The sequence below is a fragment of the Sturnira hondurensis genome, unplaced genomic scaffold (assembly GCF_014824575.4).
Source record: "Sturnira hondurensis isolate 20B ecotype Veracruz unplaced genomic scaffold, ASM1482457v3 Scaffold0015596, whole genome shotgun sequence".
NCBI lineage: Eukaryota > Metazoa > Chordata > Mammalia > Chiroptera > Phyllostomidae > Sturnira > Sturnira hondurensis.
In genome coordinates, this window is record NW_028088227.1 from 2,730,380 (window position 1) to 2,802,468 (window position 72,089).

Below are 72,089 nucleotides of genomic sequence, written 5' to 3' on the forward strand. Positions count from 1 at the left end.
CATCGTATTTGAATGCCCTTTCCTGATAGTTTTATTTATTTATGTTTAAAGATTTTATTTATTTATTTATTTTTAGAGAGAGGAAGGGAGGGAGAAAGGAGGGAGAGAAACATCAGTGTGTGGTTGCCTCTCAAGTGGCCCACACTGGGGACCTGACCCACAACCCAGGTATACACCCTGACTGGGAATTGAACCAGCAACCCTTTGGTTTGCAGGCCGGCACTCAATCCACTGAGCCACACCTGCCAGGGCTTTTCTGTTAGTTTTAGATTGATTTAGTAATATTTTAGAATTCATTGCTGGAAAGTAAACTCATTGAGAAATGACTTAAATTGAACCCACTTTCTATTCATAGGATGCAAAAGGCTGAATACGAAAATTAATAATTCATGTTTTTTTACAATGACACAGTCATATGATTTTAGAAATGCTTACAACATAAATTTTGGATCTCTGCCATGCAGACCAGCTTTCCCTCAAGAGATAAACACCTTTGTTCTATTCAGGCTTGTCTTCTATGTCACTGGTTCCAATTTCAGTTATTCTCAGCTGTTAACTTTGGGCATCTTTGAGATGTTAAGATCAGCTTTAACACTTGATATGACTTACAAGGTGGCACAGATGTCTTGCTAACTACAAAATTCCACGGAATGAAACATTTCCCCCCCTCCCCTTTCCTTTAATATGACATCAAATGTTTATAGAGAAACTAACCACTTGTACCTGGTGGATAGGTAGAGAGTATGTGGTATAAATTTATGCCAAATTTCTTATGACAATCTCATTCCAGGAATACAGAATGCAAATTAGAAAAAAATTACATAATGTTTTGATTGGTGAAAGTTTTGAGGGTGACTAAGTAAGTCTTTCTCTGGTATATGTGCTAATAGATTTCCTAACCCAAGGATGGCCAACTGAGGCTGATAATCATCTCAAAAGGCAAACCTTATAATGCCTTTATCCCTACACAGAAAAGGGAAACTTAGAGTGAGAAAAACCCAATGTTACAATTAGAGCACATTTATACTTCTATTTCAACTTGTTTCATTACTGTTTAAATATCAAATATATGGACAAGTAAACTTAGCATCTATTTTCATGCAAGATCCTTTTGATTTACAACGATACCCCATGTCCCATGCCCAGCCTCCGGAATCCTAGAATCTCACTTAACAAGCAAACAAGTCTTGAATAGCTTTCATGATTCATTAAATATAGAACTATTCCTCTAAATTGTACAATAACTCTATACAATCAGTACAAAGTTATTCTAAACAAGGAACTCGTAAGATTTTCTGTGAAGAGCCAGATAGTAAATACTCTAGGCTTTGCTGACCAGACAGTCTCTTTGCTGACCAGCCACTTCACTTCTGTCATAGTGTGGATGGAGCCATAAACAAGAAGCAAATAAAAGGGCATGTCTGTGTTTTTAAAAGAGCTATTTACAAAAATGCGTAGTGTTCTAATATAATATCGTGTCATCTGCAAATAATAACAGATGCATTTCTTTTTTTCCAATTCAAATGCCTTTTATTTTTTCTTCCTGTCTGATTGCTGTGGCTAAGACTTCCAGTACGATGTCAAATAAAAGTGGTGCAGGTGGACATCCCTATCCTGCTCCTGACCTTAAGTGAAATGTTTTTAGTTTTGGCCCATTGAGTATAATGTTGACTTGGGTATGCCATATACAGCCTTTATTATGTTAAAGTATGTTTCTTCTTTTCCTACTTTGCTGAGAGTTTTTATTGTAAATGGGTGCTGGGCTTTATCAAATGTTTTTTCTATATCAATTGATATAATCATGTGATTTTTGCCTTTAATTTTGTTTATGTGACATATCACATTTATTTATTTGTGAATGTTGTACCAACCTTGCATCTCTGGCATAAATCCTACTTGATCATGGTGTATGATCTTTTTAATATATTGCTGGATCTGGTTTGCTAATATTTTGTCGAGGATTTTAGCATCTATGTTCTTTGGGTATATAGGCCTACACCATAATTTTCTTTCTTTGGAGTGTCTTTGTCTTATTTTGGAATTAGGATAATGCTGGTCTTATAAAATGAACTTGGTAGTCTTCCTCCTCTTGCATTTTTTTTGGAATAGTTGGAGGAGGAGGACATGTGTTAGCAAGAACCCAAAAGATTTCACCAGAAAAAAAATTCTAGAACTTATAAATGAATTCAGTAAAATAGCTGGATGCAAAATCAATATTCAGAAATAAATTGCCTTTCTATACACCAACAATGAATTTTCAGAAAGAGAAACTAAGAAAACAATTCCATTTATTACTGCAACAACAATGATTTAACCAAGAAGGTAAAAGATGTATACTTGGAAAGTTATAGGACACTAAAGAATACAATTGAGGAAGATACAGATACATGGAAGCATATGCCATGTTAATGGATTGGAAGAACTAACATGATTAAAAGGTCCATACCACTCAAAGCAATCTACAGAGTCAACACAAGTTGTCAAGATATCAATGGCATATTTCACAGAACTAGAACAAATGTTCCAGAAATTTGTATGAAATTATAAAAAACCTGAATAACCACATCAATTGAAGAACAGAGTTGGAATTAAATTACCTGATATCAAACTAAACTACAAGGTCATGGTAATCAAAACAGCACAGTACTGGCATAAAACAGACCTAGATAGATATCAGTGGAACAGAACAGAGATCCCAGAAATAAGCCCATATCTTTAAGGTCAATTAGTATTTGACAAATGAGGCAAGAACATGCATTGGGGTAAAGATAGCTTATTCAATAAATGACGGTGGGAAAATTGGACAGATACATGCATAAAATTAAACTATACCACCTTCTTACACAATACATAAAAAACTCCGAATGTATTAAAGACTTAAATGTTAGACTCAAAAACATAGAAATTCTAGAAAAAAAATAGGTAGTACAATCTAGAACATTTCGCACAGCAACATTTTTTCTGACATATCAGCTCAGGCGAGAGCAGTGAAAGAAAGAAATAAACAAATGGGATTAAATCAAACTAAAAGAGTTTTTATACAGAAAAGGAAACCATCAACAAAATGAAAAGACAGCCCACTGAATGGGAGACTATAATCTTTGACACATGTGGTAAGGGGTTAATTTGAAAAATTTATAAAGAATTTATAAAACTAAACACACAGAAATAAAACCAACTAAAAATGGGCACAGGACTTAAATACACACTTCTCTAAAGAGGACACACAGATGGCCAATAGACATATGAAAAGATGCTCAACATCACTAATCATCAGGGAAATGCAAATTAAAACCATAATGAGATATCACCCGACATCTGTCAGAATGGCCATCACCAATAAATCACCCAGCATGCACACACACACACACTCAAAGGGACACCAGATATCCATCCTCTTCAGCAAGACTCATTTAAGAATAATTTCTTGAGGGTCAAGATAGTATTAAAGATAAGAAGACACTAGAATAACAGAATGTAAGTTTTAAACCTGACTCTATTTTCTGTTGGCGTGAGCCTCTGCACGTATTTTTTTGTAAAATAAAATTTCTGTAAGTTTATAATATAGTCTCTTAAATATTTGAATTTACACATCTCTTATGAGGTTTAAATTGAGAAATATATTTTAACTACTCAGCAGAGTGTTTATTATGTTGTGAACGCTCAATAAACACTGAACATTTTTATTGAGTAATGACTATGCATAATATACTATGCTGGGACTGTGACAGAAATAAGAGTAATACTACAAGATGATTTATTGTTCTAGTGTAATTTTGGAATCAATACTTACGACAGATTAGAGAGAATGTAAAAGTCCTATTTTCACTTTGCTACCAACATCCAAGATGCAAATCTATTAACTTCTTACATATTTTCATTTTCACTTATTACAATAGCAGGGTAAAAATACTTCCTCAACTGAATGATTAATATACTGACTTTTCTAACCAAATAAAATTATAGACAGTGGTGTTAATTTTCAGATGACATTGTGAATATTTATTTAATATAACTGAAAATCTTTGGGCAGTCAGAGGAGATGCTGCCCAGACATAAAAGATTTGTCCACATCATCACTTTCTGTCTCTTCAAATTCCCAAATGCCAACATAAAGCTTACTGGAGCTGAAATTTAAAAATATGTTAGCTTGCCAACATTTTTATATATCAAGAAAGATCTATCATCAAAATTTTATACCTTTTGTCTCTGCCAATGAAAAAATATTTATTAAGGAATGGCTACTCTAAGTGACTTTTCAGAATCTAATGATGTACATATTGTCTTTTGAGAGAGGTGTATATTTGAGCGGTCATCAGGAACTAGGCATTGACCACCGGCCACCTTCTTTTCCAGAATGTGGACAAGGAGTCGGGGTGGGGAAGAGAAATGGGTGAAATAACGAAATAACGCATTCCTACGTAATTTTGCTCTTTGTTGACACCTATGTCCTGTATCTTTATTGTAGTCACAAAATATTATCAACCATTTATAAATAAGGTATGCTTTTATAAGATTTTCAGGACAAATCTATGATTGAAAATGGGTTGATTATACACACACACACACACATATATATGACTATTCAGTGAAAGAATAGAAAAAACAGTATAAAAACAGCACTACAGGAGTGAGGAGTTGTAGGTGGTTGGAGCAGAGAGGAGCAATGTCCATCTGAAGTTTGCTATGTTCCAGGTCTGACACACTTCTCCACAGTTAGGAGGAGGACAGGGACCCTTGCAGCCTGCTGATCTTCTGTCTATGAGTTTTTCCCAACAAAACATTTTTAAGCTCATCCTATTCATATGTTTTTCAGTGTATGTGTGCCTGGAGCAATGAAGGTGGTACCTGCCTTCCTTGAACATTGGTTCAACAATTAAACTCCCAGATTGCCATCATGATAAGAAATGATAAGACCTATATATGTCAATAGAAGGGGTTGTTTTTTTAAAAAAGGGATGCTTCGTGATAGAGTTGTTGTATTTTTTTCAATGACATTTACCTTTTAAAATGTGAAACATTTACTACTTATTTTCTACAAGTTCATATCAATTCCCTATACTACTTTGAGCACATTCTATATAAGGGACAATATTATTCCATCACCCATGGCCAGGATTGGCTGTCATCACAAAAGAACATCAATGTAATAGATTTTATTCACTCTACCTTTAACTAAAGTAGTTGGGGAAAGGAGCATCCTGGATAAACTAAGCACTGGAACAAAGAGACCTTAATTAAACAAAATATATACTGGCCCACCCTCTAAGACATATTTTCATATTAGTGCAGTCGCATCAGACTCCTGAATGTCAATTTCTTCATTTCTAAAACAGGAGTTTGTAATGAAATAAAGACAAATGTGTATGTGGGCTCTCAGATTGTGATAATATGATATATGTATATGTGTTTATCATTTCCAACAAATTTTACTTCAATAATATGCTTTTAATTTTGCTTGAGGCAATATAATCTGATAAATTGACAGATGTGTTAGAATGTCACACGACTTTAGCATCATAATTGAGAAGTTTCCTTTATGTATTAATTTTTGTAACAGAACTGTGAGTGTAGACATTGTTGTAAATAGGCCAAGTTTACGTCATACCCATCAACATTCTGGATTTATTTTCCATAGCATGTTAACTCTAGTAAATTCTATAAATCAAATATCTGCATGGCAGTTTCTTTTACCCCGTGTCTTATTTAACTTAGTTTACCTGTAAATTCCTTCTTTCAGTCTTCGATTTTGCTTCATTAATCCTCAAAGCTTTGTTAAATCTTAAGATATGGAAGTAAAAGAATCACAGCTTTTATTTGAAGCTGGTTCATCTTTGCAGTTTACCTATCTTCTCAAGGAAGTCCTTCTAATCTATGGGTATAATACTTAACCCATAGTTTTCTGAGATTTTTTTCTCCTGGATGTAGCACTTATACATTGGAAATAACTAAATTATGCTGAATGCATTTGTATAAGTTGACCATAAATCTCATAATAGCCTTATCCATCCTCTACTATGATTTTCTTTTACATATGGTTAAACTGAGGCTTGGAGCAGTAAACATTTTGTACAAGGAAGGGTACACTTTAAAACAAAGAGGTTGAATATGATTTTGACATCATATTCAAATTAAAATATCTGAGATCCTGGTTTTGAAAAGAGTTTATACAAGATTATACTAGGATATACTAAGATTATAATACAAAGTATTATATATTGGGGATAAATGGGTGATGGTGATTATAAATGCTATAAACCTATAATCTTGTGTAATTATATTATCTTTCACTTCTCTTCCCCATGTCTCAATTTTTTTATATAACAATATACTGTTTAGATTAATAAATCAGATTGAGAGGGAGAGATGTAAAATTAAACTATGTAGTTTAATGCTAATAACCAACAAGAATATTTTCTTTCTATGGAAAATAATTGCTTATACTAGCTTTTAAAATCAAAATAATCGAAATAAATATATGAATGTTCACATAGTAATATAATTAAAATTTTTGGTGAAATGAAGGGTTTTATAATACAGTATGAAATAAACCTTACTACCAAGATAGGCAAAAAATCTAAGAAAAGACAAGTATAATGGAAGAAATCACAGAAGTTATTATAGGTTAGCTCATTCCTTTTTATCAACACACAGATAATTCTGTTATTTGAATATTTATAGAGTATTTATAAAGTATTTAGTAGATATAAATCTTAAAAATTTCCAATCCATGTTTAAGTGCCATAATGACCCTGAAACCAATAAACAAATGCATTCTCTGTCTCTCTCTCTCCTTCTCTTTCTCTTTCACATACATCCTATCAGATCAATCCAACCACAGATATAAACAAAAAAATTGAAATTCTAACAAAATTCCAGTAATATAATAAAATATAATAATACACCTAATTAATTTATCTTCTAAGAATGCGAAAACATTTCAGTATAAATAGTATTCAATAGACAAAAGAATGAAAAAATTCAATATATTACCTTATGTGATGTAAAAAATGAACTTAAAATGAAATTATCATCTTGAATAAACAAGTATTACTACAACTAGATTTTTGAACCATGCTAAATGCATCATATTTATGCAAACCAATAGTCAACATTAAATTAAGAGATAAAACCCAAGATGCTTTTTTTTTTAAGTCAAGGGCACAGTGAAGTTTATTAGTGGTAGTTACTGCTCCAAACATTATGGCTGATGCAAAACACCCTGACAAAGATGCATGTCTGGAAAAGAAGAAATGATACACATACGCACCAACACATGCTCACCCGTATCTGTAACCACCACAAACATGGTAAAGAAAATGCGAGAAAAGTATATGTAACGTGATCAATCAAAAAACATTTCCCATAAATATGAGAACATAACATAAGCAGGCAATATGTAAACAAAAATGGCCAAGAAAACATTGAAAACAAGTACAAATCATCATCATTATTTGTACATCAATAAAATTGAAACAGAGTACCTAATATTGCTTTTGCACAAGCTTGTTGTACCATATTCTTAGTGATAGTTGAAGTCAGATACCCACAGCCCAGCTTCATTTTCACACTGTAAAGCAGTCTCCTAGCAGCTACTCCAGTGTCAAGAGTGGTCACAGCTATGTGCATGAGCAGTTTCAGCAAAGGTGAAATCTATACTAGGATCAACAAGGGATTCTAAAGTAGAGTGATCATTCCAGAAACAAGATCTCTTGACAGATTTTATAGTCAAAGGCAACAAATATTTTGACTTTGTAACATAAAATTGAACTGCAAACTAAAAAGAAAAAGAGGAGAAGTAAGGGGGAGGAGGAGAAGTGGGATAGGAAGCAGTGATGAAATAGGAGGAGGAGGAGGAGGTGCAGGAGAACTTCCATGTGGGCAGCAAGAAAGAGGCAAAGGAGACGAGAGGTTGGTTAAGGAGCACTGCCTGAGGGTGTGCACCTCTGTGCCTGCGGTGTGCTTTTACTATAGATGCTGTTCTCAGATTTCCGCTTCACTTGGCAATAAAAGGACAAATAATCATTGCATCATTTTCAGAAGCTATCAAACATATATACGTTTCTTTCACATCTAAAAAAACAAACAAGCCAACAAGCAAGCAGTTAGTTTGTGGCAAACACATGCAAAGAGACAAGCCCTCAAATCTGTATCTCCACTTTTGAAACTATTTTTATTATTTTTCTTCCATTGCAAAAACTAATTTTCTCAGCAAAGTTGCCACTTTCTCATCTTCCATTTGTTTTTCTATCATACCACAATAGTGGTCCATCAAATTAATTCTAAAGAAAATAGTAGTGGCGTAATTTAAATGACAATCTAAGTGCCATCTGCAATGTAGTATTTTTGATTCTCATATAATGTTCTTAGTGTCTGACACTGTTGATTGTCAATTAACCCTTTCTGAGGGCGTGTGGTAATATTCTCTCTTGGTTTTCCTTCATCCTCTTTGACTACTTTATAGATTGCCTTCCTTGGCTTTTTTCATCTGGGTCCTTGAATATTCCCCTATAATATTTTTAGGGGAATCTTCTCAATTTTTTCTCTAACATATTTCCTTGCATCATAACATTCATATTTTCAGCTTTTATGGCTACCAGTCCCCCTAAGTATTTATGAAATAAGTGAATTTACAAGTAAATTAATTGGCTCCCAAATCTGTATTTAAAAAGCATGTCATCTGTGACTGTCCTAAGCCACATCTTCATTGTCTCCTAAATGCCTCCACCTATTTTGCCTAATATGTCTCTTCTCTCAAGAACAGATGCTCTCTTTTCATCTTATCATTCTCAGGAGAGGTACAACCACCTACCCAGTCAACAAAATCAGCAACAAGGGACTTATTTCAGATACTTTTTTCCTTTCATACTCCAAATTCAGTTAGCTAGAATGTTTTTCAGATTTTATGTCCTAAATATATCCAATCTATTGCTTTCTACTTACACAGTCCTATCAATTCAGATTTTGTCTGTAAAAGTCCAGCCACTTTTAATATAATGAGAATGGTTTGCATGTCATCGATGTAACTTGCCAACCAAGGCAAGTGGACTATAATGTGCATGTGTCAACAATGACAACTTCACTGTACTAGTCAGTGGGTTTGTAGACACATTTTAGTGAACATATGTACTGTGTGGCCATTGCATTGAAAATGACTGAGCAAGTAGAGCAAGGAATCTTCATCAAATTTTGGGTTAAGCTTGAACATTCTTCCATGTAAACTATTCCTATAATTTAGAAGGCTGTAGTTATGGGCAACTGGTGTTTGGCAGCTTCATCATGACAACAGGCTCACTTATGTATCATGTCTCATGCAAAGTTTTTGGGGAAACATCAAACCAGCAAGGTGACTCAGGCTGCCTATAGCTCAGTTTTGGTGCCCTGCAACTTCTGGCTTTCCCCCAAACTAAAATCACCCTTAATTTTAGAAATTAAGGGAAATTAAATTTAAGGGAAATTTTAGATCATTGATGAATCAGGAAAATACAACGGGGCAGCTGATGGTGACTGAGAGAACTGTGTGAGGTTCCAAGGTGACTACTTTGAAGGGGACTGAAGCATCATTGTTCTTTGTACAATTTTTATTGTATCTTCTTCAATAAATGTCTCTAATTTTCATATTTTATGGCTGGATACCTTCTGGACAGACCTTGTATATGGACAGAACCATTCTATATAATTCTATATAATTCAATTGGTCTATTCTTTTAATGTGGCAATTTTGATCACGACACTCTCAACATAAGGGCATTCAGCAGGTCCTCAATGCCTATCGAACATATTTGAATCTCCTTCATACTTTGGAAAGGGAGTATGGATCCTTTTTGACCTGCTGCAGACCTCTTTTTTTAATCTTCTTAAATTATCTTTCCATCACTTAGCCTTTTTCACCACATAAAATAATTTGTAATTTATCAAATTGGTCCTGGTTACAAAATTTTTGTCTTTGCCCTCGGCAATATATATACAGAGTGGGACAAAAGTAGGTTTACAGTGAGTAGACAAAACACAGTTTATTCTTATATTGTTATTTATTAACTATTATTTTTCATACAAACAATTGTAAACCTACTTTTCCCCCACTCTGTATGTGTCATATTCTACATATTACATAGGGGGAAGCAGGTTTTCCCACTGTCTCTTTTAAAAAGATTTTATTTATTTATTTTTAGAGAGAGGGGAAGGGAGAGAGAAAGAGAGGGAGAAATGCCAATGTATGGTTGCCTCTTACACACAGCCTGGCACTGGGTTACCTGGCCTGCAACCCAGGCATGTGCTCTTACTGGGAATTGAACTGGTGACCCTTTGGTTTGTAGGCTGGTGTCCAATCCACTGAGCCACACCAGGCAGTGTGTCTGCTGTTCTTTTTAAAAATAATACCTTGTAAATACTGATCTTATAATCCTCATTACATCCCCTCCTGGAGATTGGACTCTTAAGTGAAGGGACACAATGTCTTACCTGTTTCCAGCGGCTATCTCAGTGCATGGTACATTACGGCTGTTTAACAGGCGTGGACATACATGAATTTTGACTGAACACTGACATGTTATTGTCATCTATTTACTTGATCAAGAAGACGACAGAGATGATTTAAAAGATTAAAGGTGTAAATAAGCACAATGAAGAAAATCAAAAGTCAACTACACCAGTCATCTATCTGTTGTTAACATTTTGGCACACATTCAGGTTTTCATTTAGGTGAACTTTACAACGAAAAAAGATGAAGCTCCCAAGACATATGTAAATACCTTTCCACCTTTCACTACTGGAAATCAAATGACTAAATTAAAACAGCATCAGGAACCATTTTTAAAAGGAAAATAAAATCTGGCAATGAATCTAATATCTAATGATACACAGTGTTGGTAAAATGTAAACATAAAGGTTGGTAAAGTAAATAAAATCAAATGAATCATTTTTTTCTGTTTTTCATTCTCTCCTCCCCTCTATATGTATGTATTTATCTATGTCTATTGTTCTCTTACTTGATATATGTATCTCAAATATATGTGTATTATATACCATACATGTATTAAATACATTATATATTACATAATGTACATGCGTTCTATATAATAAAATCTTTAGGTTAAACTTTAAGAAATAACTATGCTTCCACAGCCAACTTAGTCCCATTGAGATTTTTCCCTTCATCCTTAGCTCATCTTGCCTTAGCTAACTCTTCTCTCTTTGGTTGGGCAGAAGATGAGTGGGGTATCATCTGTAAGTTGGGGAGAAAGAGAAGTAGGCAAAGAAAAAGAGGTAAGTGATGTGCACTTGATGCCTGGTTTCTACCAGATAAGGACTCTTATCCTGTGAAAATACCCCTCTTTGGTCTACACTCTTGCCCAGGCTTTCAGAGTTCAACAAAGCACTCATTGGTTTGTGGCTACTTTATAAAGATCTGGAAAACCCAGAGTGTCGTTGTCAATGTAGTAAACCAAAACCTCGGCCCTCCTGCCAGTGCTGGGGAGCCGTCAATCACCATGTAATCATTTAGCCTTTGCTAACTGCAAAGTAGAGAGCCTGATGCCCTTATTACCCTCCCAAAGGGCTTTCCTATGTGCTATGTAGTACATCTAAAATGTGCTATTATGTATTTCATTGTTTAAAGTTGAAGGAATCTGAATTTTAGAACTTAGGAATGTGTTTTAGGAATAGCTTTTGGTCCTCTCAGAGATAGCCTCCATCTTGTGCTGGCAGTGCGCTCACCAGCTCCTTAGTCTATGGTGAGGATGGGTCAGGGTGCTGAGGGAGTAGGAGCACGGACCTTGCTTCTTGACCAGTCATTCTGCAAATTACATTTATTCTACCTTGAAGAAATTCTGTTAACTTTTCTATATAACATCATTTTTCATTTTCTGTCTTTCTGTTTCCACCTGAATGGCAGATATGAAGATGTATAATTGCCAGAAAAGCAATGGTTTTAGCATTTGCATCAATCCAGAAGCAGATGTCTCAGATTTCCTCTAAGAAACACAACTGTAGAAAAGCTGCAGGTTCAGCTTTAATGAGAGAAACATTTTTAGTCATTCGGGTAGACATCCCGATTACATGCTGATCAAGGCTTTGCATTTTCCATGCAGTAACCAAAATTTTATAACAGTAACAAATGCCATAGCAACACAAAAACAATACAAGTAATAATATGGACCAATGGTAAAGGTCATGATGATACTGGTAATGATGTTTGAGCACTTACTGCATTCTCAAACTATATATGGACTATTCTGCCACTTGTTTGTACATACATTATCCTTATTCAACCTCAACAACCAAAGAGTTGACATTGTTATCACTATTTTATTTTTATAAGCTAAGAAATTGATGATTTCTCTCCTGTGTGTCTTCTTTAAAGTACCTCTATTTTGCTGGACTTCTGATAACTGTCATGTAACTTCACATTAGAAACAATTTTAGAAATCACATAGTCCCACTCACTTATTTTGGGGAAAGGAAATTGAATATCACAGTGTTAAGTGAGGTGCCCATGGTCACTCAGCAGAGAAGCTCCAAAGGTGGCCTTGCGATTCAACTCCCATGCGCAATGCATTCTGTGTTCCCTGAGGTCTCAAATGGCCTTAACAATTAGAACTCATGATTTGGTTATTGGGAAGAAGTGTGTGGGGTAGAAGTGATAGAGTATTTGAAACCTCTGAGGAGCCCATGTACACACCCAGCAAAACATCATGCTGCCTATTTAGTTCATAGACAAGAGTGATGACTTTTACAGTGTTCACTTGTGAAAATCCTCTCCTCTCCTGGTGTTCATGACAACTAATGGCATTGTATAGTGAGAAAATCATTTTTATTTTATTGCAAATTCTCAAATGCCCCTTTCCAATTGCACATTGGTTTGGGTTTTTACTCTACAAGCACATTATTGATTCATGGCAAGGTACATAAATTCAGCACTATTCATGACATATCATATGAATGTTATATATGTTATAGAATAACTATTAACCTTAGTTCAATAACTCCTGAAAATAATTGGTTTGCATTATGAAACCTGTAATTTTTCACAGAGGGAAAAATACCCTGAAGCAATTTCACACCATCTTCACATATGTTCTGCCAAAAGTTATATAAAGCCAAACCTCCCAGCCTAGAGCTTCAGCAATGCAATTAGATTTCTATTTTACAACTGAATATACTGATTTCACTGGAAGGTGTTTAACTATATATTTTGCTTATTATGCAAAAATGTCATGGTTAGAAGTTGAGAAGTTGAGTTACAATTACAGGGTTTCGGGGAATGACTTTGAGACAAGAACAATATGGAGTCCCCATTGAGATGTAAATGAGGCCTATGTATGAGGCCTATCTACATCATACATGAGGCCTATCTACATCATAGATTTACTTGCTCTTTCAAACCAACCCCTCTGTTCAGAGTATCTCCAGGGCTTCCAGAACAGAAAACACATGACAGTATGAGGCAACATGTGGGGCTGGGTAGGTAATTTGGTGGTCCAAAGATTCCAGGACTCTTGGATTGGGGATGACAGTTACACCGTCTGTGGCCAGGCTAGTGCTAGAGGAGCGAGCAGCAGCCTCGGAGANGTAAGTCTCTACATCATAGATTTACTTGCTCTTTCAAACCAACCCCTCTGTTCAGAGTATCTCCAGGGCTTCCAGAACAGAAAACACATGACAGTATGAGGCAACATGTGGGGCTGGGTAGGTAATTTGGTGGTCCAAAGATTCCAGGACTCTTGGATTGGGGATGACAGTTACACCGTCTGTGGCCAGGCTAGTGCTAGAGGAGCGAGCAGCAGCCTCGGAGAGCAGTCTCCCCGACAGATGAAACTCCCAACAGCCACTTTTTCAAAGTGTGAGAATCATCTGTACCTGCAGCAGCCTGTGTGTTTGTTAAAAATGCACACTGTCAGCCCAGCCTACCAAATCAGAATGTGTTGCATTGGAGTCCTGGAATACGCACCTCTGATAAGCTCCCCACGCAATTCTTCAGGCACACTGAAGTTTGACAACCACTGATCCCTAGAGTTTGGGGACACGCGGTTGGTGGGAGGCAAGCAGGTGATAACAGGTGCTAACTTACACAACGGAAGTCAGCTGAGTTTCATTGGGAAGGCCATTTACTGCCTCAAGGGAGCTGGGAGCAGCAAAGAGGCACCTCTCAGACAGAATGGTAGCAAGTTTCCAGTCTCAGGTTGAGTACAGTTCTGATTTCAAGGAAAAATACTTATGTGTGGCCCCTTGTTTGAGGAATATTGGCATAAGGCTGGAGAGTAGAGAGAAAATACGAAATCATTCTGAAATGGAGAACAAACACAGGGCCAGAGTTTAACTGTATTAACTGTATTAAAATGTGCTCACAAATACAATCATTCACTTGTGGGTTTTCTTCAAAGTTCCTTTGACACATAGGAACAGAAAATAAACTCCTTGCATTTCATCCAGAAATACATAGGTGAAAGAGAAACTGAAAGATCAATGGGAATTACATTGCAGTAGAAACGTTTTAATGGTTATTTACTTTTCTATAGAACGAAGACTTACAATCATAGTGATAGCAGTGCATTTCATGCCACAAATGATGCTGCTTCACGGACCTGCAGAGGAGCAGGGCTTTTCTGTGAGGACCACCATCCTTCTCGTTTTATGGCCTCCTTTTCAAATGCACCACAATATCTCGTTGTTATTCCAACTTTCTCGGAAGTCAGCCAGTCTAGTAAAAACTCGAACATTCTCAATGATGTTTCCCAGAAGAATGTGTTGTCAAGTGAAAAAGGGGGACCTGATAGTATTCCCTGGAAATCCTGGTCAGAGTGGCTCATCAGATGAGGCCTGAGGAGGGTAAGGACATGAGCCACAGTGAAGGGGAGTGTGACTGTGCCTCACACCCACTGCAGGCCCCTCTTCCTTCTCCTTGTTGGGTCCCAGCTCCTAATTGACAGCACTTTAAAGTCACCTATCACTGTCTTCCTCATATCTAGCGAGGCTAATCCAATCCGTTACTGAACACTTGGTAAGTCTCCTTCTGTGTGCCATATGGTAGTTTAGGCACATCCATTAATAAGACTGTTGATGTCCTTAACCTCATGGCATTTGCAATTCCTCATGTCAAGTTTGTGTCTGATTTATAATGTCACCTTTCATAAAGATACTTGCCCTATGAAATTATGGAATAGGTATAATGGAAAGGTTTGCTAGAGTTATTCCTGTGCTTTCTTTACCTGCATTCTCTTTAAAAGGTAGGCTAGACTATTGTATAAAGAGTTTTTTCTACCAGTGTTTGATGCTTGTACTATTTTGGCCAGATCAAAATGGGAATACTTTCTCTGACACTGATACAGGGAAAGCAGGTTTTTACCCCTTTGGGTAGATGGGAAAGCTATCTGGTGAGACGTAGACTAATTTTATTGCTTAAAAGTGGCATATTTGATGACCCTTGGAATGAAACTGACAGCTGACAAAGACAGGGTTAGAAGATCAGTGACATTGAATTAGGATGCGATTACTGTGATCTTAAAATTATAGGTTAAATGATTAAATATCTTTAAAGTAGTAATGACAAAGTATCCCATGTCATGGACAGGATTTTTTTTTTCATTTTATTGTTTATAAAATAGGAGATTACTAGCTGTTCCTGCTTCCAATTACATCAAATTGCTGACTGTTGATTTTAAAAATACTCTTGGGTGGAAAACATATTTTCTCAAAAGTTTTAGTTTTCTAGTGCATAATGTAGAAAATATGTATCACATTTGATGTGCATACTCTCCTGAAGTTAGACATGCTCTTTACTTTTTCCATTGTGTGAAATTTTCAAATGGAAAGAGCTCTCCATCAGTATTTGGAACTTTCTGCCCACGAAAAAGCTGCCTCTCCTATGAGACGAGAGGTAATGCAGCCCATATCACTACTGGTGAACTCTAATATATACTTTTAACGGTAATGCTCATTTCTATTCTATCAGTGCTAAATACGGCTGAACAACCCATTTATGCAATTTTCCATCCTTCTGCAAGATGGATGAATGAGCTTAGTGTGTAAAGGATTCCAAAGTGAAATAGAGAAGTCTGGACAGAACAGAATAACCAAGGTAGCACATACAATTACTAGTATCTGTCAATTGTTCCCTATCATTTGTCACTCATTCTGTTACTAATTCTCACAGTTGAAATTATGTGTCATGGGATAAATGTGATGGAAGGTTATTTTCAGCTTTTCTTAAATTAAGAATCAATGAAATACACATTCAGAAAAATGCAACTGGTATTTCATGTCATTTTCACATTTGTAAGATGAAGGAGTATGACATCTCCATCTCTTTTTTGAAAAAAAAAAGTAGCTCTGTTAAGAATACAGTATGGCCTTTGTCGGGTAGGTCAATTGGTTGGAGCATCATCCCTACACCCTATGGGTGCAGGTTTGATCTCTGGTCAGAGCACATGCAAGAATCAGCCAATGGACGCATGGATGAGTGGAGCAATGGGTCAATATCTCTCTCTCTCTCTCATTCTCCCCCCTTCTTCTCTCTCTCTCAAATCAATACATTTGTTTAAAAAATTAAAAATAAAAAAGATATAGTATGTGTGGATAAAGTATGTACATATAATTTCCAGTTCCTTAGAAAAATGTTTTTTAATCTGTTCAGATAAATGTACAGTTTCCAATGCTGTCACAAGATTATTAATGACTTTTTGTAATATATTTATTGTTTATTCCAACATACCAAAGTGTTAACAATAATTTAATAGATTTTAAACATATTTTGAGATAGTTACTCCTAAAATTTACTAAAAAATTATTTCAGAGAGTAGCATTTATCTTGAGAACAGTAGAAAGTTTTAAAATATCAAGTGATTCTATTATCACTACAACATATGGTGTATTTCACAATATTAACTAAACTTCCACTATGTCTATCAACTTGCAACAGATAGAACAGGGTGGGATTACCATCATGATACACTTACCCTGTGTATTGCAGTGCAGTGGTTGTAAGGGGGGACAGGAGGATGTGGCAAAGGGTCTAAGGGGAAATGGTAACAGAAAAACACTAAAAAATAAAAAAGGTGAAATTTCAAATTAGTAAAGTGATAGGTTTTTTTCAAAATAAGTTAGTAAGTTGTGATAAAATTTGGAAGGCAATTTAGTTATACTTGACAAAATAAAGTGCAATGAATATTCTGGTATACTAATGTTAGAAATTTAATTTTCAAAAAATATTTGTAAAATTATACACTAATGTATTACATAGGTTTTAAAATTTTATATTTTTAATCCCTTTAAAACATTATACCCTGTTAAATGTAAGAAATCATGATGGACATACAAAAATAGTTATGTACAACTAATCATCTTGGCATTGCTTTCAAACTATTTTTTATTTCTATATTTTCCACCTTTCCTGACATTCAAAAGAGGTAAATTAAGTGGTGCATTGGAGAGTGGCTAGTTATTTACAGATATCACAAAAGCCATGTACAGTGTTTATGCTGATAAACATTTAGCAAAAACAAACAGACAAAGCCTTAACTGGTAGTTCTGAATGCTCACTGTGTGGTAAACACTCCCAGTGTGGTGGCTTTCAAGCTACCAACATGACACCACGGAAGGTGAAGATAGGAAGAGATGTGCATGGGCGGGCCCGATCCATGTGCCAGTTCCAGCACACCGCTGGACCCATTGATTTTTTTAAAAATTAGCACATCACGCCCTGGCTGGTGTAGCTCAGTGGACTGAGCACGGGCCTGGGAACCAGATGATCGCGGTTCGATTCCCAGTCAGGGCACATGCCTGGGTTGCAGGCCAGTTCCCGGCAGGGGCGAGTTCCCAGCAGTGGGTGCATGAGAAGCAACCATACATTGATGTTTCTCTTCCTCTCTCCTTCCCTTCCCCTCTAAAGATAAATAAATAAAATATTTAAAAAAATTAGCACATCACAAGCTAGAAGAATTAATTTGTTTTTGGTCATTGAGTCTCTGTTCTTCACAGTAATTTCCTAAGTGGGAATCCCTTTCTGCCTTGCATGTGATGAGAACCAGACCACTTGGCTGCTAACACCTCGTTTAGGCAAAGGGAACACAGCTTCACTTCTAACTGAGGAGTTGAGGACAAACATCTTATAGGAATGTTCAAAAATGCATTTTTTCTGGCTTACTTCTTTGTCATTTTGTGGGGAAAACCTGAGAGGACAGGGAGGCCATTTTCACAAGGGCCTAATAATGGCGTCAAGGACACCAAGGCATTGCCTTACTCTTTTCATCACTCATATTTCTTATGATTCTGGGCATTTTATTCAATATCACTGCATCTCAATTTTCATATCTCAGAAATAAAAGATAATCAGACCTCCACTAACAATCCGAAGGTGATCATGAGGTGAATGTGAGGAGCTCATTGTGGAAGTACTCTGCAAGCAGAAAACATTAGACAGACTTGAAGAAGATTTATTATTGGGCATTTTTGGCAGAGTGCTTTATCAAAGACCCTGTGGTGTCTTCATGTTGCCAAAATTACTGGCCAAGTTTATAGGAAGGGATGAATTAAATCAGTATCTTTCTCTCTCATTGTTTTGCTTGTTTTGTGGCTAATCAAATAATCTTGTGATAATTTAAAAACAATTATACATATGAATTCTTAAGACACAAATCATAAGGAACGTTATAAGAAAGGTAACTTCCTGTCTCTTTTTCAGTTCTCATACGTAGATGACGTTGTTGTTCGGTCATGCCATGTATATGGATTCTCTTCAATTCTTACTTCTTCTGTAATTTCTCCTGTAGGTCTCCTTGCTGTCTCAGCCTCCTCCATATACCTCTGAATATTGGTGCGTCCAGACACAGACAAAATTGTTCTTTTACTCACACATACCATTACTTGATCTCATATATCTCTGGGCCACCAAAAGTTACCAGCATGCTGGTTGCAGTGTGTGTGTATGTGCATGAACATGTGTGCACATGCAGATAGCTCCCACTCTCAGTGGAAACTTGACCTCAGCCAGCAATCTGGTCCTTTCTCTTGGGTATCCCACTGTAACATTAGTAAGTCAAAAATGGAACACTTGAGTCCACTTCTTCTGGAATTCACCATGTCATTAGCAACTATCCCTAATTTTTCACAGAACATCAACATGTGTTTCTGTACCCACTCCAATTTTGCTTTTTGCATATTTAAAACATTTGGTAAGGTTTTCACTTAGGAATAATAAGTGATTATTAATTTTTGACCAATTTAAGTACAGAAACTCATAAACTTGCCTACCTGGTGGCAGTCACAATTTCCTACATGGAGGACACACCACATGAAGACATTTTATTACCAGCTAACTCACAAAGATTGTAAGTATTAGCTTATTCTCAATATGAACCCCAAATTTCAGCAGGTAGGTAGATCATTAACCCAGTGCCATCATCCACCAGCAGCCTGTTGATTACAAAATATTTAAGGCTGACTTTCAATGCTGAAGGTATAAATGCAATAACCATCATAAACTGTTATTGAATTCCTAGGTCCTCACACATGTAATTCACTGTAAAGTTTTATTTCTGTTGGAATATTGGTCACATGGAGACTGGGGGAATGTGGCACGTCATTCTTAGTATAATGGTTGTCAATTGGTGATTCTTTATTATATTTTAATCTCAAAGGAGCGATCTAAAGCATAGGATCTATGTTTTTTCTTTCAAAACCTATTAGAAGAAAACAAATGAGGATTAGGGCATAAACTATTTTTTCATCCAAATGTAATGAAAACAGTGGGATGCTCTTTTATGCTAAATATGTCTAGGAAAGAATTGAAAGGCTTGCTGAGCTAGAAACATAAATGGTGTTGATGGCACTGAAGTTGAAAACCTTTATTTACATTCACTCAGTGGGAATGTGAGGTTCCATATGGCCAAAACCATGGCTTATGAGTCTGCGGAGAAGGTTAATATGTTATCTGGCTCTTCTCACACAAATTATATTCTGACAGCAACCATTAGCCCTCTCATAGTTTTCTTTCTTTTATGAGCCTTCCCAAAGTCTTCTCTCCCTTGACCTACAAACAGATTCTCTCCTCCATCAAGCTAAGTTCAACACGACTGACTCTGAAGGCAAGGTCTTTTGTTTTCTATTGCAGAAAAGTAAAGCTTTGCTAAAGCATTTTCTTCATAATCATTTGGCTATTTGAAATTTAGGTATAGAAAAAGGCATCGGGGCACATGCTTGGCTTATGTTAGAGGATTTTATTGCTTAGTGATGTTGGTGATGATGTATGGTAACAGCTATAGATAGTTTTTCTCATATAACATGAAAATATAGTGTTTTCACTGTTCTGCTTCCACATTTATTTCCTGCAATCCAAATGCTCACTTACTCATATAGCCTCTGGCTTAATACTCTTGCTTTCCAAACAATGGGTGACAGAGACATAGAATAAAAATGAAATTGGTGAAATACCACAGTGCATTTAATCATTCTTTTATTAACTCCACCATTTATTCAATCAACATATTTCCAGAGGTTATGCCTATCAAGTGTAATATTTCCAGCATTAAACATAACATAAACTTTTCTGGGAGTGCCTGGAGAGCTGGTAAACAGATCTTCGAGTGGTTGGGTTACATGAAAATTTGTAGAAAATGAAAGGGAAGATTTTTGAGTGCTGACATCTGGTGACTGAGACCAGGATGGGAGCGGTGCAGAGCAATGCAGGGTCCTCCCTTATCTTACGGCATCAATTGGGACTGAGGTATAAGGAGACAGAGATAAAGGGGAATCTGTAAAAGCTATTATCGTGTAGCCTGGTATTTGACACTGAGGGACCATCTGAAATCCCATGTCTCCAGACAATAGAAAATGGCACAGAGTGGGGAGTGGCAGATTTGGCCTCTCTTCCACAAGCAATAGGTCATTGATGTTGTGGTATCGTGTGGGCTTTCATGGTGATTCTCAGTGACCAGAAAAGAGCCATAGAGACCAGGAGCTCGTGGTCAATGAGGATGCGTAGCCCCCACTTAGAACTCAGCAGTTGCTCATGAAAGTAGTAGCAAATTCCAGTATCATCAGATATGTGTATGACCATAGAGCAGACGTTTCTTGGGGGCTCCCTGAAATATTTACAGGATAAATTCGGGTCACTTGAGATCTTGTATGAGTTGGTAAAGACAAGAAAAAGTAGAATTTTCTGTTATTACTGTTAATTTCATCTTACCTCTACCTATAGATTGCTAAAGTCTAGGAAAGAAGAGTGCTACTTTCTAGGGGTAATTTACATATTAGGTACTGAGTATAGAAAGGAGGTACCTACATGACATAAACCTAAGCTGTTCACATGCTAGTAGGGGAGCTAGAAAGATAAAGAAATAATAATTATAACCTAGTATAAGATGCTGTGATAATTCAGACAGAGAGGGTGAGCCAGAGAGAGAGAGAGAGAGAGATGGGGACACAGGGGATAGATACAAAATCCAGACTTGAAAGTCTGACATTCTAAGGTATATTCATGGACTTGCAAGAGCTTGGTTATATTTGAACCATGGGTTTCACTTAGGGTATAAGTAATAGACCATAGATAGATAATAGACAGACAGTGAGATGGAGAGATATATAGATATGTTGACATGAGTTTAGAAGACAAATAGAGTCCATTTCATGAAATATCATGTGTCCTACCCTGGTGTCAGCTCCTAAAGGTTCAAGGACCACATTTTCCCTATTCTCTGCTGTATTTTAAACAGCAGCTCAATGATTGGCAAGCAGGAGAAACTCAATAATATGTTGCTGATTGAATAGATGAATGTATGGCAGTGTGGTCCAAGTTTATTATATACTTAGCAGAGGCCACTAGACAATATAGTAAAAAGAGAAGTCCTGTGATAGGAAGAAATTATATAGACTTGTTTGGCTCTTATTGCTTTACTTAAGGTGACATAATTAAGCATATTTGTATGCTGGAGAGAAAGAGTCAATGGGAAGAGAGAAGATAACTACTTAAAAGAGAAGACAGCTGTTGGCATAACTACCTTAAGAGGAATGAAGAAATAGGTCCTAAATAACATCTGCCTTGGACAGATGACAGTGTGCTTCCTCCAGTGAGAGGGAAAGGACGCAGGTGACGGTGAGGCAAGGGCTTCTGCTACTGGAGAGAAGGGATTGGGAATGACAGCTGAGAAAAAAAAAAACCTTCTAGTGTCCTGTATTTTTTTCTATGAAGATAAAATAATCTTCTCAGAAGTGCAGAAAGAGACAAAAAAAAAGCAGATGACCAACCTGATCAGAGTCAGCTTGAGGGGTGGGGAGAAGATGCTGAATGCTTTGGGTAAAGCTGGATATAAGATCGGTGTCAGCAATAATGTAAATGTATTATTTCTACAAATTTTATTCATAAAGAGATACATGGAAAGGAAGCGGGTCATCACTGCCTAGGAAGCCCACATAAGAAGCAATACAACCTCTTTCTTAGAGTGTATGTTGTGTAGGTTTATATCGGACAGTGGACATTCTAAACAGTGTAAAGAAATATCTCTCATGACATTGCACATAAGTGTGAATTTTAACCTCTCCAAGTTGACTCTTTCGGGTCTAATAATATTTTCAGTCAGGGCTTCATTTCTTACTCTTTTTTTAAAAAAAGTAGAATAAGTGTGTAAAACGAATGATGGTGATATTATGAGACATTGAGACATGTCTTATAATATCCACTATGACTTTGTGCCAAAGTCTGAATCAAGGTGGATACATTTGTACCACGTGACACTGTCCTCAGCAGAGTGGAGGAGAAGCAGGTACCAAACACAAAAGTGACCTTCCAAAAGCTACTCATATTCCAAAACTCCTCTTTCACAACCTAGAACTACTAATTGGAAGGGTAAGTTAGATTTGGGAACTGAAGCTCAAAAGATGCCTTAAGAAAGTAAAACATTGCTAGTTCTATGATGATTCGAGCACAGATTTAACATATAGGACAGAGTAAAGTATGAATAAGCAGAAAATGCTAAGAAAATGTGAAAACAGGATGAAATACTAGTGTGAACCATAGAGAATGTGAACAAGACAACATTCAGCCTAAGAAAAATGTGAAGCAAGTTTCCAGACTACAGGCATACTTCATTTGATTACATTTTGCATTTTTGCACTTTGCAGATACTGTATTTTTTACAAATTAAAGGTAAGAGACTCCACCAACAAAAATATGACTCACTGAAGGCTCAGATGATGTTTAGCCTTTTTAACAGTAAAGCATTTTCTAATTAAGGTACATACATTGTATTTTTAGACATAATGCTACTGCATACTTAATAGACTATGCTATAGTGTAATCATGACTTTTATATGCCCTGGGAAACCAAAATATTCAGGTAATTCACTTTACTGTGATATTTGCTTTATTGCAATGGTTTAAAACCAAGCCTACAATATCTCTAAGGTATGCCTATATGTCCCCACTAGCATCTTATTTTCATATTTATGAATATAATAAAGATGAAAGGCACAAGTTATGGAAACAAGATTCTTGGGTTTAAAGCAAAGCTCCCCTAAAAACTAAACAAATGATCATTGGAAAATTAAAGCTTTCTGGCCTCCGTATCTTCATCCATATGATGTGAATTATAATATAAAGATTAAATTAATTAATAGAAAGCATTCTTGAAAAAGTCCTCAGTACAAAGATTATTATTATTTTGATATTCCTTATAGTCAATTAGTTGTGACTAAAATCAAATCTTCCATTTTCCATTTACCAATTGTTTTATTTAACAGTGTCCCAAATTTAAGTCACCAAAGAAAATAAACTGTATTTATATGCTCAAAATACCTGTGGAACTTTTAAAAAAATATTTATTTATTTTTAGAGGGAGGGGAAGGGAAGGAAAAAAGAGAGGAAGAAAAACGTCAGTGTGTGGTTGCCTCTCATGTGTCCCCTATTGGGGATCTGGCCTGCAACCCAGGGATGTTTCCTGACTGGGAATCGAACCAGCAACCCTCTGCTTCACAGGCCCGTGCTCAATCCACTTAGCTACACCAGCCAGGGCAAAATAGCCAAGAAACTTTTATAAATAGGAAAGGGTGAGAAATTATGTGACTCTTTGAAGATATTTATGCTTACACCAACTTGATGATGTATGAAAACAGTGTGTTAACAGGGGCAGAGTCTATTCCACTTGCTAGTAACTTTCTTACCATGTACCACTTCATCTGGGCATCTCTTCTGTTCTCACTCACCTTACACTATATGCAGATGTTTACTCTCAGAATCTGGTCCCAGTTGCTTGGTTCATGGCTGGTGGGTTTAGAAAACCATTACCTTCTCTGGGTTTTAGATAGTAGAGAATGAGATTAGACTTTCTTCAGGTAACTTTAATTATAACACACAAACTCATGGTAGGAAACCATGTATTGTTGTCTGACTAAAGAGCATAGAATATCACAGATTCTCAGAGAGAATCAGCAATGAGAAATGGAGAAAATGTCCTGATGACAACTGGTGGAGTTTTGCTGAAGTCTGGGCACCATCCCTCACACCCCAACCCCTGAGACTCCCAAATTGGCAATCTTAATCCCAGTGTGAGGGTGTTAGGAGGTGGGGGTATTTGACAGATGACTAGGTCATGAAGGTAGAGCCCTCAGTGGGGTTATTGTTCTTGTTAAAGAGGTTTCTACAGAGCCCCCTAGCCTCTTCCACCATGTGAGGACACAATGAGACCTCTGCGACCCAGAAGAGGGTGCACATCCAACCATGCTGACACTCTATTCCAGCTTCCCGAACTAAGAGAAATGTGTTTGTGTTGTTTATATGCTACCCTACTCATGGTATTTTGTTATAGCAGGCCAAGCACACTAAGGTAAGAAATTACACCTTCATTCAAACTAGTTTGTGTTTAGCTTTGAATGTCTTCCAGAAAGTATAAAATGTGGCTCTCAACAGTCACATAGGTTATTTACATTTTTCAAATATATGAATTTCTAAAAGAAAAAAGTGGCAGGAAAACAGATGGATGGAGCCAAGGGAGGTGGTGGGATTGAGGGTGGGAGGTGGGCACGGGTAGGTTGGGGAAAGTGGTGGTGGGAAAAGGAAGACAACTGTATTTGAACATCAATGAAAAATGGCAAAAAAAGATGGGTTATTGCCATTTACTACCTGATTCTTGCAGAAAGATTTGAGACAAGAGGAGATAGTTAGTGGAAAAAGACACTTTTAGAATGATCTGGCACCAGATTTTTAACACAGATAAACTCTACCCTTGTATGTTAGCAAGCTGATGAAAAGCTGGAGGCAATTTTTAAGCCAGTAATCGTGTGCAGTGGGGTGTTTACCACCGTGCTTCAAGTTCCAAAGTAACGCCTTGTGAAGAGGGATAGCTTACTTTCTACCACCAACAGAAAGGATTCTGCCAGAGGTAGTGATTGGGTACAAAGCACCATTAAAGGACAGAGAATGATGGAGGAACTATCACTTTATACTTTGGAATTATAGTTTATTTCTTATAAATTAGAGAATTAAGACTCCAGTGGTAACACACTGATATTTAAGTTCTCTTATTCATCTAGTTAATAAAGGGGGCTTGTTCTTTAACACTGGCCTTCAATTTCTTTGAGGCAAAATTGTAATGTGATGATTAATATAGTTATCAGATGCTGTTTTGCTCAATTACAAGTGCTGAACACTATAATAAATGCTATAGAGTATTCATATTCAATGAATAAATACAATACTTATTTATTTTGTTATATTAAAAAAGTGATAGTGTTCATTCATTTCCTCTTCAACATTCATTGACCTTCTTTGGGGCAACATATACTGGTCATGTGAGGGAAATACAAAGATATGACTATGGAAAGCACAGTTTCTTCCCTAAAAGAAGAACTCAGAAGGTAGGAAGTTACCTCTCAGTTATCCTTTACTCAAAAATTCACAGCTGGGAATAGCAGGCCGTTACCATTGACAGAAATCTCCATTCACCTAAGGGCATCTGTTCCTACTGCATACACTCTGCCAAAGCAGGGCCAATTGGGCTTCGCAAATTTAAAGTAACTTATTAGCAATATTTGGAAATATATTTTAAACATAATTTTTAAGTATCTGTAAGGAAGGAGTCTAGGTTTCTCTGTACAGTAATGGAGCATATACTGTGAGTTTTATCATAAACACTGGGCATAGAATAAATATAAAAAAGGGGTAGGTTCAGTCTAAATTTACCTAACCTGATCAGTCTTTTAAAAACTGAAATTAAAGTGTCTTGGACACTGACTGGTGTGGCTCGGTGGATTGAGTACCAGCCTGTGAACCAAAGGGTTGCCCATTTGATTCCCAGTCTAGGGCACATACTTGGGTTGTGGGCCAGGTCCCCAGTAGGGTGCACACAAGAGGCAACCACACAGTGATGTTTCTCTCGCTCTTTCTCCCTCCCCTCTCCTGCCTAAAAATAAATAAATAAGACATTTAAAAAATGAAATTATTTAATTAATAAATAAATACATTTGAGACTTCTTTTTCCTTTAGTAGACAATCATTTCTTAGACAAAATTAGAAGCATATTTGCTAACAAAAATTGTGCTCAGTGAGTTCCTATTTTCTTATATTACCAATCCTAGGTTTTATTCCATCATATATGCTCATAAACATTGTTATGATCTGCCATTTGCCACATTCGCTATACTTCTCTAATTATTTGACCTTGAAAAGAAAATCTGCCATCAGCCTCCATGGATTCAACAAGTCACTGTTGTATTTAAGTACAAAAAGTAAGAAATCCTACTGAGGAGGAAAATAATAAAAATAATATGAATTCCTAGAACATTTCTAACATTTATATAATTTCGCTCTAAAAATTTTAGTGATGCATAATGGAAAATGCATTTTAGCCATGTAAAGATTTTACTTTCAAGCAATCAGGCCCTTTCTTTGATTTAAATTAAGTGGAAAGGAGAGAAAAATTTGAACTCCATTACCTCCATTTCAAGGATGATAATAAAAATGTAAATTTGCATAATTCTTTACAATTTTCCAAAGGTGACATTGGGTGATGGAGGAGTTTGCGACCAGCTGGGGGAAACCAGGGAGAGTGATGGAATGTGACCTATTCCAGATGCTGCAGCATGTGGGACACGAGCTGATGTGCAAACAAGCGAGGCCTAGGGGAAATCCAGAGTTGCACAAGGAGAACAGGAAAGTCTGAGATGAAAGGGAGCCAGGTACAAACCCAAGCGTGGTAAATTGTGAAAGCCAGTATTTAAATAGACTTGCAAATATAGTATACTGTTGTAAAATAAGTGAAATGAAGGGGGAGACTTACAAGTTTTATTCATGTTTTAATCTTACTCGTGTAGCTGCAGCTGTTAGCCACAAGTTAGAAAGCATTTATAAAACAATTTTTCTTTTACAAATGAAGGTAAGAATATCACAGCTTTGGCAATTAAATAATTTACCCAAGGTCATACATAAAATTAAATCAAGACTCGTAGTTAATTTCTCTGACTACAAGTATTATCTTCTTTATATTACAATATAGTTATCGTCAAAAAGATTTTAAGTAGTTCATTAATTCAGCTTAAGTGAGAAAGCCCCTCATTTCTGCCAGCTATAGAAAAGTTTCTGTGAAATTCAAGAATATTTAAAAACTCCTAAATATGTGAGATAATCATATAGTTAGAATGGAGCAGAAAAGCCCAAGTTGGCCTTAAGATGAACCCTTTCTCTAGACTCTAAACTGTGCATTATTGAACAGTAGCATTTCTTAGTTTGATCCTTGAGTTTACATTGCAGTTTTCAAAATAATACAAAAATTAGAAAGGAAATAATCTTGGAATAATTTTCAATGATATTCACAAATTCCAATGTTATAAATTATTTTGGCAAGATGAAGGAAGGCGAGGGCATGCAATGTTTAAAAATTCATCTGCCTCCAGAATTATCTAGTTTTAGAGACAAAAATCCAATCAAACAATAATAGTGAGGCCACAAGGAAGTCATACTCTCAGATGTACACTTATTTCTTTGTATCTTTTAAACATAGAAAGAGTAAAAACTGAACCAACACCCCTTTGGAAACAAATATGGTGATTCCCAGAGTGACTATCATCCACCTGCATCCTGTGATCAGCCTATGAATTAATATTCACCAGATGGTTGCTTAAACAAGCATGAATTATTTAGTATTAATGAAATTTACCTTGTTAAAATGTTAGTAATTTCATATTAGAAAATAGATACACACAACCCAAAGAGATCCTGTGAGAATTAACACACTGTGATTCATATGACATGTTTTCTCAGCTTGAAAGCGCATTATCAGTTTAATAACAGCTGCTTTTTAAGTTTAAAGTACATTCAATATTAGTAAACAATGACTAAAAGTCATTCCTTAGATTCAGAAATGTTTCAAAAAGTGGGACAACTATAACCGACCAACAATGAATTATTTAAAAGTTCTAAAAAATAAAACACTGTAGAATTTTTTCACGTACAATTAAGAAATAATGGAGGATAAGGTAGATTTTACATGCTTATCTCAAAGAAAATAAGCAACAGAGACTTGTAGCAGATACTGTGGCAGTTTTAGCTGTTATACACCCACCATCTTATTTTTTTCTTTTTTCTATGAATTGTAAGTGTTGTAGCCACGTAATATCATTTTCACCCATGAGCCATAAAGGGAACTCTGGATGGCACATATTTGTCAGAAAGCCCTCTGTGCCACCTCCTTCTTCCTGCCCTAAAATAGAATGTGATGTTGGATTTGGAAAAGGCTTCTTGCAACCTGAGCTCAAGGACCAGTATGTTACAGTTGGTAGATAAGGAAAGCAGCAGAAGCCTGAGATACTGGGCATATCATGGAGCCACTGAATCAGCCTGAAACTGCTCCAGAAATTCCTTATGTAGTAAGATACATTCCTCATTCTTTAAGCTGGTGTTAATTGGATTTGCTGTCACCTCCAGCTCAAACCATCCCTAACTACACTACACCTTCTCAAGTGAACAGGACAAGAAAAGTGAAATGGGCATTTTATATTTAGATTTGCATAAGTAGGTAGTGAAGTGCAAGTGTGACAAAAAAAGAATTGTTTAAAAACAGTGTAAGAATTGATTTCTGGATTTTGGAGAAAGAGAATAAAAGTTTTGTACTCCAACATAGACATTAAAATTAAAGTATACCTCATGCCAAACAGCACATATTTAAACTACGCAGGTCCAATTATCCGCCAATTGTTTTCAATAAGTTTCTGCACAGGTTTTGATCTGTGGTTCAGGGTCTGCGGGTGTGGAGAGCCAACGGCCTGCATTGAACAATGCCTTTTTATACAGGGGACTTGAGTGTCCGTGATCTTGGTATCTGCAGGGGTTCCTGGAACCAATCCCCTCCAGATACCAAGGGACACCTTAAGTTTGGGGGAGTCAAAATTTATACACGGATTTCCAGTTGCACGGAGGGTCTGCACCCCTTACTAACCTCCACATTGTCCATGGGTCAACAATATTTTAAATTTAGAAGAAATTTTGTGTAATTGGGTCTTTCAAAATCCCATAACTCCACACAGTTCCTCTTATAACTTTACTTCAAAAATAATTTTTACCTTGTATCAAAATGTGAGTATGCTTTAGAAAACTGTGTAAACTCCAGTTTTAAAGTATTCTTTTTTAAAAAAAATGATACATTTTCAATTAGAACTTTTTGGAGAGGGTTTGTATTAGAAAAATGTAAAATTTGTATGTATTTAAACAAGTTTCCAGCTGTAAATTGATCAGGGGGATAATGTTTCCTTAAGAGTAAATTCAGAAATTACCTTCTCTGTGTTAGAAGGAATTTCCAGAGAGACTGGCTTTCAGCTCAGAAGCCCAGTGGGACAGCATTTCCTTTTTTTTTCTGTCTGCCAATATCACAGAAAAGGAACAGAGGAACTAGAAGGAATAGGATGGCCCTTCCAGAGACCCTGAGTGGCAGTAAGGCAAACAAGGTCGTCACTTTAATTATCTTTAATAACCTAGAGCAGGGTGAGAGATCTCCTCCTGAGACAAAAGTTGCCAGTTGCTGAAAGGGTATTAGTGAAAATTCTGTTATGTCAAAAGTCTTGTCGCATGATTTGAAGTTTTTATTAAGGGGTCTAGGAGGACAGAGGCTTCTGAATAACATGTGAGAGGCAATCAAAAGGAAATAAAATGTAATGCATTTTCTTTTCAGCTAAAAGCAGGCTTTTTAAAATGGAATAGGCTTAGTGTGTTAGGGTAGCTTCATTCATGTACCATATACTCACCACTTTTAATGCTATGAGAATATTGAAAGAGAACATGAATTGTTAATTTTCCTGAGTGCCCAGGAAAGAATGAGTCTACTCTGCTTCACTCTACTCACACACTGCCCTTAAAGGTTTCTAAGAGCTGCAAACAAATAATCCGCCTTCCGAACCTTTCAATTCTCAATTCCTAATCTTGCACTTGGCTGGTTCTAAAAAGGGGTGGAATCCTTGACCCTGCATGCACATTGTAACTTTGGATTTTATCACCTGCTTTGCTATCCAGAAATATGACTGCTTAACTTGGTTATATTTGAGATGATGTTAACTCTAGATTTCATGGGACTCCGGTCCTTTGCTTTAGCAGCGCTACATGCTCCAAGGTGTCTGCTCTGCATATTGACTTCAATTTTCCTTATTTGACTTGAATTTCAGTGTACATTTTAAAGTTTGTTTGTTTTGTAAAGAAAAATACAATTATTCTCTTATCTGGTATCAGTTAATGAATAGATTGGATTACAAGAGATTTAGCATTGCAGGAAATTCTCATAGTCTTCAACCCCCAACACAGTGGATGCATTTCTTTTGGAGTTATGATGTTCACACGGACTACAAAACCTAGATGAGAGGTCCTCCCGAATATGACAGATTGTATCTATTTCGGTATTTTTCATGGTTTTGCCTTTTGGAAGAATGTCTCCTTCTGCAGAGAAAGCAATCGTTTATTAGTGCTCCTAGCTCACAGGAGTAAGCATACCATCCATTATGGCCAAACTGAGTATTTTTGGTGGATGGCAATATGAAAGGCACTTCTTGCTCCTAAAATCTCAGGAGTTAAAGATGATGGAAGCCAGATGAATCTGGCACGGTTATTCTGGCACTTGGAATAAGTTTGCCTGAGAATGGAATCAACAGAGAGAAAGCAGGGCAATAAAAGGAGAACAAAGGAACAGATCTCTGATGGTGTTGTTTGCTCTTCTGGAGTCAGCCACACCTGGAACAAGTTTTACTCCTTCGACTTTGCAGTTGTATGGGACTATACACTTCTTTTGATTTAGCTAGTTTGATTCTAGTTTCTACCACATGCAACCCAAATTAGGCTGACAAATCCACCTCCTCTCCAATTTGGAAGGTAGCTGCTGGACAAATTTCAAATAACTAGGTAGCATAAACTCTTTTGATGTTGAATTTATTGAAAAATCAATAATCAGTGGTGAATAGAACTGGCTCCAATAAAGTATTACTTTATAGATTCCATATAAAGCAATACAAAAATTATATGTATATACATATGTATACATGTGTATATATGTATATATTTGCTATATATATATAATTAGAAGAATAATATGGGTAAGTAACAATGAATCTTATTTTACTTATGTGGTCATCATTTATTTGTAAATTCTATGAAAGAATCACCTTTAACTATCATATTCATTTTTGCTATATCTTTGTTAATAAATAGTGCTGTTTCTTTTTGTAACCTAGAGACACATGATATGTGGTTGTAATGAAAATGCTAGAACTTATAACATGTGAGGTGGGTACCCACACCTCACCTAATGAAAAAGTACAAACCCTTTAGCAAACTATAAGATGACATAAATTTATTATTTAACAATTCAAATACTAAAGATGATGTTTTACAGTTGACCTTGGATGTCTGTCTAGTTTGGTGATAGCAGGTGATTTCTAAAACATTGATTTCCAAAGCAGAGGTAATATATCCCAGGGAATATTTAGAACTATGTAATGAGTACAGGTAGAAAATGCAGTGGACTCTCAAACACAGGTTTTTTGGTTTTTTTTTCAAACACAGGTTTTAATAAAATTTTTTTTCAATAAATATACTATTTTCCTTCCATATTTCTGTTTGCATCTGTAGAGTCAACCAACTAACTGTGGATCATAGACAGCATTTTAATTCCACGTTTGGGAATCTGTTGATATGCAGGGCCGACTATGTGTATTGTCCTATGCCATTTCACATAAGGTAGTTGAGTGTTCCAAAGTTTAAGATCTTTTAGGATCCTGGAAACAATCAATCCCCTGAGGATACCAAGGGACAACAGTAGTTAAGTTTTGGGAAGTCAAAAGTTAACCATGGGTTTTCAACTGCTCTGCGGTGGGTGTCCCTAACCCTTACCTTGTTCAAGGGTTTACCTGTATATGAGTTTGTATATATTATATTCATGTTTAGAGTTTTGAGATATATTTATGTGTGTGTACTGCATATTTATATAAGGTAACTATATATTAAAAAGTTACTTGCAATGTATCTTGTAATAACTTGTAGAATGTATATTAGTTAAGATAATTTCAGTCATGATATAGTAATAGGCAACTCCAAAATCTCAACTCATTAACATCATAACAAGGCCTTATCTCTCATGGCTGAGGGCTTTGTTCCATTGTTGCTCAGAGACACAGGATGACAGTCTCCGCTATGCTCTAGGTGCACCAATAGGGATGCAAGACTTCCCCTACTGTGAAGGCTTATCAAGAGAGCAGCTGGAGGATTCTGCAGGACTTTTCTGTACCTCCACTGACAAGGGGGCTTTACTCAAATGCCCAGACAGTCAATGAAAGCTGCATATTGGCGGGGACTAGTAATACTTGCTTAAATATTTGAGGAAGTGCTTAAAAATTTTACTAGTATGGTGTGTGATAAAAGTATTTGGAGATTGTTTAGCCACTGCTATATTCTGGCTTAATACATTATTTTGTTTCTTTTTTTTCATTTGCCCCTGTGATTGTTTCCAATTATTAGTATTTTTTCTGTATTCGAATCTGCAGCCAGCTTAACTTTTCCTAACCCTTCCTCTTCCCAGCTTCTGTCATTATTATTGATAAGTTCAAAAACATGAACCAATAATTTTGTAGCAAGGCTTCTTAAGCACAAAACCAGGATGGAGTAAAATGAATGTTTTATGTGTTCATGCTTTGTCAGGAATCTGTCACACAGTAGTAAAAATACCAATAAAATCTAGATCTGGGGACATCAAGATAGTTGATGATAATAGTACCCTTCATACCACTATAAATTTAGAGAAATTATTCGCTATGAATTTTTGGTGATGCAATGATTCAATTTATGTGATGGTTTGATTTTTTTGTTGTACCACAAACATCAACTGACTTTACCCTTTTACTATTGAAATCACAAATTTGAATAGTCACCTCTTCAAGGTCTTCAAAAAGGAAACGAAATTTTTAAAAGCCCATTTTTCTACTAAATATTCTAAAGAAGATATATATGCAGTGATTACATTACCCATGTCATAGTAAATTTACTTTAAAACATCTCATTAGATATTTCTATTCACCAAGCCCTCTCCTCAGTTTCTGGAGGTGGTGTTTTTTCCCAGTCCCCCTTTCTGCCATGAAGTACCAGATTTAAGAACTCTTATCACTTGCCTAACAAAATTATCATCAGAAAACTCAAATTCCTTTCTGGGGAAAAAAAGAAAAGAAAAACAAAAGACAATTCTCCTTGACCAAACAATGAGAAGACAAGCCACAGAATGGAAGAAAATATTTGCAAAAAAAAAAAAAAATCACATCTGGTAAAAAACTCTTATCTAAAATACATAAAGAAATCTTAAAATTTAACAATAAGAAAATATAATCTCATTAAAATAGGCCAAAAATCTGAGCAGATACATCATCTAAAGAGATATACAAATGGAAAATAAGCATAAGAGAAGATGCTTCACGTTATATGTCATCAGGGAAATGTAAATTGAAATAACAAGGAGATACCACTATACACCTATTAGTGCGGCTAAAATTCGAAACACGGACAGAACCAAGTGCTGATGAGGTTGCGGAGCAACAAAAATTCTCATACATTCCTGGAGGGGATGCAACATGGTAAAGCCATTTGGGAATACAGTTCAGCAAATTTTTACAAAACAAAACATACTTTTCATATTATCCAGCAATGGTACCCCTCGGTATTTGCCCACAGGAGTTGAAAATTTATGTTAGCACACAAATCTGTGCATGGATTTTTATAGTCACTTGATTTATGATTGACAAGGTTTGTAAGCAACCACCAAGTCCTTCAGTAGAGGGATGAATAAATAAACTGTGGTACATCTAGACAAGGAAATATTATTTAGCACTATGTAGTACTATCAAACCGTGAAAAGACAGGGTGGAGTCTTAAATACGTATTACCAAATAAAAGAAGCCAATGTTAATAGGCTTCAGAGTCTATGATTCCAACCATGACATTGTGGAAAAAGGGAAGCTATGGAGACAGTAAAATGATCATTAGTTGCCATGAGTTAGGGTGAGGAGAGAGAAATAGGCAGAGCACAGAAAAATTTTAGGGCAGTAAAAATACTCTCTATACTATAATGATGTGTGTATGTCTTTACACATTTGTTTAAAACCATAGAATATACACTATCAATAGTGCACCCTAATGTAAATGATGAACTTTGGTGATTATGATGTGTTAACGAAGGTTCAATTGTAACAAATACACCACTTTGCTGGGTTTTATTATAATGAAGGAGGCTAGGGATGTTGAGGAGATGAAGTATATAAGAAATATCTGTACCTTCTTCTTAATTTTGCTGTGAACTAAAACTACTCTAACAAGAATAAAGAGTTAAAATAATAAAATAATTCAGCTACATTAGTAAAACAATGTTTAGTGAAATAAATGATCACCCAGGCATAACTAATTAGAAAGTAGTTAGCTAGCACCAATTGTTATAAAAGCAAATGTGTGTCTTTTGTTCTTAACTTCCACTTCAAACATCTTATCAAAACATTTTCTCAATAAGTATTATAAGAAATTATATATACATATACATATAATTATATAGTTTTTATTCTGATATCTCCCTTTATTTTTGGAATGTTTTTGATATTGTCAGCCTTGGTCATAATTCTCCCTTCTCCTGGAAAAAATTGACTGAATGGCAAAGTGCATGACAAAATTTGAAATATCATAATTTATTTAATATGGTCTGTCCAGACTTCATTCTCTTCCACATTGTTCCTGGTTTCCCACAAAAGCAAGCAGTGACAATGGTTTGTGATGGAACCCTAAAACAAATATTTATTTTTATTAATAATTGCATGATTTGAAGTGAGTAGTTCCCTTTTTCTTAATTATATAAAGATGATAAAATTTTTGAAGCTGCAATTGTATAAAAATAGCAAAAACAAAGGTAGCCCATGTTGACTGTACTAGGAGAAAAAAAGTATGTTTGGTAACATGAAGTAAAATTCATTGTTTGAAAACAATGTAACAAATGGAGTAAGAATGCGTAGTTTGGAGCTACCTTCATTCTTGTCTTTGCAGCTACTCCAAGCCTGGGCAACTGACTCAACCTCCCTAAAAGTCTCAGTATTCGGAACTAGAAAATAAGAATCATGAACATCAATGCGTTATTGTGAGGAGTGAGTTTAAAAATTTATACTTGGCATAGAAATTTTTCACATTATTTTGCAAAGCTCATTTTTAAGATGTTTTTAATAGTCTTTTATTGGGAGGGGATGCTTGTAGTGGCCTTGGGCAAATGACTTCAAATATCTAAGACTTTTTTTTCTAATGGAGTAAAAAAATGGAGTAATTCCAAGTACAGGGTAGGAAATCATCAAAGCTGATTAAGATAAAATGGGTAAGGCACCTAATACAATAGTTAGTAACTGTTGGCTATTCTTTCTTCTCGTTAATAGTATTGTTCTTTAAATATCTAATCAGGATTATACAATACCAGTACCTTATTTGGTTTGGGAAGAGGTAATTCCCCATGAACCCTGAACCTCCCTGTAAGCTCTGGCTGGGTAAGCCAAGAGTGCACCGCCTTCATCACTCTTTATCAAGGCCGTTCCTCCAGTTTATATTTGCAGGACAACCTTGATGGACTAGGCAACACCTCTTCTCATCTTTCTTACATCTCCCCTTCCTGCCTGTGCCCTTCAAAGAGCAGTCATGCCTCTGTTTTTAATTAAGAAAATGAAACCCCCAAATTCAACGTTCATCTCCTGGATCATAAGAGTTTCATGTGCAAGTATCGACAAAGCACTTCCTCTGTAGAATTTAGGGGGACAGAGAGAACTGAAGCAAATGCACGGGAAGCTCTAGCTAGTGCCCATGCCCTGGGTGGCAAAATAGCTGTGTGGCCCAGGAGATTCATTACACCCACGTACATTCTTGAAATTGTGTCAGGCTAACATATTAGCTAGTAAGTTGGATAAAATTTCAAATGCTGAACAGTTCTTGAGATAGGTTAACTCAAAAATATGAAATGTTAGTTTCCCAAGAGACATTAATATAAAAAATAAAATAATTTATTACTAAATCACTGAAAGTGTAACTCATTATTTTAGGGACATGTCATTTAGATCAAAGGAAAATCAACTGAAAGCTTGTAAAATATTTCCCGGTACTATCAATGGCAATGCATAAAAGTTCTCTTCAGAAAAAGTTAGGAAATTCTAATATATGGAGTTTCATTTAAGTTAATGATTATTCTTCTTAGAAAAAGGAAATTTTTGCTCAAACTCCTTCTTGACATTTTGATCTAAATCAAGAAGAAAAGTTCCAAGGGTAAGACAAGTTTTTCTTATTATAACACTTGAGGTTGTAATGAGGAATATGACCTGAGGAACTGAACTTTACATTTTAGAGTTTGGTATATCGAAGTAAAGTTCAGAAAAATGCTTAAAAAGATAAAAAGAGAAGAAATAATTTTGAATTAAAAGAGCTAGCTACACAATTTCTTGTTTTGTTTATTGTGGCTTAAGTTCACATGCTTGTGAAAAGCAATATGTGCAAGAACAATGTAATGAATTTACTATTTATTTGCCTTTGAATATGTGTTAAAAATGTGAATGCAGAATGTTTCAATATGTTGAAATATTCAACATATTGAATATTGTAGCAACATTCTGAAAGGACTATAAAATAAATTTCTTTTAACTATTTGGAGCAAAACACAGAGAAATAATATTCATAAATCAGTAACAGGAAATTGTGAAACAAAACGCAAGTAGATATAAATCAGGAAGGAGATGATAGTACCATTTAGAAATCTGAGAAATTTAAAATGTTATCCAAAAGAAAATAGATGTGATCAATTTTGAATGAGACACAGTAGTAGAGAATATCATTGAACTGTAAAGCAATCATAAGAAAATGGTCAAAGTAGAATATGGGAAAAAAGTAAGAAATAGAAGATAGTTTTATATTCTTCAACATGTAAATAAGAGCATTAAAATAAGAAAAAATGGCGGAGAGATAATGTTTAAAGAAGTAATGGCATAGTCGTTTCCTGAATCAATGGAAGGTATGAATCCGCACACAGAAAACCAAATAATATTAATCAGCATAAACATAAATACACACCTGAACATATTGTAAAATTACCAAAGATGAAAATAATTTTTAAAAGGTATCAAGGAGAATAATTAAAGTGTGTACACAGGAATCATAATTATTGTTACAGTCTTTTCAACAGTATCAAGAAATGCATAAAGGCTCTGTAGTATTACTTCCAAAGGTCTGAAAAAAATCAAAGCCAACCTTGAATTTTACACTCAACTAAACTTCCATGTACAGATATGCATTAAAACAAAACGACTTTCAAATACTAAAATTATTTGCCATAAACAAAGGTTAGTAAAATTTAACTATTTAATATTATAATACACAATATAATGTGAATACAGAAGGACTTTGTGCTAAAAGCAAAAGAGACAAACTGTTAAAAAATTGTATTTTTTATATTATAGATACAAAATTCTAAATAACAATATCATATAATACGAATGGAGGAGCTTAGTGAGTAACATATGAAGAGGACATTTCTAGTTGAGGAAGGCAGCAAACATAAATAATTTTAAATTTTGATAGAACAGTATAAAATTAAGCATGCATAAAATCACATTGGGTGGGAGTGAATCACTCATTCAATGCATATTTATTTAGTTCTTAATACTTACCAAGCAGGGTCTTAAGTGCAAAGGGACTTCAGCCAATATCCATAGCTAAGGAAAAAGTATAAGGTCAAATATTTTAAGAGTGTAAAATATTTTAAGAATATTAATTATTTTAATATTTTAATATTCTTAAGATGGCCACAGAGGCATGGCACCGCCCATCAAAGCTTAAAGCCCCACTATAACTTCAGTGCTCAGCTTCTAGCTGCCCAATCAATATAAAAATAAGGAAAAAAAATGGAGAGAATTTCTAGGACCACCGTGATCATGGGGATTATTATTCCACCCCTCTCTTAAGCAAAATGAGAAGGGTTTTGAGAAAAAAAAAACATTTGCAAAGATTTGAGATGTTTTCTGGAAGGACAAGATGGCAACTCTGTACCTGCCAAAGCCTGTGCAGCTGCCGGTATCACACCGTGCAGGTGTGATACCACGCAACCTATGAGAGTTATTACGAGAGAGTGCTGAGGCCTACCTATGAGGAAAAATGTGTGATATGTGCTTCTGAGATTTGGGTTATATTTGAAGTTGGAGACTGGTAACTACTTCTACTATAGATATTTTTTGAAAGTCCATTCTAAAAGGACTTGAAGAAAACCTGATGCAGCCCACTAAGAAAGAAGAAGGAGCAAAAGATAGCAGGGATGCTTTCCAATAGAGGAAAGGCCACGTGACAGACGGCAGAGCAAGAAGGCGGCCATTTGTAAGCCAAGGACAGAAGCCTCGGGAGATACCAAATCTACTGACACCTTGATCTTGAACTTCTAGCTTCCGGAACTGTGAGAAAATAAATTTCTGTTGTTTAAGCCACAAAAACAAACAAACAAACAAATAAATAAATAAAAATGACTTTGCTGAAAGTTGACTTGATGTTTTCTGGTCCATTTTATATTACAAGCCCCTCAAGGGTTTTCTTCATTGTTCCTGACAGAATGTAGATCAAGAAGCTGAGGTTTTCCTCCAGATAAGAATAATGTATTATCCCCTATACTGACAGACAAACAGAATGGATACATTAAACCAATTTTATTGGATTAGGCAAACATGGTTTAGAAAGTTTGTGTAGTTAAATCAAACCTTGCCAAACCTTTTGTTGAGCAATTATTAAAGAAATAAAGGTATGAAAGGTGCTCAAAATCACCAATCAACAGGGAAATACAAGTCAAAACCACAATGAGATATCACCTCACACCTGTCAGAATAGTTATTATCAATACATTAACAGACAGTGTGTTGGAAAGAATGTGGAAAAAGAGGAATCCTTGTATATCTTGGTGGGGATATAAGTTAGTGCAACCACAATGAAAATAGTATGGATTTTCCTCAGAAAACTAAAAAATAGAACTGTCATATGATCCAGCAATCTCAAATTTGGGTATTTATCCAAAGGAAAGAAAAATAGGGCACAAATGAAATATCTGTAATCAATGTTCAAGGCAGTGTTTTTGGCAATGATCAAGACGGGGAAACAACGTAAGTATCCATCAGTCAGTGAATGGATAAAGAATATATGGTATCTATAAACAATGTAATACTATTCAGTCACGAGAAAGAAATCATGCACTTTCTGGGAAATGAAAGTCAAATGCACAGAGACAGAGACCAGAAAAGGAGAACTAAGAACTAGGTTGCTAAGTTGCTGAGAACTAGGGGGTGGGAACAACAGCTCCAAGGAAAACAAAGTCCGAGGAGCTCATGTCAATCATGGTGACTATCGTTGGAACTACTATTATGTGTAGTTGAAATTTGCTAAGAGAGTAGAACTTAAACATTCTCACACAAAAAAACATAAAGATAAAATATGAGGCTATGGATGTATTAATTAAATAGATGGGGGAATTAATCCACGATGCATACATATATCACATCACCACAATGTACACTTTAAATATCTTACAATTTTATTTGTTAATTATATCTTAATAAAGCTGAAATTAAAAAAAATAAATTAAAGAAGAAATAGCACTAATCATGAGCTGTCGTACTAATACAACCTGTACAAATTTGGATAATTTCGTTTAGTGTCTTATAAAATGTATTTTCAACTTATCAAAACAGAGAAAGTTTATTTCAGAGAAAAAATATAAATCAGGAATACTTCTCTGAAGAATTGTGGGGACAGAACAACTATTTTGTTCTTATCATTTTTATCATTGTTTGAATACAGTTGTCTCCATTATCCCAGCACCACTCTCCCCCGCCCCACTCATCCCCACCTCCTACCCTCCATCTTTCCCTCTTTTGTTCCTGTCCGTAGGTCCTGCATACGTGTTCCTTGACAACACTTTCCCTTCTTTCCTGCGTTATCTCTTAGTGATGGTATATGGTAAAGTAAAATTTTGTTTAAACATATATCATTAAAAACTAACAGAAATTTAAAAAGGTGACAATAAGGCTGTAATAATTCCTAAATATGATACTAAAACAAATGATCTCTTGCCTGAGAAATAAAATTAAATGTAGTTATAGAAAACAACAAATTATTTTTGTATAACTGAGTAGTGGTCTAAGATTCATACATAATTCGATATTTTTCTTATAGACCCTCCTCCTGCAGATGTTTTGCAGAAAGCAATCAGCAGCACACATCAAATCTGGCAAATGTGCTGTGTGAGAGGGAAGTCTTGGTTCTGGTCAAGGGAAGAGGACCCAGAGCCACAGGACAAGATATTGTCAGGTTATTTTGAGTATATATGCTCTTTTCTGAGATGGGATTCTCAGAATGTCTTATTCTAAATCCACTAAAATTTTAATTAACTCAATTTCCCTCATTCTGATTCTAGGCTCCCAAAGCCACCATCCGTTTATGGAGCTCAATCAAATAGACTTCAAATATTTATGATCTCTCTAACTGTGATTTCTAGAAGTGAATTATTACTCTCAGTGCTGATTTTTTTTTTTTTGGTGGAGGAGGTTCCTGGGATGTTTGAATATAGTGACAGAGTTTGCTGATTGTGTACATCTTGGTGTGCCTGTCGGTATACATGTTTTAGTTTTTACTATAATTTTGGTAATTTAGCAATATATCCTTTACCTTCATTTTTGGATATTTTATTTAGCATGACACAGTCCTCTGGCTCAGGCCTCTTTACCCATGCATGGATAGATAAGCATCTAGGAACCTAGAGTGGTTTTACCAAATTGGGGTCCTACCGCATGACATCCAGTGGAGCTCAAACCAGCTTCCTTGAGAACTCCATGCTCCCACTTCCCAATTCACTGTACTAATTTACAAATTCCTGTTTCATAATACACTAAAACAAACAAAAAACCTATGAGATTATATTTGAGGATATCTGGTTGATGGTAACAGAGCTAGAGGAAAGGGAACTAATATTTTATGGAGTTCCTACCCCTTGCCATCCACTGTGCCCCATTGTCTTACACAGAAAATTTTATGTAACCTTTTCTTTTTCCTACATAGATTTAAAGCAGCAATTTTCAACTAGCGTGCTATAAAAAATTTTAAAACCTGCAATACCTGATATTTAGTAAGGGTTACTGACCTATTTTCCCCTAGAATGTCAAATAAAAATATAACAACAGCCAACACAATAGCCCTCCAGTGTGAATGCCCTGTCTTGAACTATAAGTATATAGGTCATATAATAGAGTTGTGTATTATTGGCCACGTGGCATAATATATTTGTGTGTGATTGGTTATTTCTTGATACCAGAAATTCTTATATACAAGTATAAGCATCTGATTTTTTTAAAAAGTCACTTTTGAGCAAAAGGGTAGGAAAGTACTAGTATTTTTTATAAACCAATAAATTATAATTTTTGCCAGAGCGGCAAAAAATATTTTTGGTATGCAATGGAATTTTAGTGATTGGTTTATGTGTGTCCTGAGAGGAAAAGGGTTGAAAATCGCTGGTTTAGAGGGTTCCATCAGAGGTCTCACTAGAGAGAGAATAGAGGAATCATGCCCACATCCGCATACAGTGACTTCTCAGGTAACCTCCAAATTGGGTTAATATTAGAGCGTGGCCCCTCTAATATCCATATTACAGTGAACTTGAGTGCTGAATCCCTTTCCTACCACACACAAAACCCATATACACAACTGCTCTTTCCTACCCTTTGGCCTCCAAAACAATAAAATGGTGAAGTCCAAACCTCCACGCTGCGATTCTGAAACCTGCATGACTAACAAGTAACCCCAGGTGATTACTGTACCCACTGAAGTCTGACATCCACAGCTATAAACGGCTATCCCTGTGGCGGAGAAGGGACCAATGTGAAAAAAGTCATTGACACGATCCTCAGTTACCCTTCCTTCAGTTTTTTTCTTCGTTTTTTGCCTCTTTTTTTTTCTTATCAGGCATAAGTTAACGTTTCTTTTAGTCAGTCCTGACTTATAGTCACTTTGTGGTTATGACTCATCTAAAACACTTTCAAAACGAACTGCAGCAAAATCAATAAATCAATGTAATTAAATTACGACCATAAAGAATATTACTCAATGGTGTAAGAACTGTAACTACTTGCCCTAACATGTGTTTTTTTTTCCATTTCCTATCCTGGGAATAGATATAACTCTCAGGAACAGTTTCAGAAAATATCTTGACAGAATCTCAAGATGTACTTGGGCAACTGGTACACAATAATGATGACCGTGACTTAAAGCTCTCAGGGGGCCAATCACAGGGCCGTAAAACATTCTTAAATTGAAAAAAAGAAAACATGAAACAACAACAAAGAAAGGCTGATGAGGAGTCTGCAAATAATAATGTGAGGCATGTCAACAGTTTCTTTCAAGTTTATAAAATCAACACGTTTAGCTTAGGCAAGATAAAACAAATTACTCCCAACAGAAGGGCATTTGAAGTTGCTTTACCTTTTTTACAATTCCAGATAGTAAAACTTAAAATACTTAATCTGTTAGTATAGTACAACCTGCATATGTCTGGTGCATTGAATTTTCTTCACCAATTAATACTGAATTCAATTTTGTCTTCTACAGCACATTGTTTAGAATTTCCATAGCTGTATCTATTTTTCCATTGTCTCAGGATCTCAAATCAGAAAGGACATTGAACAATTATACAATACAGATTCCAAGCTTTATAAAACTGCCTCAAAATTCCATTTTCAGATGGTTTCTATTGTAACTTGAAACTAAGTTGTTACAGTTTAAAATTGCACAGTGGTAGGATGACAGTTCTATATACTATGGAAAGAACAAAATGGACAGTGACAATAGCTTCTTTAGGCCAGGAAACGGTACAATAGATTGTTCTTTTTTACACATTAGTGCAGGTAGGCTGAACATACAGCCTGTGTGGGTTTGGGTTTTTTTTTTTTTTCTGTTTGTTTGTTTGTTTCTGAGTCTCATTTAACTTGATGAATTGACAACAGCCTTAGACAATTGCTGAGATGGAAAAAGACTGGCAAAAATGTGTCCATAGGTACAAAAGTATGACCCTAAATCAAACTGTGAATGAGCCTGCGGGAGCACTGAGGCACAGGAGAATCCTTTGTCCTCTTTTGGGGACAATTTCCTCTTCAGGACTGAGGGCACAGTCTATCTACTTCTCAGCCATAAGGGTTTCTAGGAGAAATAACATGTTAGTAATTGCATGGTTTTGTCCATAGCATAGATGCTGACATTTCAAATTCCAAGGACTATAATAACAGAAAGCTTGGGATTCCATATCCCAATATGATGTTAGATGCTGATTTTTTTCACATTTTAATGACCTTTTGTTAGAAAGTATATTAATTAATTTGAAAGACACAATTAAAACTTGAGAGGACTTGGGAAAGAAATGGAAAGTCTGGAAATTAGAGCTTTTTCTTTTAAGAAATGAAGAGAAACATTTTTTTTCATGCCCACAACATGTCCTGTGAGCACATATGCAGTTCTGTTTTCTAAGAGAAGTAAGACTGAAAATTCACAGAGATGTGAGTGAAAAGAGGTGAACATCCAGGCTGCCTTGTGTGTTATATTAATAGAAACATTGAGTGCCTTTAGACACAGTGCGAAATATTACTGCAATTTTAAAAGATCAATATGAAGATAGCGGTCATGCATATAAAATCTGATGCACTATATTGGCTATATGATCAAATTGCATTCCCATGTGAAAGAATATACTTGGAAAGTAGTAAAAATCTATAAATAGAAATAGGCATTTCCACTCATTGGAGGACCAAGGAAAAAATGACTCCAAGGTTTGAAACAGTGTTTATTTGCAATAACCCTTTCCTTGTCTAATAAAATGGTAACATAAAAGTGTTCGTAAATTGTACATTTTGCTGGCATATTAGTGGATGTTTTTACAACTAAAACCCATCACTCAGGTCTCTTGTGAGGAAACAGAATAGAGCAAGGTATTTATACTGTTCTTGCAGGGAGTTAGTGGAAAAGAAAGGCTATGCATCCTTTATCCTGCTTCAGAGGGAGTTTGATGAATAGAAATTGGCTCTTGTCCTAATTCCTCTCCTCTAATCAGGTGACTAAGGCAACTCTTCGACCTATTCCACCCTGCAGAAGACATAACAGAGGTTAAGTGATTTTGTCCTGCGTCCAAGACAGCTTTCATGTAGCTTTATTGTTCCTTCAGTGAATTGAGTCGTTCATAAAAAAATACGATTTTAGTGTATCCAAGACATGTATCTAAGGTATTAATCTTCACTGGACCCAATTGAAATATGGAAGAAAAATATAAACCACACTGATGGGAACAATTTTAGAATCCTGCTGTTTAGGAAACCACTTATGGTGTTTGACCGGATGCATTAACAAAGGAGACAATGAAAAAGAAAATGAAAACCTTGAATGTGGTAGAGTGGTCAATTCAATTAATGTCATCCCCAGTGACTTCTTTTTGTTTTTTAAACTTTTTTTATTTTTTTAAATTTTTATTTATTTATCTTTAGAGGGGAAGGGAAGGAGAGAGGGAGAGAAACATCAATGTATGGTTGCCTCTCATGTGTCCCCTGCTGGGAACTGTCCTGCAACTCAGGCATGTGTCCTGACTGGGAATCAAACCGCGATCATGTGGTTCGCAGGCCCATGCTCAATCCACTGAGCTACACCAGCCACGGCTCCAGTGACTTATCTTACGTCAAAATGACTATATGATGTAGTGGTACATATATTTTTATTTATTCCAGCATTATAAGTGAGACTTGGTAGATGGAACCTCTAATCTTGGTGTACTGGTGTACTTTATAACACAATCTAATCTGCATTAATTTTTCTTAAACTTGGTTATTCCAATAAGCAGAGTCACAGAAATTCATGGAAGATATGGGTCAAACTCTTCAGCATGTTCAAAACAACGACGCTGTGTTCAAAAGCTGGCATTACTGTGGGAAGTTTGACTTCCCCATGGATGTGATAGTGGTTAAACTTTTTAAATAAGGTTGCTGCTGTTGTCACCATAAAACAAATGACATAGGGCTGAAAAGATTAAATGCACCAAATGTTGGCAATGCAGTGCCTAACAGCTCTATACTTGAATAGCATCTGTGTACTAGACGAAACTACTATCTTTCTTGTGTGTTTGCCATGTAGCACATGCTTATATCAGCAGTCAAATCGCTTACATTAACTCAGTCAATTTATTGCTTCTGCCTGTGACACACTGATTTTTAATGTACCACTTTTATAATTATTTTCTAGGCCCGAAGGCTTGGCTAGACTTCGGCAGTGCTTTTCTGGTAGCTTGTTATTTTCTCCTTGCAGGATTCACTGTTTCTGATGGGGTTAGCGCTTTCTAACACTTCACTGTTACACAGATTGCCAGGTCTCAAGCCACATTGGAGCCAAGAAGGAAACAAGAATGTAGCTACACAGTTTTGCTACATCTTCCTGTCTCATTTCATTCACAGTGTGAACTCCTGGAGTTTCACAACCACTTGAAATTCAAAAGCCAATGCTAAGAGCATACCTTCATGAGAATTGGCACCAATGAAAAAGTTTGTCAAAACTGCTTTGACACTGAACCACCGCATGTTCTCGGCACAAGCAGAAAGTTGACAACATTCATAGACAACTCATGTGCCAACCAAAAGGAAAGATGTCAGATCCAGTACATTTCTTTCCTCGCAGTAACTGTGATTTCCACTTTGACACCTATATGAAAGAGTACTTTTCTCTGAACTATGTTTTGTGGCATCATTTTTTTTATCATCAGAGGTTTGTCCTCTCACACTTCCTTTAAAAAAAACGGGCATGCATTATGGAAGACTGCTAGTGACTTTGAATTTCAACAGAGATAACAAATGTGGTTCATGTACCATGACTCATCCCTTTTAAATGCACTAATTGTATAAACTATATCCTTAAAGCTTCTTACAGATACATGAACTATTAATAAACACATTTAAAAACCCCATGAGATATGATTTTTTTGTTCACTCATAAAACTGTAAATTATCCTCTACTTTATGTGCACAATTCAAAATAAAGCTAAGGAACTGGTAAGACATGGATTTTTTAACAATGAATTTGAACATACTAGCTCTAACATCCAGTAACCACACCTTGAGTATCCATGGCAATTAACTCCATTTTGATATTTATGATTTTCTGTCCTTCTCCTTTTTTGTTGCCTCAAATAAATAAAAATTAAAATGTGTTAATGTATTTCTTACACTTTTATAAACAAATGCATTCTTTTCCACAAAATGTGTGCTTTTATCTGATAATAACTTGAAACAAATAGTCATAGTCCAAACCACCTAAATCTTTTTGTTCACTATCATATTTTTCTTATTTTTGCTCAGAATACTCTTCAAACTCTCTAGTCATCCCTTCAGTTTGTTTATTATCTGTCTCCCCTCATTAAATCCTAAATGCTATCAAGGCAGGGCCCTTTTGTCACACATTCAAAACTGTGCTTAGGAGGTATTTAGAGAATATTTGCCGAGTGAATAAATAAACAGATGAGCCCTAGCTGGTGTGGCTCCATGGCTGAGGGCCAGCCTGTGAACCAAAGAGTCATTGGTTCAATTCCCAGTCAGGGCACATACCTGGATTGCAGGCCAGGTGCCCAGTAGGGATGCACAAGAGACAACCACACATTAAGGTTTCTTTCCCCTTCTCCTTCCCTTCCCCCATCTACAAATAAATAAATAAATAAATAAATAAATATTTTTAAAAATTGAAATAAATAAACCAACAAATGAATCCACTGTTGAGACAGAGGTTAGTGAACTGAAGTCTTATCCACAGGTTGCAGTTTCAATCTCTGGTTAGGACACATATAAGAATCAACCAATGAATGCATATGGATGAGACTTTCAGTGGAACAACAAATCTCTCTTTCCCTCTCTCTTTCCTCTTCTTCCCTCTCTAAAATCAGTACATGCAAAAAAAGAATTTAAAATCATAATCGATCAATTGCACATCAAATATCAATTTAGAGATTTTCTCTAATATTACTTATACATATAGGGAACTTGGGATATTAAAATTAATAAATTAGTTTTCTGTAATAGCATCAGAAGTGCTTGCGTGATCTAGAATAGCACTGGTAGGAATATAATGCGACTCACATGTGCAATTTAAAGTATTCTAGTGGGCTCATTAAAAAATAACAAGACAGATGTTATAAAAGTATTGTATTCCCCCAAATTCACATGTTGAAACCTTAAATCCCAATAGCTGGTACAGGGAGGTGAGGTCTTTGTGAGGTAGGTAATTAGGTTTAGATGAGGGCATTAGGGTGGGGTTACCACATGGGATTAGTGTCCTTGTAAGAAAAGAGTCTAGGAGCTCTTTGTCCTCTAAACAAGGATACAGCAAGAAAGAGTTCAGTCTGAGAACCAGAACGAGGGCCATCACCAGACACTGAATCTGCCGACACCTCTTCCCAGCCCCCAGAACTGAGAGAAATAAGTGTTTGTTGTATAAGCCACCCAGTCTATGTACTTGGTTATTGAAGCTGGAATTGAGCAAGATCATTTGATGAAATTAATTTTAACATATATTTAATGCAGTATTTTCCAAATATAATGTCAACCTAAAATTACAAAAATACTATCAGCGAGATTACATTCTTCTTTATATACTAAGTATTTTAAATATGTGTATTTTATACTCTTAGCACATTTCACTTTAGGGTAATTTACAATTACATGCTCAATAACCATGTGTGTTAGTAGCCATTACATGGCACAGAATAGAGCTAGAACAAGGAATTTATTATTGGGATTAGATCGTGCATAATTATAAGAACGGATGGACGGGTCTATAAAGACTTATATTTTGTGTTTAATGTTAAGCTTGATGTCTCTCAGAGGATTTTTTAAAATAACAATGGAGAAACAGTGGAAGACATAGGAACAAAGTGCAACACACGTAGGTTTCTCATCACCTCCACCCGAGGTGCCGTCGGCGACTTGCAGGTCAGATTGCCTCCATTCACCATGAATCCACCTACCCACTCAAGGAGCTCAAAACCCAGTAGCTCCTAAAAGAGAACTTGTGGGAGGTAGGGTGGCTGTGGGTTTAAATGCTGCTGAACACCTACAAGGTGACAGAACAATTCAGTGACACGTGCCAGCTGCCAAGTGTTTGAAGGCCTGCATCAAGATGTAAAAAGTAGACATATGGCAATTGTTTTACTTCTGCCTTCCAAATCTCATGAAGAATGCCTTTTTGTCACTAATGTAAACCCCAAGCCATACAGGGAATGAGTCGTGGGAGCAGTAGTTCCAGCCTAACTAAATGGTTATAATATAAATGCATGATAGGCAGGTAGGGTAGCTTATTCCAGTGTTTCCAAGCCCTATCAAAATTGAAATTACTCTTGGAAATATCACCTCAATAATATTATAACACAGGGTTTGAAACAGATGTTCAACTGTAGCCTCAGGTAGTGCAGAAACAGTTTTTACACTGAGAAATTAATGTCTATAGGGCTTTTATGGATATATGTTTTCCCTTATTCTGCTTTTTCTTCTTCTTCTTTTAAATCCAAAACTATATACATCAGCACAAAATCATTTAACCACAGAGAGCCTGAAGACTATAAAGAATCGACTACACAGCCCAGGCAGGACTGATGAGTGCTAACTGTACTTGTCAAAGTTTACTGTACTATTTAAAGCAAAAGTACCATAGGCATTTAGAACTAGAAGTGGTTTTTCAAGTTATCAAATTGAATTCTCAGGTGAGGTACTGAGACCCAGAAATATAAACTGAGTAACCTCAAATCATTTGATTATGGAGCAATATTGCAAGAAATCGGACTCTGTTTTCCAGAGATCTAATATTCTATAACTGACATAAAATGAGAAAATAAATACGATTATTCAATCAAGCAAAGATTACTTTCCTGGCTAAACCTAACTCACCACAGATACATAATTCCTGTATATAAAATTACTACCCACATTACTCTTAATAAATTGCCAATGTAATAGGTACTGGGCATTTTTGGTGACAAATAAGCTTAAGGCACATCCTATCAAGGAAGGGAAAAGATAAATGTTTAAGAGATATACTCAAGGGAAACAGATTTAAATAGAATATAGCACAAATAATTAAGATTAGATAACCTCTCCTCACTTTCATACTTATTGTTTTCTTTTTTATGTATTTGTTTTTTCTGCAACTTTCCTACTGGAAGAGATCTTCACAGAAGGGTCTTCTCTTTCCCGACTTCAGATTGAACCTCAAGGGAAAAGGTGAAACTACTCAGAACACTTGAGATAGAAGCAGTGTGGGAGAAGGCATATACCTTGATTCCTGTTTGTTGTTGCTTTTTTCTGCTTCTAAGTGTTGCCTGCAGAGAGTAAACGTAATCTGGCCACATGGTTTGGCGAAGCCAGAGCCTGAGGAGGTGCGTGCCATTCTCTCTCAGCTCCCAGGCAGTATAGAAGGGGTCTTCCTCCTGATCAAACTTGTCTGCGAGGAGGTCACCATTGTGAGGGAAAAGTTGCCTGGTAATGAATATTACAGGGCAAACTGGAAATCAAATGAAAGTTTTGCAGCCAGGTGTGAGATCTGAAGCAGTATTAAAAATTGAAGTAAGAATATCAACATTAATGGAGACCCTCCCTTCTGAGAGAACAGAATTGGAATTATGACAGTCTCTGACTCCTCATCAGGTTAGCAATGGGGACAGAAGTCAGTGCAACCCCGAAGTCAAAAGCAGTAACAATCTTCCCAGGAAGGTGACATATTGTCTTGGGCAGAGGAAGGGGAAGAAAAACTCTGTATGATAGGAGACATAACTGAGGTGAGAAATATGAATTTTGAAATGGTGACATAGTTACCCTAATGGGATCATGTTAACTATAAAAAGGCAAGTTTAGGCTGGGAGCATGCGTTGCCTTCCCCTGGGTGGGTTACTTCATTCCTCAAGGCCTTCGTTTCCCTTGAATAGAATGAGGATCATCATACTCATTGTAAGGGGAGTTGAAAGATGAGATTAGTTTTAGTTTTAGAAAATGAACTTAGTTTTCTTTTTTTTAAAATTTTTCCTATGTGAGAATCAAAGTGAGTACATTGTCAACCCTGTGATAAGAATGTGATGAGGGAGTATGCTAAATACGATCAAGTTTGCATGGTGAGTGTGAAAGTAAATACTTTTAGGTTGCTGCCTTATAGGATGAGAAGGACTTGATGGAGAAAAAGGATAGGGAGGTGCATGAGAGCAAATGAGACTGAGAACATGGAATTTGGAAGCAACTGAAAACTAGGCAAAAGCAGATGCTCAAGGGATAGACCAAGTGTGAGCTCAAGTATGTTTAGAATGCAGGGTTATACAAGCATGCATTCTACTTATAAATTAAGTATCAATTTACCGTAAAAATATCTGCCCACTGAAATGTTTCAAATGTATAGAACACAAACAATCTTATAATATGAATGTCCTGCTACCTTATATTTAATAACTTTAATATAGCCAATAAATACTGTTTATTTTGATATGATTGACTATGTCTTTTTTAACATTGCAGAAGATGCATTTATGCTATCATAAACATTTTAGAACCATTACTTTTAATGACTAAACAGTAATGATTGTATAATATCCAATAAGATGGTTGTACTATAATTAATTTACTGCTATTTCTTTCAAAGAACTACATTTATTTAGAGACCATAATGGCCTTTTGATGTGTCATCTTGGTTAGGTCATTATGCTGCGAAGGTATTTTGTAGATGTGATTAAAATCCATAATCAGTCGAAAAGCAGGAACCATATCTCAGATACCCAGGGTTGGACCTGATTTAATCAGTTGCAAGTTCTTAAAAATAGAGCTGAGGCTTCCCCTTCCTGTGCTCAGCAGCCTTGCTTGTGCAGCCTGCCTGTCCTTCCTGACAGTCTGCCCTGAGGATTTCAGACTTGCTTAGCCAACCCCTGGATTGCAATTGTGTAAGTCAACTTCTCACAATGTCTTTCATTATACATCTCCCACTGGTTTGTCTTTTTTGATTGAATTGTACTGATGCAAGGAGTAAATTTTTCTTTCTAGAAAGAGTATTGCCACAGACTGTGTGTTGAGGTTGAGAATAAATCGAGAGAAGCTCATCAGCCTAGTGACTGCAGAAAGTGCTTAGGAAAACAACAAGCTGAAATCTCTCAGAAATACCCATAAGTACTAGTTCTGAAATGTCAAAGAAACTGAAATGCCAAGGTTAATTGCTAACCTGCTAACCTAACCCTGTTTTGCAGAGGATGAGGGGCGAGTGAAGGAGAAGGAAAAAATGGAAACAGATTCTAATTGATGAATATAAACATGTTCTTCAAATTTAGAGTGTCAGAGTAATCAAGATGAAGATTTTCCTCCCGGCACCATAAAGACTGCAAAGCATTGCAGCCTGCTAACGCACTGAATCAGCCAAAAACTATTTCCACATCTATTGCAACTGGACCACATGGATTGCCTCTCTTCTCTCAAGCTAGGTTCTTTCTTATTCCTGAAGAAAGGCAGAACATTTTGCCCCTGAAAATGCAAATAAACTTACCCCCACAGAGGCACCTGCTCACAGATGATAAATGGAAGCCTTGAAGTGTTTCCTCTAGTGAATTACATATTAGAATTACACTTTCTATTTCCGGCAACTTCCCATTCTCACCTATTGCCTTGTTCACCATTTGCTGCTGCTGGCTGCAGAAACTGATTAGGAAGCAAGGCCAACGGGAGATTTGCAATGATACTGTATTGACTTTTTTTTTTTTTACATAAGGGGAGACATAGCCAACAGAGAAATGTGTAGTAGCACACTCTATTTGACTGCAGTTAGGGTCATATTTTGTTTTCTCTGTTTAATAGCAGCAAAGCATGAATACTCTATGCTTCCTTCTCAATGACATTCAGGTAAAACACACAGGGTGTTCATCATTTTAAAGCCCTGAGGGAATAAAATCAACCCTAGGTTGTGGGCACTTTGTCCTTTGTTTGATATCAATTAAATGCCGTTAAAAAGAATTCTCCAAGACCCGTATCATTACAGGTGAGGACACTGCGGCTCCAGAGACTGCCATATTCAAGGCAGAAATGGATTTTAACTAAGGCCTACTCCCTTTTACTCTGCCATGCTGCCGCTTTAAGTAAAATATGTATTCTCTGCAACTCACATTTACATGAACTTTTATTTTAGTAAATACACTTGTGAGGTACCTTCTAAAGATATTCTGTACTAGAAACTCCTTTGTGGTACAAAGACCATCCTTACTGGCCTTACCCAGCCCCCTTCCCATTTATTTTTTCTTTTAATTTTGATAAACACATACGAAAATATTTTCTTTTTAACGTCCTTTCTATTAGCTGTACCTCCTAGGATTTCATAAATCAGGTAAAGAGATCATTTGCGGCAGCTCCGCAAAAGTAATACCCAGCACTCTCCGGTGCTTGTGAGCCAGCTCCACAGAAGCAATTTCCTATCAGTTAGGACGCGTTGACCAGATAGATCTACAACACAGTCGTGAGCTACTTACACGAAATACACTCTTTATGAAAATAAATTCTCTCTTCCTGCTCCTCTTCTCACAACCCAGAGTAATTATAACAATGTTAAAAAATAAAAATACGTGGTGGGTATAAAAGACAGTTTTAGGAATCACTATGCAGTAGTCATTTAATCTCATTATCCAGTTTATTTAGCTGTTTTATGAGTTTGAAGAATATGAGAACCCCATCCACTTATATTTAGCAAGTTTGAACAATAATCAAGACTGTATATCACTGAAATATCCTGACTTAAAATAGGAAGTGTTGGCTAAATAGAGGCAAGATGTGAACAAGTAATCATAATGAAATGTTGATATGTAAATGTACTTTGTGTATAAGTAATAAAAATCTAAATATCTGGCTCATCTACATGTATGATTAAATCAATATGTTTGACTTTTTATTTATAGATGTAATTTACAAATTGTTTATTATAAGAAATAATTGTAAGAAATCTTTTCATTTTGATGTTTTTAAGATCTAATTCCTACTTCAAACATTTAATTTCTGTTATGTGATAAAACATAGCTTCCCTAAGGAAAAATGCTTTTGTTTGTTTTTTTGTTTGTTTTGTTTTGTTCAAACGTGCATTCTGCTTAGCCGTGAGTTCCTGAGCTCTGAATTGTTTTCATTTTTTGCACTTGCCTTTCTTCTGACAGTGAGCAGATGAATAAAGAACCGGAGGGGAGTAAAGCCCTCTTTGCTACCTGAAGGATTTCTAGGGTTTTTTTGTTTGTTTGTTTGTTTTTGTTGTTGCTGATGGCTGGGATTTTCTCATTTGCATCTTTTGCAGAACAAACTACGGAGCTGCCGTATCATATCTGTGTCTGGATAACCTCTCATGCGGGACTGCTGGGCACGGACTAACTCACAAGGGCTGTCCACTCGACTTATTACAACATCCCGCTGAACAGAAGGCACCAGCCAAGCTCTTCCGGGCTTCATCGTAACAACTTCCAGGGCCATTTCTAGAATCATTAGGTTTTGATTTTAAATACATACATTTTTCTTAGCTGAACTTATATTTTGAATTGCTAATAATAGTTCAGAAGAAGTTAGGGTGAAGGATTACCTTAGAAAAGCTTTCTAACTAAATAGAAAAATATAATTGGTAGGATGAGGTTTAAAGCCCCTTAGAAGGTTTAATTGTTCTGATGCAGTGTGAAAAGTATAATTTGCATATAAACAATTTGTATGACAATTTGAATTATTTCCCTTTCATGAATGCAGATTAAGAACTTCTAAGCGGTATCAATGCTTTAATTTATTTATGTTTGAATATGATAAAGCATAATTTCTTTAAATATTTTTAATTCCTATATTTTTCACTTAGCATCCCATTCCACCTCTAAAGGAAAAAGGAGGAAAATCTTACCACAGAAATGTAGTAAATTTGTAACTCTAATTTCAAATCTCACCCCCTGGAAGGCCCCAATCTGCTATTCAATTCACAGCGCTATGAGAAAAAACTTCTTGAATGAAATATGAAAATTCAATTTTTAGACTTGTGATAGAGCATCAAAAATGGCTTCCTTTAACAAATGGATGATACTGAGTTTTACAAAGCTGGATTTATTTAAGAATATACTACTGGACACTGAACTTGTCCCTGGTTTATAAATAAAGAAGACAGGATGTATTAGTCCTCATTATCAATATCTCTTGTGATTATTAAGTCCTAGCAGCCTTAATGTTAGATGTGCAATGTATTAGGCAACATTGTGTAGTGTTGAAGAGTATTGTCTCAAGTCAGAATAATAAGGGTGGAATTGAAAATTTGTCACTTTCTGTGAGATCTTAAGAAATGTGAAAACCTTTCTTGAGCTTCAGTTCCAAGCTTCAGCAAGGTGCCAGTTAAATGGTGCCATGAATCTCACTGAAAGAATGGTTTTGAAGGAAAAACAAGAAAATGAATTTAAGCCTTTAGCACAAGGCCTGGCACACAGTAATAGCTTAAAAAGATTAGCATATATTCATATGCTGAGTAATAAAAATTAAATCAGTTGCAGATAAAGTCATTCTCTTTTTTTCATATATGCAATTCAGTTTTAAGAGAGGCAAACTTGGTTATAGTTATAGATTATTACATTAATGACACTCATTATTTAACAATAGGTAACTGAGCAGAAACTCTTATTCAAAGTAGGGTTCTAATGTGGTCGAAATTTTGAAAGAAGTAGTTAATACTGGCTTTGGAACTAGGCAGCAAGTGGGCAAAGAGTAGGCAAATGGCAAGAAGTCTGTTGGCGAGAAGGCGGGGGGGGGGCGGGGGGGGGGACCAGCAGACCAAATGTCAGGGAAGTGGAAGGAAAGGGGTCTTTTCTGGCATCTGAAAAAATGACGATATGGGTGCGTGTGTTTTTAGGAGCAAGACAATTGGCGTCACATTTTAAATTATAATAAGGAAATTGGTCCCTCCATAGTTTTGGATATTTATGTCATATTCTAAAAGTTAAAAATCTCAATAATGAAGAGATTTGTAACGTCTTACGTTCCAGTCTAAACCCGTGACCCTTTAACAGATCATAACTATGTTCTTGTGAAAATATCATGAGTTCTTTCAAATAATAATAATTCTTTGAAATAATTCGAGTTAGGTTGATTATTAAGTACAAGGTCCATTGCCCTTCTTCTGCTGTTCATCACAATGTCGAATTTTTCCCATTTAAATACCACTAGGCCCTTCTAATGCTAACGAACAGAAAACATTTTGGAAAAGGTCTTGTGTATATTTATGTTTAAAAAATCTGGCTTACTCTTTATGGGTGAGCACTCTCTTTATTTTTTTTCCCCTGCAATTCATTTCCTAGAAATGGCAAAGATTGGTTCTTCTCTTTACCCTCTTCCTCCCTTTTCCTTCTCCCTTTACCTTCTCTCCACCCTCTCTTCTTCTTCCTGCCCCTCCTGCCCCTCCCCACCTCCTTCTGTTTCTTCCTCTAGACCCTTCCCCACCCTCTCCCCCTCCTGTTTCTCCTCCTCCTCTTTCTTTGTAATATTCTGAATGCTATTTTTCCTCAACAATCAGAATGCAAGTAAATCACCTCAATATCTCAACAAATCATCTCTTTCACACTTTGAACACTACTGGGTGCCCAAAAGTTTAGGACCTGCTCCCTCTCCACTCTCCAACAGCTCAGTGAGTCACTAAAGGCAAAGGGTCAGGATTGAGGGGCTTGTCATAAAAAAAATAGAACGAGTATGGGTTGAGGAGATTGTGATTAAAAAATAAATCAAATACATATAGAGCCATTGAGGAATTTGGGTCTACAGAGTAACACAATGTTGTAAAGACTTAACCACCTCCATCACACTCCATGGCATATTACATGGTTCATAATTCTTTGTTCCTTTATTTCTTTTTATATTGTTGTTCTATTATAGTTGTCCCAATTTTTCTCCATTGTGCTCCCTTGCCCTGTCCACCCTGCTCTTAAGTGACATTTCATTGACAACCATTTCAGCACGCACTTGGTAGGAGACCCTACCTAGGTCAGTATTGCATAGATTGAAGTCAACTACTACTTCTCATAAATATCAATAAATCATCTTGCTGAAGAAATAAGTTATGACTGACTACACATCTTTCCTACTTAAGTCAAAATATATCATCCACAATAGGGGAACGGCGATTACACAGCTCTAATATTGTCATGTATTCTAAACATTACAAAAAACTAAGTTTTTTTTTAATTTGGTTAGGTAATTTTACCTGGGATGGAATAGCACTAGAGCAGACTCTGTGGAATGCTCTTAAGTAACCAGCCCAAGAGGAAGGGTCTTTTGGTTTATTACAATAATAGTAAGCATTTATGTTCTAGTGGGAGGCTGGAGCACTTTACCTAAATCATCTTATCTAATCCTCACTGAAACCTTAGGGCCTATATATTATATTTTCCTGATTTTCATTTGCGCAACATGAAAGGTGGAGTGAGAAACAACTACCTATATGCCAGATTCTAAATGCTTCTCTTTTTTTTTTTTAACCAGATCAGTGCTCATGGGTGTAGCTGCCACGCAGCATGTGCATTTGCAAAAGATTTAATTGATGACAATAATTTATAGTAAGTTTTAACACTTTTAAAATTATATGCAAAATCAAACCAAAGTAATACTACGTAACTAGCCTAATTTTTAAAATAACTATTGGATTATTTTAATGATTATATCAATATATGTAAATCTTTCTACAAAACATGAAAAGCAGTTTATTGTCATGTAAAGCTTGAAATTCTAAATGAAACCTTGGCTGGTGTGGCTCAGTTGGTTGGAGCACTGTCCAGCAAACCAGAATGTGGAGGGATGGATTGGGCTGTAGGCCAGATCCACAGTCAGGGCATGGACCAAGGGGAAACTGATCCCAGAAACATCTGTTTCTGTCCCGCTATCTCTCCCTGCATTCCCCTCTCTCTAAGATCAACACACCTGTCCTCAGGGGAGGATAAATAAATATAAGTGAGTAAAATTTTGAATGAAGAATGATTTGTTTACATTTTTATCTGTCTGTTGTACACACTACACATACAGTAAGCCAAGTATTGTTTAAACATTTTATCTGAACTTTAATAATATTTTTCAAGAAATTCACAATACAATATTAATCTTTAGGGATATGAAGTATTCAAAAGAAATGGGTAAAAACACAATGCAAAAAAGTATTAGATGCAGCTGTGAATATTTAGTAAAATGTGGTTTGAATAACTATGCATAGTATAACAAAAGATAAGCAAAGGAAAAATATCTTTTAATTATAATTCTGGAACAAAATTTGAGTTGCCCCATTTACTCCCACGATCTTCTGGTATCTGCCACTTTACTAGGATCTACAAAAAATATAGTAACCCCTGCAGTGTCCATATCCCCTCTCATGTCCACCCTTTCCTGCCTGAATTCCTGTCTTTCCCCTGAATTCTTTACAGAGTGTTTGCACCAGTAGATATTAGGCTCTTTTCTGACATAGACAGTGTAAGGTCATTATTCCCATATCTCTTAATTTAAAAAAAAAGGACTATGTAAGAGCAAGATTCAGTTTTTAACAGGGAAGTAGATGCTTTAATCTAGAGATTTTTAAGGTTGTACAATTGAAGAAGATGAATTAAATATCAAAAGGAAATAATAAATGCTTTTAAAAATAGCTTACGTGGTAGACCGAGTAATCACAGCATGCTAAAATTAATTTGCAGTGTATGCATGCACCAGTGATTAAAAGGTACTAGGAGCAATGAAGTGCTCCTAATCTCAGTAGACAGGTGGCAGGGGCAGAATAGGTGGGTAGCCACTCAGGAAGCTCATGGTAAAAGCTATTTACCCACCAGTATAGAAGCAGTTTAACATTTGAACGAATGACATGTCTGTACTAATCCTACCAATGGAATACCAGCTCTGAGTATACAATGTAAATTTTGAATTATTAAGAGGCTTCTAAATGATTGGTTAGAAATGGATTGCATACGGAAGATTTCATCTAGATTCTAATCTTTTATTGCCTATTATAATAGTCAATATAATAACATATAAGGGAAATATTACAAATATCAAGACACTTGAATTAAAATATGCATTGCGTTAATTTTAGTAAGTTTGCCTGATTCATACCATGTGGATTTTAACACGTTCTATTTGTAGTATCCAAAGGATATATATGTTCACTAAACTTCTCTTTGAAAAGCAGTGATCTGCTCAAAGGCAAATAAAAATTATCATAGAGTTAATAGTGAATCATTTTTAATTGCTTCCTGTACCTTTTCTTCTTTTTAATAACTTTCCAAGTTAATATATATGTATATATGTATATATATGCATATACATATATGTATGTATGTATGTATATATATGTATATATGTATATACTCATTAGAATAAAATATATAAAATGAACTTATAGTTTTTCACTTCACACCTCTATCAGCTTTCATAAGGTTATACTCAAAATAAAAAAGCAGTTATTTATGGTACTGCCTCTGTTAAGCTCTACATGGTTCAAAAGAGTGTTAGCTCAAAGAACTGAGTATTCATCTAGGGAAAAAAAGGCAGATCTATGTTGGGGTCCATAGCAGGCCACCCCAAAATAGCTCATCATGGCATATTGATTATTTCAAATGAAAATCCCTTCAGAAGTAACAGGAGTGGTGAAGCTTTCTGACTTTCTTATCTTTCTAAATAATAAATCTCCATGCTGAAGGTGCCCTCCCTACTATAAAGGGCTAATGAGCAATCAGCCTGAGGTGGAGGCAATCTTATCGCCAGAGAGAGAGAAGCCTATATACTCAAATCCTTGTTAATTTTGCTAATTTACTGCCTTAAGCCTCCATTCTACTTGTTTTTTATTAATTACATGCACTGAAATCTATGCTCCTTGTATGGTCAAATCTCCACAGATTAATTTCTTTATGTAAAGTAAACTTATATGGCCACCTTCCCTTCTCTCACAGAACTATTCTTTTAATTCTTCCATGGAAATATGATAAAATATGAGATATTCTCCTGGTATTCTGCTTTGTACCAAGTTTATTAGTAGGCCAGCCACAAGAATCCAGGAAGGCTAGGAGGAGTAATTTTAAAGTCCGAAGCAGGATTTGAAGAAGGACAAGATATCAAAGGTAGCATATGAGTCACGGAGAAATGAAGGTACATAGGTTTAAAAAGGTGGCAAATGGTCAATGATATAGAAGCAGAACGTCAGAAGCCAAAAGCGTGAATGGGAATCAGGTGTCAGAAACCACTTAAAAACATTAATCAGAGGATTTCCAGGAAAAATGTTGAGTTGAGATCAATTTTCCAACCTTCCCTCAGTCCATAAAGGACTTCTGAAAAAGCCCAAGGGAAGATAAAATGAAAAGAAATCACCCACATGACTAAATCCTCAATAATTTTGCTTGACTATTAGAGTTTATGAGACAATATTAAAAGAAGGTAAGAGAAACTGCTTTCAAGTCATCCTTTTTGTATTTAAAAGAAAACAAACAACCACCGCCACCAAAATGCGTAAATCTTTGATAATGAAAAGTAAGTTGTTATGAATATAAAATTAGGTGAGTCAAATGCCATCATTTGTTGAAAGACCTGTTTTCTTAGAGTGAAATCCCCCAAAATGTTTTCTACCAAAGATCATTGGCAATGTTTAAAATTCTTATCAGTAATGCTGAATTATCTGTTGAAACTTGTACCAACATACCGTCTTCTTAGCAATGTTCTCAAGAAAATTTTATTGTTTTCCTATCAAAGCTGAGACCCTATTCAGGTTCTAATGTTGGCACTTAAATGGTGTCTCTCCTAACTTCAATTTGTTAATAGCTATTAATTATGAATGTTTTGAGAGATTTATTGGATTGTGGTTCTTCATTTTTTCTTGGTAAAATACTAATATTCTTTATTCATATTTTAATTAGTGTGTTTTTCTCCAGATTTATGTAAATTTATACTATGTTATATAGATTTATGTGCATATTACTCTTTTTCTGTTATTTATATTGCAAAATATGTATTTAAAAATTTACCATTTACTTTTAATGCTATGGTTTCATTGACATGCCTTTTTTTCAGTTTTTATGTAGCTTAAATCTGCTATGTCATTAATTTACTATGTCTTTCACTAGGAATGGACTTGTAAATGTTTCTACCACTTTAAGATCAAATAAATATTTTCCCAAAGCATTTTATATCTTCGGTTATTCAAGCTACACATAATTTATTTTGCTGTGATATCTGACTTAGGGATTAACTTCTTTTTCCAGTAGATTACATTTATTCTAGGGCCATTAATCAGTTATCCTCTAATTTTCTCACATAATTAAAACTAGACATTGTTCAAGTAGAATGCATTGAGAAAATAAAAGTTTTTATAAATCATGGATTACTCAGTGAGGTGAATATGTTGCAAACCTCCAAGATTTAATTCTCAGACCCTTTTTAATGCGTGTTTGTGTTAGTGATCATATGGTTTTAAATACTGTGCATGGGTAATGACCTCCCCAAATGAATGCCTCCAGATACCAGCAGATACCACCTCATTTCCAACTCTCTCCATATACATTATATTTGTTTGCTGTGTAAATAATATATAAAATAAACACAGAGAAAGTACCTTCCTACTGACATCTCTCGTGGAACATCTATATTCCCACCCTTCTTTGCCACAGTAGAACAGTCTCTCTAGATCTCCAGTGGCTCAGGGGCCAAATTTTAACATCATTATCAACTCTTTTCTTCTACACCCCACATGCTCTTTCTTATTAGAACTCATACATCAGCCAATCAAAGTACTTTATAAAGATATCAAGATTCTCATCTCTTTTTACTACCCTGTCATTACTTGCCTCGGGGCAGACCGCCATCACCTTGGACCTGGATCACTGCATTTGGCTCCTCACAAGACTCTCTACTTCCACCTTTGTGTTTTCCCCCCAGCTCCGCGGAAAGAGTGAAACTTTTTAAACATAAGTCATGCTGAGATTATATCTTCTCTCTCAAAATGTCTGATAGTTTCACGTCTTAATGAGTGAAATCAAACTTCAACAACACGTCTTATTGCACTCCACATTATCTGTTCTTACGTAGCCTCATCAGCTAGAATTCCAGCCGCTCTTGACCTTCTCACTATCCCTCAAGTGCAACAGGACATTAATAATCGGGTCCTCTTTCTGAAGCTTTTCCCTCCCTCATTCACAGCAAATCTCTGTTCAATTTTCACCACGTCGGAGAGATTGTCCTAATCATCCCATATTGATTGATCATCCCTAATCCTGCTATTTTATATAAATAGCAGCCCCCAACCCTGTCCTATTTTTTTATTTATTTTGTTCAGGTTCCTTCAGGCACTTACTACTCATTGGGAAATCACATATCCACTTCACTGTTCACTTGTTTATTCCAGCAACAGATTGTCAGGTCCAAGACAACGCAGCTCAGTTACGTTCACATGTCATATGCTACAGCAGAGACTGGCACCAAGTAGGAGTTTGATAGATGAGTAAATGTTTGAATGCATAAAAGAAAGCCTGAATCGTTAAGATTTGTTTGTCTCTATTTTCTCCCATCTTTTTTCTAAGAGCTGTTCAGTTTGAAAGAAAATTAATTATTAGTACATACTTTTTATATGCATATACTTATGTTATTAATTATTATATGCTAGGGCTGCACCCAAACTTTCTTACATCGTAGCTGTTTAATTATCTCTGCATTTCTCTGTCATGTATAGTATTTGTTTAAAGTAATTAGGTATCATTAATAATATGTTTGGAATTACTCATTCATTTTACCCCCAGTTTTGTCATATTGATTTGCTACACAAGGCTTTTTTCTTTCTGGGTCCTAATTACCTATTATGTAATAGAACTTGTTTCTACTAATTGTACTAAGAGTGACTTACCTATAACACATTTTATACATAATAATATGTTCAAATCCCAAAGAACAGCATGCAGGTGTCAAGGAAGAAAGAGCTTTTGAGAGAATCACAATCAACGGTTACCTGCTGTTTTTAAATTGAAAAGTGACTGAAAAGCTGCACCAAAAATAACATGTCTTGGGGAAAATGGCTTTACATTTCAGTTACAATGAAAAAAAATTCCAAGGAACCAACACAGGTTTCTATCTATTCAGTATTTAAAACTCATATTTTAAAAACAAGATTGTTGTCACGGGCATTTATTATTTTAAATTGGCTCTCTCAAGAAAGCATTGAATTTATATTTATGAAGACATTTATTGCACAATAAATGCCAAGTAAAGATTATTAAAAATATCTTTATTGGAGTCTAACAGCAATAAAAGACACTTTCCATTAGTATAATTAGCTTATAATTATGTAAGCAATGAATGCATAATTAGTTTTTTTATTCTTAATATATTAATTTTGTATACAATATTGGCCATGAAGCTGTAAATAACAATGAAAAATTAAATAACCATTTTCCTGTGTACTGAATATCAATTTATTTGAAGGAACAAATACAGGATGGGGTAAAAGTCAGTTTACAGTTGTCTGTATGGAAAACAATACAATAGTTAAGAAATAATAATACAAAAAAGAAACACTGCATCTTGCATACTCACAACTGTAAGTGCACTTTTACTCAACCCAGTATTTTGAACACATAGGAGTTAAAGACTTTTTTCACCGTAGATTTGACAGAGCTCATTTGGTGAATCTGAGAGGATAGATTATACTTTCCATGTTTGAGCAGGTGAGGAGGGGCGAGGGTAATAATCTAGGCTATGCAAAGATCAACATTAGAGTTAAAACTTATTTTCATTTGCTTTACAGTTCATTAGGGCTCTTTAGTTTTACACTACAAAGCTAACTTCTTATTTGTCTCTCAAAATATAATACCACCTCTTTAAGTGAATTAACCTCTTCCCCCCCAAAACAACCTATAAAGCATGAGAAGGATTAATTAAACGTTAAATAAAGACTTACATTGCAAGTGCTCAGGTCATCACAGCTTTAATATGTTTTTTCTTACTTTGGTGGCGAAATAAAGTGCTCTCTTGGCAGTCACAGGAATCACCTGCTTACGAGCCTTTCTAGTTTTAATATCAAAAGGCACTCCCTTAGACACTACAGTTTATCCTGTTCATGTTTTAAATCCCTTTTAGGTAGCTAGTCAATCTGCAGATTCTCACTCTATCTTTTGTTGGTATCTTGCTATTTATGGAAAAGTAAATTCTTCGGTATCTCACAATCGGAATTTTGCTGATTTCATAATCATGGTGTAGTTTAACACTCCTTTCCAGAGGTTTGATTAGACTGTTTTGTCACTTAATCAAAGCTACAGATGATGCTTTAAAAATTAGTTATCTTTTTTATTCAGGAAACATATTATGTCTGCCTGCTTTATCAAGTTAACAACTGCTATTGAATGCCTCGAATCATTAATTACTTAGGATGGCAAAATGGCTACATTCTAATTCTGACTTTGATGTTTATTTATTAATTGAAATAATAGAGAGAAATTTTCACTCACCCATTAGTGTATTTGGCATTAATATCTAAAAAGCAAGATAAAGGCAAGGGTTTTCCCCTTACTTATTATTTTCCAAGAAAATAAATTGGTTTCCTGTTGTTCTCCAAAAGTCACAAACTAGGCCTTTTCTTTCCTTCCTTTTTTAAATAAAATTTTTATATTGAAATAACTTTATGTTCACATGTAGTTTTAAGAAATAATACAAACAAATCCCAGGAACCTTTTACCCTGTTTCTACCAATGAGAATATCTTGGAAAAATATGTTACAATATTACAACCAAGCTATTGATACCCACAGGGTCAAGACACAGACCACAAAGGGCCTTTTTCTGTTTCATTTTCTTTTTTTTTCTTAATTTATTTAATTATTGTTCAAGTACAGTTTTCTGTCTTATACTCCCATCCCAGCCCCCCCCCGCCCAGTGCTCCCCACCTCCCTCCCATTCCTCCCCGCCTTAGTTTCGTCCATGTGTCCTTTATACTTGTTCCTGTGACTCCTTCCCCTTTTCCCCGAAATTCTCTCCCCTCTCTCCTCTTTCAAACCCACAGCCATGTCTGTCACACTCCCAGCCTCTTCACAATCTCAGAGAATGACTCATATGTTCATGATTGCTATAATTTTGTCATCTCTAGAATTTTATAAAATAGAATTATACAATAAGTAACTGTTTTGAATTTATTTTTTTATTCACCCTAATTATCTAGACATCGAGGTGTGTATGTGTATCAACAGTCCATCCCCTTCAATTTTGGAGTAGTATTCCATGTTATGGAGGTACTACAGTAGCAATTCACCTCAAAGAAAATCAGGCTCATTCCAGTTTCTGTCTATGACAAACCAAGCTGTTATTTTTTTAAAGTTCCTTAATTACTAAATATATGAGGTGCGTCCAGAAGATATTTAGTCATATAATATGAAAAATATAGACATTTATTGAAGAAGATACAAAATATAAGAAACATTGTATATAGGACGATGATGTTCCAGTCTTCTTCAAAGCAGGCACCTTTGGAACTCAGTTCTCCAAATAGCCATCAGTCCCCCCATTGAATTTTCCCAAGTCTCACTGACAGTTTGAAATTTCTTTCCTTTCAAAAATGAATTTAGTTTTGGGAAAAGCCAGAAGTCACAGGACACCAAATATGGGCTGTAGAAGGTCTGAGACACTTGGATGATTTAATGTTTCTCAAAAAAACTTTGCATGAGATGTGATACATGAATAGACACATTGTCATGATGAAGCTGCCAATCACGAGTGGCCCATAGCTGTGGCCTTCTGAATCATCTGAATAGTTTCTGCAGAGGAATGTTCAAGTTTAACACAAAATTTGATGCAGTTTTGTTGCTCTATTTGCTCAGTTGTTTTGAACGTGACAGCCACACAATACACATACTTACTCAATGGCTTCTACCAGCCCCACTGACTATTACAGTGAAGTCATCATTGTTCACACATGCACATTCCAATTAATTCTCCTTGGCTGCCAGGTTTTATTGATGTCACACAAACCGTTCTTATTATATTAAAAACGGCTGGACTTTTTCTGGACAGACCTTGAATGTAGAGTTGACATAATATAAAGTGAACAACACCCTTATAAACCCTTATAAAATGTATAGATTCTTAGGAAACTAACAAATTGCTATGCTTTTGTTGTGCTATGAGTGGTTTGTTTCTCCATATTCTCTCTGAGATTTGATGTTGTCACTAATTTTAATTTTAGCCATTCTTTTAGATATGAAGTGACACTTTATTGGGATTTTAATTTGCATTTCCCTCATGGCTAATGATTTTAACTGCCTTTTCATGCACTTATGTGTAATCTGCATATCTTCTGTGATAAAATGCCTCATGTTTTGCCCATGATCTAATTTTGTTGTTTACTTTTTTACTATTGAGTTCTGAATTTTTTATATTCTAGATACTAGTCCTCCATCAGATATATGACTGGTGAATATTTCCTCTCATTCTGTTGCTTTTGCTTGAATCTTCTTAACAAGGCCTTTCACAAGCCAATTTTTTATTTTAATAAAGTCCAATATCATTTTATGTATAATTTTTGTGCCATATAAGAAATTTCATTTAGAGTTCTTTTCAAAGAATCACTTCTTTGTTTCACTGAGTTTCTCCATTGCTTGTCTTCCATTTTGTTGATTTCAGCAGCTTCTATTTTTTTCCCCTTAGGTATGAAAGAGCTCAGTTTATTGCACAGAAATAATAATCAACAAATGACAATCATCCAAATTCCACAGTTTCCATTAGGTTTTACTCTTGGTTTTGTACATTCTATGAGTTTAAACAAATGTATAATGACATGTATCTATTGTTATAGTGTCACACAGAGTATTTTTAACCAAAATACGGACTATTTATTGTTCCTCTCAGCTCTCCCAACAACCATTAATCATTTTACCATCTCCATAGTTTTGCCTTTTCAAGAATTTTTTTCATGATTTTGTATGTATACAGTATGTAGCCTATTCATATCAACTTCTTTCACTTAGTAATACACACTTGCTTAAATTTTCTCCTTGTGTTTTCATGGTTTTATAGTGTGCTTCTTTCTATAAATGAATAACATTCCATTTTCTGGATGTATCACAATTTATCTATCCTTTCATCTACTGAAGAACATCCTGGGTGCTTCCAATTTTTGTCATTTATGAATCAAGCTTGCTGTAAATATTTGTGTCTTTTCTAATATTTGCATTCAGAATAAAAATTATTCTATAACATTGATTGTTTATGTCTCACAAATTTCTGTATTTTCTTTTTTCTGAAGTTGTTACCTGATTTTATTTTTTTATTGTTTATTCTACACAGTTGTGCCAATTTTTCCCTTTTGCTCCCCTCCACCCAGTCCAACCCTCTCTCCTACAGTTGGTCCCCTTTCTGTTGTGCATGTCCGCGAGTCATTCATACATGTTCTTTGACTTGTCCCTCCCCCTTCCTTCCTCCATTGCCTCCTCCCTTTGCCCTCCTATAGCTATCAGTCTGTTCTATGTTTCAATGTCTCTGGTTCTATTTTTCTCATTAGTGTATTTTGTTCACTACATTTCAGTTCTAAGTGAGGTCATAATGGTATTTGTCTTTTGCCAACTGGCTTATTTCACTTAGTGTAATAGTCTCTAGTTCCATCCATGCTGTCACAAAAAGGTAGGACTTCTTCCTTTTTCTTTCTGCTGCATAATATTCTATTTTATAAATGTACCACAGCTTCTTAAACCACTCATCTACTGATGGGCATTTGGGCTGTTCCCAACACTTGGCTACTGCTATGAACATAGGGGTGCATAGGTTATTTAGAATTGGTGGTTCAGGACTCTTAGGGTATATTCCCAGCAATAGAATCTCTAGGTTAAAAGGCTGTTCCATTTTGAACTTTTTTTGAGAAAATCCCATACTGTTTCTTAAGGTGGCTGCATTAGTCTACATTCCCATCAGCACTGAACTAGGGTTCCCTTTTCTCCCCAACCTCTTCAGCACTTGCTGTTTGTTGATTTACTAATGATGACCTTTGTGACTGGTGTGACTGGTGTGAGGTGACATGTTATTGTGGTTTTAATTTGCATCTCTCTGATGGCTAGTGACCTTGAGGAATTTTTTTCTATGTCTGTTGGCCATCTGTGTGTCCTCCTTGGAGAAGTGTTTCTTCAGGTCATTTGCCCATTTTTTAATTAGATTGTTTGTGTTTTTTATGTTGAGTTGTATGAGTTTTTATATATTTTGGAGATTAAACCCTTGTCCAGTGTACTGTTGGCAAACATGTTCTCCCCTATAGTCATTTTTCTTTCATTTTGATTATGGTTTCTTTAGCCATGCAGACACTTCTAATTTGGTAGAGTCCCATTTTTTTCCTTTATTACCCTTGCCCTAGGAGATATATTGGCAAAAATAAAGCTACATGGCTGTCTGAACATTTCCTGCCTATGTTTTCCTCTAGGAGTTTTATGGTATCATGACTTATATTTAAGTCCTTTATCTATTTTGAGGTTATTCTAGTGTATAATGTAAGATATGGTCTCGTTTCATTTTTTTGCATGTAGCTGTCCAGTTCTCTCAACACCATTTGTGGAAGAGGCTGCTTTTACTCCATTGTATGCTTGTGTCCCCTTGAGACACGGGTTCATTTATTTATTTTTAAATTTAATCTTTATTTTATTTTTTTCTATTATCATTTAGTTCCCTTATATCTCCTCCCCCCAGCAGTCACCACACTGTTGTCTATGTCAGTGAGTCCTTATTCCTCATTTTTATTTGGTTTAACATAACATATGGTTTTCCTACAGTTTGTTTTCATCCATGAATTATTTAAAAGTGTTTAGTTTTCCAGTTTTGAGGAATTTTCCTGTTATTATTCTGTTACTGGTTTTTAGTTTGATTCCATGACATTATAGAACATACTGTATAGTATTTTAAGTATTTTAAACTTATTGATATTTTTGTAATGATTTATCTTTGTAGATGTTCAGTGGTCACTTTTAAAGAATGTGCATTATACTGTTTGTAGAATATTTTATAAATATTAATTAGATCCCATAAGTTAATTATGTGGGTGAGTTCTTATATATCCTGAATAATTTACTAGCCAGTTTTTCTATCAGTTCCTGAGAGGAGGTGCTAAAATTCTGACTAAATTTGTGGATTTGTTTATTTCTTCTTTTAGTTCTGTATTATCTTTTTATCACATATTGTATTTCAATTTCTGTTTTTTTTTGTTGTATGCACATTTAAGATAATGATGTCTTTTTGGTGAATTGAGTATTTTTTATCATAACTAATTTTTATTTTTGTCTTCATTAGCTTTATTATTTTGAAGTTTACTTTCTTGATATTAATATATTTATTCCTGTTTTACTTTCATTACTATTTATACAGTATGACTCTTTCCTTTATTTTTAATTTCAACACTTTATTTGGTATAATTACACCATTTATATTAATGTAATTATTAATATGTTAAGTCTGCTACTTTATTTTCTGTGTTGGTATCTCTCTGATTTTTTAAATTTTCTGCTTCTGCTCTCCAATGTATTTCTTGAACAATTTTTAGTATTGCCCCTTAACTTTTTATAGTGTTTAAAATTTTTCTCTGTTACAATGTTTTTAGTGGTAGCTCTGGATATTTATGAATATGATACTTATCATGGTCTACTGGTGTCGTTATTTTACCAGTTGACTAACATCAGAAATTTTACCTCCTCCACATTTTAAATATTTTTACCCCCCTCCCTTTATAATGCAATCATTCAAAATATTTCTTCTACATATGTTTAGAACTACATAATTTTTGCTTTGACCACCAAACCTACTTTTGAAAACTCAAGAGAAGAAAACCCTATTGTATTTATCCATACCTTTGCTTACAAAGTTCTTACTTCATGCAATTCCAAGCTTTCTTCTTTTATTGTTTCCTTTGCCATTAGATGATTTTCTTTAGCCATTCATTTAGAATAGGTTTACTGGCAACAAATTTCCTTAGTGTTTTTCTTCGTGTGTGACTATCTTGATTTCCTCTTCTTTCCTGAAGGATATTTTCAATCAGTACAAGATTCTGGGTGGCAATTCCTTATTTTTCATTACCAATAGTTGAAAGATATTGTGCAGCTTTCTCTGGTGAGAAATCTACTCTTTTTCTCAAATTGATTTTCCCTGTTAGGTATGTACTCATTTTTCTCTGGCTGCTTTCAAGAGTTTCTCTTTTTCTTCAGATTTATGGGTTGAATTATGGTAACTCTTGGCATGGTTTCCTTGGGTTTATCTTATTTACTTATCTTCTTGAATCTGTAGGTTTATGGACAGATTTGGAAAGTCTTCAGTCATTATTATTTGAGCACTTTTTCAACCCTGCTCTTCCCTTTCTGTTCTTTCAAGACTTGGATGAATAAGCACTCAAATAATTGTTATAGTCCTACAGATTCCTGAGTCTGTATTCATTTTGTTTTCCATTGTTCCATCCTTTTATTCACTAATTCTCTCCTCTGTCCTTTATATTTGGCTATAGAACCCATCCACCGAGCTTTTCATTTTGATTATTTTATTGTTTACTTCTAAAATTTTCATTTTTATACCCTCTCGGTCTTTGTGAAGTTTTTAAATTTTTTTGTTTGTTTCAAGTAGGTACATAATTAGTTATTGAAGCATTTTTATCATGGCTGTTCCAAGTCTTTATCCAATAACCCTAACATCTCAGGTTATCTCAGGGTTAATATCTATTGATTGTATTTTTTAATTCAGTTTGCTATCTTCCCATTTTTTAGTAGGATAAATGATTTTCAATTGACACGTGGACATTTTTGTATTATGTTCTGACTTCCTTGTTCTGATACCATTTCAGCAAAGGAATAGGGGATGCCATGTCTTCATTCCAGAATAGAAAGAAGTCTATGTTCCTTCCTTGGTCTCCATTGGCTCCTAAGGAGGCATGGCTACTATTATTGTTGGGTGTAGGAGAAACTTCCACATGTGCATGTGGCCTCTACTGAGACCAGGACAGTACTATGGGTAGTAACAATAGTCCTGACTCTTCATTTACCCCTTCTGATCTCATCACAGCAGGAAAGAAGGAGACCTAATTATTATTAGGTAAGGGTATCAATCCACATTGCTCACATGCTCCCCATTATCACTGCGATGTAGCAGGTCTTGTTACCAGCTGACAGTAAAGTCCTGGCTCTATGCTCTACTTTCTTTGATACCACCCTGCTGCTGGTGTTGAGGTGCCTCATTCATCCTCAACAGTATAGAAGTTTAATATCCCCACTCACCTGTCTCTGGAGTGGATAGGGGTGAGGCCATGTTTGTGGTGGGTACTATAAAGCATTATTCTGTTAAAAAAATTTTGTCTTGCTAAATTGTCCTTTTCCTAATTCTTTGGCTAGAAAGAGCTAACTTTGCTGGGGCTTTGTTTGTCTGTGAGTATTGGAAGTTTTAGATTACCAGCCTTTTCACCTTCAAGCCTGGAGTGTAAGAAGCAAAAAGAAAATTCAAAGATTTCATCAACATGCTGTTCTTTGAGTCTAAGATCACTAGTTGGTGTGACTCAAACACCTTTTAAAGTGTTCTTACATATGTTTTATATCTAATGTCTCTAAAGTCCATGGTGTTTGGCTGTATTTATTATACAAATAGGGCAAAATAGGTCTATTTCACTTTCTTGGAAGAAGTCTTTTAAAATATATATTATAATTGATTGAGTAATATTTGAAGGATTTCAAATCAATTGCAAGTTTTTATCCTTAATGAAGATTAAATTGTTCCTATTTCAATTTTTAGGAGTCTTGTTAATTCTTGGGTAAGTCTGGTGCCATTTCGTATAAATATACTCTTTTTCTTTTTTAGTCTAAAAGTATAAGTAACCATAGTTACATTCAGCACCAGTCTTATGTAATTTTGGTCATCTGATTCTTCTTTTCTAACAGATTTTTGAGGAAGGTCTCATGGGGATATTATATTCTGGGACTTGAAGATTGATACAATTTGACTATGTTTTTTATATTTGAATGTCAAAATGAGGATATGCTGGGTAGAACAAAAGTAGGTTTACAGTTATCAGTATGTGAGGCACAGTTAATTCTTGTATTATTTATTAATTATTATATCATTTTTGATACAAACAAGTATAAACCTACTTTTGCCCCCACCCTGTATAAAACTTTTGGCTCACATATTTTTCTTTTTATTGTCTTAAGTACGCATAGCTGTTCTCATGGAGTAAACTATTGCTTTTGTAAATGTGGACAATAATCTATTTTTCCCTTAAATTCATTTTATTTTTTTCCCTTGTTCACAAATGATTTTCTTTAAAGTATAATAATTTTACTATAATCTTTCATAATCTTACTATAATCTAACATAAAGCAACAAACACACAAATGGTGTTTGTGTTTTATGGTGTTTGTTGCTTTATGGTGTTTGTTGCTTTATGGTGTTTGTTGCCTTATGTTATTACCCTTAGGTGCATAATATGCTCTTTTATTTTGTATCCTATTATTTATATGTTCACTTTATCTTTTTCTCTCCCAAAGTGTTTGTTGCTTC